General features: G+C 38.2%; 7 protein-coding genes across 13 annotated transcripts in view; 2 read left to right on the forward strand and 5 right to left on the reverse strand.

Moving 5' to 3' along the window:
• The window catches only part of LOC146512548 (uncharacterized), a 17790-nt gene extending 8464 nt beyond the window's left edge, over nucleotides 1-9326 (forward strand). For all 3 annotated transcript variants that reach the window (XM_085169763.1, XM_085169762.1, XM_085169761.1), the window contains exon 7: nucleotides 7877-9326. In XM_085169763.1, coding sequence (XP_085025889.1) covers nucleotides 7877-8044 — 168 coding nt within the window. In that variant the 3' untranslated portion in view covers nucleotides 8045-9326. The remainder of the gene's footprint in view (nucleotides 1-7876) is intronic.
• A 14818-nt stretch (nucleotides 9327-24144) lies between these two features.
• bub3 (BUB3 mitotic checkpoint protein) lies at nucleotides 24145-29476 on the reverse strand. Of its 2 annotated transcripts, XM_085169776.1 has the most exons (8): nucleotides 29306-29474; nucleotides 27346-27540; nucleotides 27185-27254; nucleotides 26931-27082; nucleotides 26257-26415; nucleotides 25965-26142; nucleotides 25508-25724; nucleotides 24145-24531 (listed from the first exon to the last, which is right to left on the reverse strand). In XM_085169776.1, the coding sequence occupies exons 2-8, from the start codon at nucleotides 27538-27540 to the stop codon at nucleotides 24522-24524; spliced, it is 981 nt and encodes a 326-aa protein (XP_085025902.1). In that variant the 5' UTR covers nucleotides 29306-29474; the 3' UTR covers nucleotides 24145-24521. The 2 variants fall into 2 exon arrangements, with proteins under 2 accessions (XP_085025902.1, XP_085025903.1); XM_085169777.1 differs by lacking the exon at nucleotides 24145-24531 and having other exon boundaries at nucleotides 25504-25724; nucleotides 29306-29476.
• Nucleotides 29477-30691: 1215 nt separating this feature from the next.
• hmx3b (H6 family homeobox 3b) lies at nucleotides 30692-34109 on the reverse strand. The gene is made up of 2 exons (XM_085169779.1): nucleotides 32084-34109; nucleotides 30692-31802 (listed from the first exon to the last, which is right to left on the reverse strand). The coding sequence occupies exons 1-2, from the start codon at nucleotides 32361-32363 to the stop codon at nucleotides 31210-31212; spliced, it is 873 nt and encodes a 290-aa protein (XP_085025905.1). The 5' UTR covers nucleotides 32364-34109; the 3' UTR covers nucleotides 30692-31209.
• Nucleotides 34110-34228: 119 nt separating this feature from the next.
• On the reverse strand, nucleotides 34229-39422 carry acadsb (acyl-CoA dehydrogenase short/branched chain). 2 transcript variants are annotated; one of them, XM_085169769.1, is made up of 11 exons: nucleotides 39297-39422; nucleotides 38803-38968; nucleotides 38614-38714; nucleotides 38311-38517; nucleotides 37316-37486; nucleotides 36879-37004; nucleotides 36700-36792; nucleotides 36534-36623; nucleotides 36292-36429; nucleotides 35898-35997; nucleotides 34229-35375 (listed from the first exon to the last, which is right to left on the reverse strand). In XM_085169769.1, the coding sequence occupies exons 1-11, from the start codon at nucleotides 39327-39329 to the stop codon at nucleotides 35299-35301; spliced, it is 1302 nt and encodes a 433-aa protein (XP_085025895.1). In that variant the 5' UTR covers nucleotides 39330-39422; the 3' UTR covers nucleotides 34229-35298. The 2 variants fall into 2 exon arrangements, with proteins under 2 accessions (XP_085025895.1, XP_085025896.1); XM_085169770.1 differs by having other exon boundaries at nucleotides 39223-39325.
• A 514-nt stretch (nucleotides 39423-39936) lies between these two features.
• LOC146512552 (zinc finger protein Pegasus-like) lies at nucleotides 39937-43149 on the forward strand. Of its 2 annotated transcripts, none has more exons than XM_085169773.1 (4): nucleotides 39937-40012; nucleotides 40297-40453; nucleotides 40545-40733; nucleotides 40910-43149. In XM_085169773.1, exons 2-4 carry the CDS (start codon nucleotides 40318-40320, stop codon nucleotides 41836-41838), a joined length of 1254 nt encoding a protein of 417 aa, XP_085025899.1. In that variant the 5' UTR covers nucleotides 39937-40012; nucleotides 40297-40317; the 3' UTR covers nucleotides 41839-43149. The 2 variants fall into 2 exon arrangements, with proteins under 2 accessions (XP_085025899.1, XP_085025897.1); XM_085169771.1 differs by having other exon boundaries at nucleotides 39967-40165.
• pstk (phosphoseryl-tRNA kinase) lies at nucleotides 42768-46810 on the reverse strand. 2 transcript variants are annotated; one of them, XM_085169775.1, is made up of 6 exons: nucleotides 46485-46810; nucleotides 45558-45759; nucleotides 45237-45438; nucleotides 45056-45131; nucleotides 44191-44284; nucleotides 42768-44094 (listed from the first exon to the last, which is right to left on the reverse strand). In XM_085169775.1, exons 1-6 carry the CDS (start codon nucleotides 46701-46703, stop codon nucleotides 43880-43882), a joined length of 1008 nt encoding a protein of 335 aa, XP_085025901.1. In that variant the 5' UTR covers nucleotides 46704-46810; the 3' UTR covers nucleotides 42768-43879. The 2 variants fall into 2 exon arrangements, with proteins under 2 accessions (XP_085025901.1, XP_085025900.1); XM_085169774.1 differs by having other exon boundaries at nucleotides 45522-45759; nucleotides 46485-46808.
• A 2249-nt stretch (nucleotides 46811-49059) lies between these two features.
• Nucleotides 49060-60496, reverse strand: adam9b (ADAM metallopeptidase domain 9b). The gene is made up of 22 exons (XM_085169765.1): nucleotides 60290-60496; nucleotides 59889-59995; nucleotides 59727-59803; nucleotides 59543-59621; nucleotides 59384-59460; nucleotides 58973-59165; nucleotides 58818-58880; nucleotides 58474-58545; nucleotides 58209-58378; nucleotides 57989-58079; nucleotides 57342-57472; nucleotides 56083-56254; nucleotides 55122-55211; nucleotides 54815-55010; nucleotides 54576-54687; nucleotides 51985-52165; nucleotides 51744-51830; nucleotides 51546-51651; nucleotides 51070-51190; nucleotides 50882-50981; nucleotides 49928-49965; nucleotides 49060-49796 (listed from the first exon to the last, which is right to left on the reverse strand). The coding sequence occupies exons 1-22, from the start codon at nucleotides 60357-60359 to the stop codon at nucleotides 49673-49675; spliced, it is 2457 nt and encodes an 818-aa protein (XP_085025891.1). The 5' UTR covers nucleotides 60360-60496; the 3' UTR covers nucleotides 49060-49672.
• Nucleotides 60497-60948: the final 452 nt, after the last annotated feature.

The following is a 60948-nucleotide window of genomic DNA, read 5'->3' on the forward strand; positions in this document are numbered from 1 at the left end:
ATGTTTTACACATTCCTACTTAACACAGGTGGAGTTTGAGTTTCACTAAATTTGAATACATGTTTAAGATTAAGCTCCAAGCCATTATTATTCATTAGCAAATAATTTCTGTGAATGTGGAATGAGCCCGGGTTTGCAGGGCACTGTGGGTAATAATATCTGCTCTACTGCATGCATATATATATAGAATATTGTTAATTTGTATACTTTGTCTAGAAAATACAGCGTGTGCATTAATAGGGTTTTGTAATATGGTTCCAGTAACAGAATTTTCTTTTTAAATATGTTAGCACCATTAATATGAAGTTCCATGCAGTGAACTGTATTTCAGGGTGATTCTTCACTCAGTTCAAATATCCGAATGTTCAGCTATGTAAAATGTTCAATTGAACATTTTCAACATTCAAATGTTGAATTGAAAGCATGAAAAATATTGTATAGGTACATTTTAAATAATTAGAAGATCGAAACTCTGAACTTTGATTCTTTTGCAAGTTAAATAAAGAATTAGAGCGAATTTTTTTCCCTTTTTTGTGCAGTTTTACAATTAAACAACAACAAAAATAAAGTATTTTGAAATGAAAATCATTAGCTATGTCCCTTACTATATGATTCTGTGATCACCACGGAAAGTCAGAAACCATTATTGAATTGTTGCACAATCCTTTGTCATAGCACATTTAATAAGACCACGTAAGCTTCATAGATAACTTTTTTTTTCCAGTTGCTGATTCTGTGACATTATCTAATTTGGCATTAAATGCTGGTTTTAGTATTTAAAAGAAACTTTTCTGTGGTCATTGGCCAACATGTTCATTTTTATCTCTGTAGGCTCAGTTATTTGTTTTATGGATTCAGGATATTAGAGTGATCCCCGCAGCATAGGTTCTAAGATATGATCAATAGGGATTCATGAATAATGAAGAGGCCGAGTGGAGCGGAGGCACTTAATTACAGCTTCGAAAGCCATTCTCGTTAATTGAGGAGAATAAAGGTGCTGAAGTGGCTTAAACGGCAAAAACTGTAATTTTTTTTAATTATTTAAAAAGAAATTTTGTCACTCTTCTTTTTTTAAATTACAGCAAGCCTCTACCTGAAAGCCAGATGGATCCAAGCTCTCACCTTTGTTTCCAAATAGATACATTTGTATTTTATATTTAGTTTATTTTTGTTCTCGGGCTTTCTTTGACCATTTGTGAGCAGATTCTCATTCTTTTAATGTAAATGCTAATATGCTGCATATCCAGACAGTGTGTGACTGCTGTGCACTGCAGATACAGTATATAATTGACAGCCCTGCCATCTGTTACAGTTATGTGAAATTATGGATAAACTAGTTAACAGACACTTTGGCCCATTGTCTGTTGTTTTGATAATCACCCTTAATAACGGACGGCATCAATATGGTCTTTAAACCTGATTTGGGAGTTAATGGAGTCAGATGGGGGCAGTCAGTGTATGCTCTGGGGGTAATGCTGTTAGAGATGTTCGTAAAGAGCAAATTAAATCAGTCATAGATTGTGCCCTCTCAAGTCAGCCAGACAACCAGACCTATTGAGGAGAAAAAGGAGGGGGATTCATATTTTAACCTCTCGCAGAAAATGCACTTATGTGGATGGAAATACAGTCAGAGCTGGGTGACTGCATGCAAATGGTTATTGCCCAGCCTAATGGCTTCCTGTTAGCTGAGGCAGGTTGGAAGGGGAGTCATATCTAATCGGAACTTAACCGGGCATTTTTTTAAAATATATATAATTTATTTATTTCTTTTTGTGGCCTCAGACGAGCACAGTTATTAACATGGACAGAAATGTCACCACCTCTATCTTAATGGATAGGGTTGGGAGTCAAATAGAAACTCGTGATATGATTCAGTACGTTACCCAAGATAACATTGGTATCACAGTACAGCCATTCCAAGATTCATATAAATGAAAGGAAAAAAAAAAACAAAATACAGAATTTAAATGCTTAAAATTCATTGATATTCACTTTATGTCACTAGCTCTCTGATTTGCTCTGATATGTTTCATGGTATAGATTCAACAAGGTGCTGGAAACATTCATCAGATGTTTTGATCCATATTGAAATGATAGCAGCACACAGTTGCTGCAGATTTTTCTAGTTGCACAACTATGATGCAAATCTTCTGTTCCACCATATCCCAAAGGTGCTCTATTGGACAAAGGTCTGGTGACTGTCCCTTAGAGTTCAGTGAACTCACTGTAATGTTCAAGAAACTAGTTTGGGAGAGGTTTGTGACATGGTGCATTATCATTATGGAAGAAGTAACCATCAGAAGATGGGTCAGGAACAGTACTCGAGTAAGATGTGCCATTTAAATGATGCTCAGTTGATACTATGGGCTCAAAAAGGTATTCTCAAAAGAATATCCCCCAACCCATTATACTGCCACTGTTAGCCTGAATTGTAGATGGACTAATGCTTTCATTTTGCCAAATTCTAGCCCTCTATTCAAAGCTCTCTTTCCTAGCGGTTCATGTCCCGCTCATGAAGGATCTGGTGTTTTGTCTTCTGGTGTGACATTCGCAGCCTTCATATCATTTTTGATTCGGTCCATCCAGAGCTTTTTTTTGGTCTTCCTCTTGGCCTGTTCCCGGTCTAATCGTTGGGCTGTTTTAGCGATGGAATTCTCATCGCTAGGGACAACGTGGCCGTACCATCGGAGCCTCGACTCTCGCATCTTGTCCGTGATCTGCGCCACTTCCCGTCGTTTCTTGACGTCTTCGTTCACTCATTCATCACTAACATTTTTCCAATCTTCTACTGCCCAGTTTTGATGAGCCTGTGCAAACGGTAGCCTCAGTTTCCTGTCCTTAACTGATAGGAGTGACACCAGGTTGTGGTCTTCTGCTACTCTTACCCATTAGCTTTGAGGTTTTAAATGTTGTGTCATCAGAGATGGTCTTCTACGTGCTTTGATTGTAACAAGTGGTTATATGGCAGTCTGGTCATTCTCCCCTGATGTCTGGTATCAACACAGCCATTCCTGATGCCCGTTTTGACCATTTGCAGGTTATCTTGACCATGTCTACACGCTTAAATGCATTGCTGTAGTGTGACTGGCTGATTAGTTGTTTGCATTACCAAGCAGTTTAACAGGTGAATTTAACTCAGTGGGTAAATGTATTGTAGAAATAGAGATTGGACTCAGAATATGGGATTCTGTTTACATTTCTTTTCTTTTTTTTCTTTTTTTTTAATATCTTGTAACCTCAAAAAATTAGCAGGTAAAAACAAAATCTATTATATATTAAATTAGAATAAAGCTGGCTTGTTTAATTTAGCCGCTTCTATGAGGGGAAAACACTTTTGGCTGATTGTTAATCAGATTCTGTTTTGTGTCTTAATGGAAAATCATTGAGTCAGATCATCAAGATCATGACTTGAGTTGAATCAAATTACCGCTGGTAGTCACTCACTCAACAGATTGTTAATATATTCATCTTCTGAGCCAAACCACACAGTGCTTACCTAATTGCCTTGCAAACCATTTTTGGTCCATTTCCATGACATTTGGCCCATCGACAAAGAGGTTTGGTGCACCAAAGGTGTGTTACTCAGTGTTCCCCCCCCCTCTGTCCGTGTCTAGTGAGACACGAAGTGGAACAAAGATCCCGTCGTCTGAAGCTGGTGTGGCTTTACGCTCACTCAGAGTTCACCTGAAACACTGCACCATGGCTCCAGGTAACAGCCTCTGCTGACTGATACACCGCTGGGATTCTTTGACTTTATCAGGGGAAGAATCTGAACTTTGTGAATGGCAATACATGCAGGTGGTGACATGTCCCTACCCAATTACACAGTTCCTCGGATTTGTCATACCTGTCAGACCTTAATGACCAGTAAATACATTTATACAGAAATAATTCTGTAGTCGCAATTAAACATCATTGATTCATGTTGGTTTTATTAGCAGAAGTGATTTAGGATGCCTGAACGGTCTTTAAAAGAACTAGCTCTGAATCTGTACCGTGGAGATCCCTGCAGATGGGAGATAAGGAAACCACTGGAGATGTCTATCAGCAATTTGCATGGAGAAGTTTTCAGAGAATGAGTTGTCTTGTTGAGTATAAGAGGTTAAAAGGTGAACAGCGAACCAGACATAGGATTTATGACTAGTAGCAGACGGTAAATAAGAAGAATGAGTTTGTCTTGTTGAAATGTGAGGAGTGATGTCATTCACATGGCTTCTGCGACACTGAAAGTGAGAGGGAGATCAGGGTAGACACCGTTAGGTGAGCTCTCAGCCCTTTGTGTGACACCCAGCCTTAGCCCCAAGGGTCTTGTTCTTTCCATGAAATGCACCATTTTGGCCTGCTGGTGCTTGAAGTAGCGATGGTTCTCTTACAATTGTGAACAAATCACAGAAAAACCTAATACTTAATTTTAGTGACTTTAAAGTGTTCGTTTTGGCTTATTGGAGAGTGTGTCGCCGTGACACGTTGCAATACATCTTAAGTGTCGGATAGAGATTGCACTTTAAATGACATTTTGGTTTCTATCAGCAGCTACTTTACTTTTTTTTTCTTCTGCTGCAAGTCAGATACAGCATGATCTTTTACTCTTTAACACACCCTCTCATTCACTTGAGGGATAACATGCAGTGACAGTTCCTGTACCTGGCACGCGGTCTGTGCTGAGCAACATCTGGCAGGCAGCTTGTCTAGACCACACAGAAACTTGTTTTGCTCTTTTGTATTTGAAATCTGTAGCTTACCTGCTTGGTAACTGTCGTTTGGCGGATGATGCCGCAGAAATGGACGATGATGAATTTAAACGGCAGTAAATTAAATTTGACACAATTCATCTCTACGCTAACATTCTCAGACAGGATTTACGTATACTCCAAAGGAACCACGGGCAGCAAATTAGCATGGTTGTTACTGTAAATATGTTTCTTAATATCATTTGCAGGATTGTTCTGCGGCGGGTTTTATAGCTTCCCTGCTTCTGTGTGGGTTTTATATTGTCTGCCCCTTGTGCACTACAAGTATGGAAGTACTCAACTTTGGCTCCATTAAATTAGCTAATTGCTGATTATGAACTATTGCGCTGCGCTGTGATTTGTTAGAATAATTCCTTTCTGATGTCTTTGTCTCGGTTTGTGTGCCTCTCTGCCACCAGCTGTCATTAAGCTATTTTTTCATGTATCCCAAATTAATAGACACTCACTCACTCTGAAGTGTCTGATGCTATTGTAGCAGAAGCCACGTGGCATTTGGCCAAGGCTGCAATATAAGACGCAATTGTTTCGCTTTTTTTCATCTTTATCCCTGTTTTAATGCACAGTAATAAGTAAGTAAATGCTGGAGAGATGTGTGTCTGAAATCGCAGTGGCCTTTGTTGTAGATAATTAGGTTAGCAGCAAGAGTGTGCAGGTGTTGAGGGTGTACTGTGTGCTCATGTTGTGTTATCGACTTGCTCATATTCGTAGGCTGTCAGGGGTGTCGCACTTTCCATCAGCCCCAAAGCTCACCAACCTCTTCACTATTAAAATGATCACTTTCAATAGCAGACAAAGGAAAGAGGGAACATATCTAGTGCAGGGTATTTTCCCCACCTCTAATGCTTATCTGCCTTTTGATGTCGGCGTAATAAAAGGCCTATTGGGCTTTCACAATGACCTGCAAAATGGACAAGGGCCGATATACTGGGCTCTGACTGTCGCTACCATTAACTAAAAGGCCCAGACATTATGGAGAGCCGGGGATGAAAGTACATGGAAAAAATAATAATAATTGAAAAATTGCCTAATGCTAAAGTGAAAGAAAATGGAACTGTGAAAAGGCACTGTAATATTCTGTTATCCCTGGTAAATGCAGCCAAACAAGAGATGCAGCAAGGCATTCTTTTTGAAATGGATGTGGTTCAATTACCTGCATGTCTAAATCTAGTTAAGGCTTCCATTGTCGGGCTCGAAACATAACAGGCAGTTTTTGTAGTGTTAAAGCGTATTATGCCCTACAACCTACATAGAATCAAGAGAGGTATGACTCCATTCAAGATGCGGAGGGAATTAAAATTCACAGTGAGACCGAGGTTAATTTATTATTTAGTCTGTTTCGGGCTACCGTTTGGATCACTGTTCTAACAGAGTTCGAGCTCAATATTCGAACAAGCTTGAAAAGAACGTTTCTAAATATGTTTTAAGGAGTATTGAAGGATTAGCATCCAATAGAAGCAGAATCTGGTTTGTTTTACTGTGTAAAACAATTGACCTAATTCAGACTAGACTAGGCCACGTAGATGGGCATTATATTGATGAACAAAACTAGCAGACTGGCAAATATTTTACTAGTTTTACCTTTTCTTATATAATTTATTATTTCTTTGGTATTATGTATTATTTATATATTCAGTTATAAGACACACAAAACCTAACCTGTAAACCTTGAGTTTGATGTTTAAGTAAATGCCTTAATGTTGGTGTTGTCTGTGATAATCTAAAAAAAGAAAAACATGTGCCTTTACCCTGTAATTTTAAAAAAAGATAGTAATATAGTGCATGTATTATTTTGTTTAGTCAATAATTTAAGATCCCAGTTGTAATACACATTGTACACATCTTACCTGAAATGTACCTGCCCACTGATCAGTTAACCTCAAACTGCTGACTTCATAGTAAATAAGTGAACGTCTATATTTAAATCTGTTCTGTATATAATACATGAATAATTAACAACTACAAAAAAATGTCAAATTAAAAATACAGTTTTACAATTTATAACATTTTAAAATTTACGTGGGGTCATGCAGTCTTGGTGGTCGTCAGAAACGCCTTCTAATTTACCATAATTAATCATCATCTGTTGAGCTATATGTCTGTGATATCCAAGAACTTTATTTCTAATTCCACATTCCATATTTAGAGGTAAGTCAGATACAGATTTGGGTATTATAATACATCTTTAAAAAAACAAAACAAACAAAAACAAAACATAGATGGTCATAATCGCTGTATGCGTGTCAGTGTTGGCGCAAGGTTTCATTTAAGATTGGCCCAGCAGTTAAGGATGGGAGGACACAGACATAAATGCATACGCTACAATTATTTTAGTAAGGTTTACATATTATAATTGATTCTATAGTGTGGTGGTTTACACATTCAATTGCCAAGTCGCTGGTTTTATTCTAGCGCAAGACATAAATCCCCTTTTGGGTCGTGGCATCTGCCGTTAAAACTCATATGCAGAGCCACCCATTGTAACAAGGAGCAGGTGAAAGTACCTTCATTCAACGTTGTTATAAACTGATACAGTGATTACAAAAGAAACTGTAGATTTTCCAGCCATGAAAAACATCATTACCTGAAGTACTACTTTAGTAAGTTGCAGGTGTGATGCATCTAAATATATACCAGTACCTTCTACTTCAGTTTTATAGAGAGCTTAAAAGACAACAGCTGAAAAACCTCATTCAAAATGCAATTCACTGCATCAGTAACTTAAAATCCAACAGTGGAACAGACTTTCTTTCTGAGTTATATGTTGTAGATGGTGTTGGAAATTCAATTAATCTGGAAGTGATTCGGCTGTATACAAATTCATATAGTTATCATGTAGATCATCTTGATGTCTAAAAAGACTTCCAAGTGTAGTTCTATTTTTGTCCTATTATTCCTTAGAATATCCACGAAGGATAATAGATTACCAAACCTAGACTTCTGGGTAAAGTTGACCTCAAGGTAAACAAAGATCTTTACTTTCTACACCAATAAAATAAGTCCTTTTTTCCACCAGGCAGAATGACTTTATCCCCCCACCCCACCACCACGTAGGTTGCATACACGGTCCTAAAACCAAGAAATATCCAACAAATTTTCTAATTATTTCTCTCTTTGGCACTTTGCAGGTAACCGTTAAAATGTATAAGCGTGGATCTAACAGCTGGCTGGGGAAATCCCTGAATGCCACCACCACCATCCCCCCCAACACCTCTGTGATCTTCAGGATCAGCGGCGAAGAATCAGATGCTAAAATCCCAGCAAATGCCATTCACAGCATCACGCTCAGCATATGACTGTGTGGAGATAATACAAACAGGATCGCCATCGCAACATGGCACTGAAGAAGCAAGGGGAAGAAAAATTGCTTACTTGTGTGTAGCATTTTTTTAAAAACCAAGTGCATTTTAACATGCAGTGTTTGTACTTTGCAATATTGTAGGACTTCCAGATTTTTTTATGTGCGCATTTATTGGGGAAAAAAAGGAAAAAGAAAAAAGGTCCCATTTGCCAATTTCCCTGATTCTCCTTAGTGACAATATTATGTTAATGTAGATGGTTTCAGACAATTAGCACCATTAGCTTTCTCTTGTTTTTAATTTCTAGAGCTGGCCCACACTTTACACTAGCCATTAATTAATCATTATGCAAGCTGATTGTGTCACACCGATTTAGGACTGAAGTGTTTAATGTGTTAATTGTGGCGGTTAAAAACCGGTGGCCTCTAGCACGTCGAGGGCCAAGGATGTAACTGCCTCTGTGGGTTTAATGGGAAGTTATTTACGGTCTGTTTAGACAGTGGAACTGTAAGGTGCTTTATTAATATGCTCCACCGCACGGAGGAGATGATAACTATTCAAGAGCACACGGGCACAGCAACCAGCACCATTCATAACTGTGTCTGAGTCACTTTCCATCAGTTGCCCAGGCTTCCACAGCTGCGCTAACAGCTAGCAATTGCATTTACTGGGCCTGGCAGTGGTCATAATGAAGTTATTCCCAACAGGATATCAGTGCCTTTAGCTAACAGCTCTCTCTGTTGATGGTATCTTTCTGTATGGCATGTCTACCTGAAACATCATTACACTGTACTCAAGCTACTCACTTTTTCAAATGTCTGTTTACTGGTTTACCTGAGGGGCAGATTATCTGTAGTTTTAAAGCCATCATTGAGTTGTTTACATTGGTTGCTGCACATTTTTGAGACTGGTTGTTTTGTGGTTTGAGTCAACATTGCTTGAAATTATAGGTGTTTTCATGAATTTATTGCCTATACATATTTAAGCCTACATAGTCCTCAGGAACTGTTTTCTCCAAAGCACTTGACAAACAATATTTGCAATATCAGATGGTCTGGTATGGGAAGGACTTCAAGGAAATTACTATGTGGATATCTGATAAGTGGTGGGTGCATGTACGTTTTACTGTAATTTCATTATACATTGAACCATGCTTCTCAGTTGATTTATTCAGGCATGTTTGCTTGATTCATTGGTGTGTGGGGTTTTTAGGCCATTGAGTTATCAAGTGTTTTCAAATGTTTGTACCATGTGTTGTTGTAATAAAGAGATGTGATTATTGGTTGGTTCAGTTAGTTATTTATACCATTTTTGGAATGAAGTGGCCTCAACCATCTCAGTCCTATTTTTTTTGTTGTTGTTGTTGTTTGTTTGTTTGTTTTATTTCTGTAGTGTCGTTATTGAATCATCTTAGGATACAGCAGAATAACAGGAATGGTTTGGAATCAGCCGATGCAGCTCTATCTCTGTAGTTCTTAGATGTTATGCTGCAGCATTTTGGTTTAAATTCTGGTGTTTTAGAGTCCAAACTATTGTAATGTTCTTAATCATCCAAAAGTAACAAATGCATATTAGTTTCTCATAACAATTATACACTCCACAGCCACTTTTTGGTGGGTATCTGATCAACTTGGTTAAGAGTTGTCCACCAATTTGAATGTCAGTGTATCAATCACTGACAGCTCTAGTCTGCATGCCAAAGTGTCCTTGGGCAAGATACTGAACCCCAATTTGCCCCCCAGTGTATTTATTGACTGTATGTGCGTGTGAATGCTAGAATGCACTTACCCATAGGTACAACTCCTGCATTAATTTTTAGTGGAAAATGCTTTGAGTATACTGAGAAGCAAGGTGCCAAATCTAATATCCAATCACATGGCAACCACTCTATTCATGTAAGTAGGACAACCTGCTGAAGTTCAATCGAGCATTGGAAAAAGTTTTGTTCATGCCAGACATCAGAGAATGGACTACTTCAAGCTAATAGGAAGGCAACAGTCAACTCAAATAACCACTTATTACAACAACAAGGCGTGCAGAGGACACTCTCTGAACACTCTGAACACAAAACACACTGAACTTTGTATCAGATGAGCTACCAGAGCACACCAGGTGCTACTTTTGTCAGCTAAAAACAGGAAACCGAAGCTACAAATCACAATTGCTCACCAAAATTGGATTTTTGCTTTGGCATAAACAACACAGATGGCTCACGGATCTATCCTGCCTTGTATCGAAGTTATGCTGCTGCTCATATACCATTGCTCATATAATGGTTTAATGAAGTCTTCTTGGCCCACTTTGGCTCCTTTAGTACAAATTGTGCATTTTTTTTAAATGCTACAGCCTACTTATCTTCTAATTGTTGCTTCCAGAAGATTAATGCACCATATCATAAAGCTCAAAATATTTCAAAGTGGTTTCTTGAAGATGATGATGAATTCACTGTTCTCAGATGACAGTTACCTGATCTCTTAAACCAAATGCTCCAGATACAATTACTTCAATTATGTCTCAATTATGAATCATAGCTTGTTCAGACCTTTGTGGGCTCAAGATACCTTTGAGGTGTGACATTTATATGATAAACATAAAAAACAGTGTTTTTTAATAACATTTTAATAACACATTTGTATAGTGAAAATTTGGGTTTTTATATTTTTGTTCATATTATATTCATGTTCTGTTTCCTTTAATGACAATATGTTTCACTGTCTGTATATAATTGTGTGATAAATGGGTGTCATGGGCAGGATTAAGATAGGAAGACAAATGAAACTGTTTTTCAAATATTTAAGAAGTAAAAGTGATGTTTGCTGAAAGACTTGGATAAAAAGTAGGGTTTTTAGGTAGATGTTTTTACTTATATTTAATATTGTACCTAATTGCTTCCCTAAAGCTATAAGGTATCTGTAATAGTGAACCGCATATACAAAGTCATTTGTCACTACTGGGCCACAAGGTTTCTTCAAAGCCTTATTAGTGAGATGGAGGGCATCCATCAACAGCTTACCCTGCTCTTTGAAAGCATGCAGCATGTCTCCAGCACAGTAAAAGACTGGAGATTAGGAATGGATGGCTGGCCACAGGGACAAAGAAAAGTCTGTTGGACAGCGCTGTGGTGACTGGGAGGGGAGGCTGAGCGGAAATGGACATGGAGATCAGACCAGAACATAGTGTGACAATGTAACAAGGTAAACTGATCCAGGCTGTAATTCCTCTAAAAAACTGAATCAATGAGGGTTCTGTTAAAATGGAAATTCTCCAGGATATCGAGTTTAGGTGAATCTGGAAGTACATAATCAGCTGTAAATTTACAGCTGTCCCTTGCTGTAGCTGTACGAATATGTCTGGTAACCTGCGGATGGGTGTTCTGAACATCTCATTGAACCAGAACATTCATGAATTGAACCTATCGTTTGAACCTACAGGTGTCCAACTTTGACCTCTCGTCATTCAATATGGTCCCAAGGGTGGCCAGGTCAGGTAGCTGGTTTGACATTTTCTTTGTACAAGACATGGAACTCTTGCAACTTAGAGATGAAGGCCTAATCCCTCTCAAATAACAACGAACGAGCCACTGTCTCAGCCACAACCATTGTGTTTCTACACCACAGTAACTGTACTCACATAGGTCAGTCAGTACTTGAGGACTTAACTGTTTTTCCTCTCCAAAATGTTTGCTGCACTCCCTTTCACCTGCAGTTTCCCACTAGAATGTCAGCACTGCGCAAATCCAACAAACAGTTTGACCCCATTATGTGAGCGGCACATCTTCTGTGATGTTGCTGCTTCAGCTCGACTAACACAAAGGTTCTGATCAGACCCAGGTCAATGCACTCTTTTTAACTGTAATATTTTCTGAGATGCAAGCCTGTTTCATCTGTAGAGGGCCCTAGAGATGAAATTGTGTTGTACTCAGAGCCTAACCCTACGTGATAACCCTGTGGTCTACTGTAAGTGGGGAAATGGGTAGGAATAACTCCTGGCTCTGGTTGTGCCCTAACATAAACACTCTGAACATCAAAATGCCTGAAATTGCCAGTGAATTTGTATTCAGCGGTTAACAATTCTCGACTTTACTCTGCATCTCTTATCTACCTGTAATTACAGCGGCAATTTTGGTCTCGGTTTTGACACTTTAATGTATCCTGAACTCAAAAAAACTGGCAGAATCTTACACAATTACCAGAACAGGTCAGGTCACCCAAATTTGAAAATGCTGTTTTTCTTACTTAAATCTGGCGTGTGTCCATTTTTGAGTTATCAGCCACATGGGATTTGGCTAGATTCAGTGTAATTAGTTTAAAAGCTAATTCAATCTGTTCATGGAAAGGTGTTATGAAAATGGGTGGGGCAGGGGAATAAATCCATATATTTTGAGAAATTTCACAAAAACAAAACAGATCAGAAACCCTACAAATATTAATCGAATTATTGCAAAAGCATCACCAATGTGTGAAATGGACAAACATTACAGAATACTGTGTGCTAGTGCAGTCGCACATTGAAAGACCCTCCAAAATTAGAAAGAAACCATTAGACAGCGCTCTATAATGAAGTACTTAAAAGTGAAAGTGGGAAGGAAAAACTCACTGTTGGTACTTTCCTATTCCAGATTTTATGGTCATGGATCTTACAGACCAAAAAGCTTACATCCATCCATAAACTCACGCAACAAGCACAGCTAAAAATCAATGGATACATATTTTACTCTCCAGTAAACATATTTCGCTCTTTATACTAAAGAAATAATGTGGCCAGGATTTGTGAAGATGTAGAAAAATGAATAAGGAACAAAATTCTGCTTCCCAAAACTCAAAAAGAAACAATCGAAAGAGGTAAATCAGTTATGAATCATTGATTGAACTGACAGCTCAGAGATGTGGGTGACAAGAGGGTTGAAAAAGGCTTACAAGCAAACCACTGCTATACTTTAAAGTGTTGTGATGTAATTTTATTGCATGTGTGAATAGTAAATGCTTAAAAAACTCACGTATAGCACAGTATCCATGAGGAAATCAAAAAATCATGAGCTGGGAATAATCCTGAAAAATATCAGCAAAAACAAATAGTAGATATTCCCCCTGAGAACTTTCTTGGCATCTGTATTTTTATAAAACTGATGTATGAGAGGGTTAAGAGTGCTTAAGAGAATAATGTACTGGTGTAACACAGCGAAAAATCTTTGAATGCATTTTAGTGCAGCATAAAGTGTAATTTTGGTGAAAATACAACTGCAAGCTACATTTTACAGGCTTTTATACAACTACTACAATGTGATGATAAAAGGAGACGAGCCGCCCCTCTAATGCCCACCAACCCCTATTCTGTCACCACTACTTTGCTGAACAGCAATAAAGCTTTCAGAGTGTGAAAGCAGCAGGACTCGTAAGAGATTAAACATTTTCCCGCCTCTTGCGGATGTTCGAAATTAAGTGTCATCGAAATTCTATTAAATGTTCAATTTAATGTTTAGTTTTTAACACATTTCAGTGTCCAAAAAAGAAAAGAGGAAAGAATCAAACAGTTGTGTATTTATGAATAAATAAATGGCCACGCAGGCAGGAAGAGACAGGAGGCTGCAGAAATTAGCCGGTTTTGAAACAACTTTCAAAAGCACCACACTTGAACGAACCTACAGGACAACAAAAGACATACAGGAGTGAATAAAATAAAGCTTCCTTGCCAATTACTGTTGCGAATGCGGCCACGGTGGGGCTTTTTGTGCTTCACACAAGCAGTCTTTTCTCCCCTTATCTCCGGCTATTGAGAGGGATACATTAGCCTGGCAGGATGGATGTGGTGGAGAGGAGCAGAGCAGAGAGTTCGCAGTCATACAGCTCACTTCACGCCCGGTATTACAGATCTCTTATGATTTCACTCACAGTGCTCGCACACGATGTGATTTTTCCAAGTTTTTTTCTGCTTCCTAAGACTTCCACACAAATCTGCTCACTGTGCTCTTTTATCTTAAACATTTGGGTACAAAAGAGATTTTAGTCTTGGAAGTCAGTCTACTTCATTAAAACACGGACATTTAAATGTTGCTGAAAAACTGTAGCCTAAACAAGTAAACCGCTTCGACACTGATATGCTTTATTATGCTGAATATGCTTTATTTTATTTATTTATTTTGTCGCAATCATACCTCTGGACCACCTCAGCTCTTTATTATTTATGACAATTCCAGCAGGCTCTTCAGAGTCACAGTTATGTGTGAATAAATGCTGGGTTAATGCTGCGGATAACAGCATCCATCATGCAGTTTCATTAGCACTGTCCTCTGACCCCTTCCACATAATGTTGTGAAATGTGTCAGGTGCCAGATTATGGGGAGGCATGACGATCAATACAGAAATAAGAGAGACGCGTGCGATGTTTCTGGCCCGGCTGCAGAATAAACCTTCATCCAGCATTCTGCCGCCTGTCACAAATCTGAAAAACAAATGCACTTGCCCACGGCAAGAGCCATCAATAATAATATAATGTGTGGACAATGATGAATTAGAGCCAGACTTCTCAGTGCATTGCTGTTCTACACACAGAAACATTATTGGATGAATGAATTGATCTCTGTGTTCACATTAGTTTGCTTAACACTTGGTAGAACCTGGGACCATTTCGTGGCCTTTGCGTTTTTTAATTCCACGCCATTTCCACTGTGTTTAATGGAATATAGCCAAATTTTCAAACAGGTTTCTTTTTTTCATTTTATTTTAAAATTTCAGTCTGAGTTTCTTAAATGAGCTTAAATGGCTGAGCTAAAGGCATACATCCACTATCGAACCTCGTGGCCGATTTCTGTCCCTTTGAAACCCATTATAAACGCTATTTTTCATACCACCATTATTTTTACAACGGTTAATGTAATTGTCTCAGTTATGGTGCCATTTTGGAGTCCGGACCTTAAACTTGTAATTTTTTCATTTGTCCATCAGATGGCGCCCTTTTCTCATATTTCAAGCAATGAACGCACTTCAGCCAAAATTAAAGATTTTGAGCGTGTCGTTCTGCAACAAAAAGTGAAAGAATTGGTGTTGTGTGTCACTATCAGTGTTGAATAATGATGTTAGATAATAGTAACTGTGCTTTTTTAAAAATATAAAGGCCTTTATGTCTAAAAAAAGAAAAAAAGACACACAAACACACTTTTTCTTTCAAAAGTATTTTCTCTCAGACGGCCACACAGCAATGTAAACAAATTAAATAAAAGCAAGGACCAAAACCAAATTACTTAAATAAAATTAATTATTTTTTACCTTGAAATACAATTTTTTAAAACTGCTGCGGTTAAATCACCTATGACCCGGAAGTAGTTACTGACGGGAAGCCATTTGGTGCGTTTGTAAACAAGCCAGAGAGAGACACATGTGGGAGAGACGCGGTTTTTTTCCTCTTTTTATTTATTCAACGGTCACAAATCGGTTAGCGACACAACCACCTGCAAATTGTGAGCGAAGCGGAGATCCGAGGGAACCGTCACGGTGGAATTTCGAAAAACTTACGGACAATGGCGAGGCTGGCCGCCGTTATCGGCGCGCACAGGTAGCCATTTGGTGGCAAAGGAGAAGGTGGCGAAATCTTTGGGATAAACACCCTGATCGCAGTCGGGACTACGAAAAATGCTGATCTTTTCGTGAGAAGTTAAACGTAAGTATTGTTACATTATTATTACGGAAAATTATTAATTTTTAAATGTTACGATGGCCGTGAAGTCCTTCCGATGGGATTTCTTTGTTTACTATGGATGTAAACAAATAAAAATCCTCTAGTTTTATTGTGGATCCTCTTGTTTTATTGTCTACGCAGCAAATTACTTCTAAACGTTGGTGATAAGGCTGCGCTTGTGATCTTGGGCACACGACCCAGAGCCCGGCCGTCCGGCTGCCCGTATCCCGTGTAGTCTCCACGGTGGCGGGCGCGCAGCGCGGGTCTGGCCGCTACTCAACGTGGCCGCATAACAGAGAAGCGCCATTCGTGGGGGAAGCATAAGGAACTTTTTAACACATTAAATTGCGTGTTGTACACTACGTGTTGAACTGTGCATGTGACAAAAAAATAATTTTGAATCTTACTATTCACATGTGCTATGTCGTGCCAAATTAGACAGCGCAGGTTTAGGCTGCGCGAAGAAGTGTCTTTGTTTCGCGAGAAGCAAAAAGAGTGAAAACTTAGTATCGTTACATTCAGTTTGGGGCTACGACAAAAAAAAAATGTTTTCACGTGTTGTGCTGGGGACACTGACACCAAGACCCAGACCCCATCTCCTGGCAGCGGGCAATGGTGCTGCTCGTGACGCGCAAAGGTGCACCTAGTGGACCGCTGGAGGTGTTGCAACGTCCCGCGGACACACAACTTTCTCTGATTTCCAGTAACATAAATGTTCATGTTCATCCTTCTAAAATAAATGTTTTTCTGATTCAAAGTGATCTTGTATTGTTATTTAGACAATTTCTATTTTATTTTAGAACAAAACAAGGTAATAAGCATTTGGTGTATGCAAAAATGATAAACCTGATATGGCACTATATGACATTTAGTGTGCTCCTGCACAAAAAATAATAATGGATCAAAATGAATGTTGGTGCCAATGTTTGGACCATCCAAAGGCCTAATTATAATAACAATCAAATATTACTTCAAATGTATTTTATGAAAAATATTTAAGTTTTTGGTTTTATTCTGTTAAAAAAAAAACCAGGGCGCTCATGTACCCAAACTGGTATTTAAAGGGTTAAAACAATGAAAATATAATTAAAACTTGATATGGATATTTTAAGCAGAAGTAGTTTTAAAAGACTGACTCATTTAAAGTGGAAAAAAATATTGATATAAAACCTTTTAGAGCACTTTTTGGGGCTGGACCATTTTTGGTCCCTAGGACCACGAAAGGATGGATTTTTTTAAAATGTGCTCCTGCACAAAAAATAATAATGGATCAAAATGAATGTTGGTGCTAATGTTTGGACCATCTAAAGGCCTAATTATAATAACAATCAAATATTACTTCAAATGCATTTTATGAAAAATATTTAAGTTTTTATTTTTTTTCTGTTAAAAAACAGGGTGCTCATGTACCCAAACTGGTATTTAAAGGGTTAAAACAATGAAAATATAATTAAAACTTGATATGGATATTTTAAGCAGAAGTAGTTTTAAAAGACTGACTCATTTAAAGTGGAAAAAAATATTGATATATAACCTTTTAGAGCACTTTTTGGGGCTGGACCATTTTTGGTCCCGAGGACCACGAAAGGATGGAATGTTTTTAAAATGTGCTCCTGCACAAAAAATAATAATGGATCAAAATGAATGTTGGTGCCAATCTTTGGACCATCTAAAGGCCTAATTATAATAACAATCAAATATTACTTCAAATGCATTTTATGAAAAATATTTAAGTTTTTATTTTTTTTCTGTTAAAAAACAGGGCGCTCATGTACCCAAACTGGTATTTAAAGGGTTAAAACAATGAAAATATAATTAAAACTTGATATGGATATTTTAAGCAGAAGTAGTTTTAAAAGACTGACTCATTTAAAGTGGAAAAAAATATTGATATATAACCTTTTAGAGCACTTTTTGGGGCGGGACCATTTTTGGTCCCGAGGACCACGAAAGGATGGATTTTTTTTAAAATGTGCTCCTGCACAAAAAATAATAATTGATCAAAATGAATGTTGGTGCTAATGTTTGGACCATCTAAAGGCCTAATTATAATAACAATCAAATATTACTTCAAATGCATTTTATGAAAAATATTTAAGTTTTTATTTTTTTTCTGTTAAAAAACAGGGCGCTCATGTACCCAAACTGGGATTTAAAGGGTTAAAACAATGAAAATATAATTAAAACTTGATATGGATATTTTAAGTAGAAGTAGTTTTAAAAGACTGACTAATTTAAAGTTGAAAAAAATATTGATATATAACCTTTTAGAGCACTTTTTGGGGCGGGACCATTTTTGGTCCCGAGGACCACGAAAGGATGGATTCTTTAAAATGTGCTCCTGCACAAAAAATAATAATGGATCAAAATGAATGTTGGTGCTAATGTTTGGACCATCTAAAGGCCTAATTATAATAACAATCAAATATTACTTTAAATGTATTTTATGGAAAATATAAATTTTTTTATTTTTTTTCCCTGTTAAAAAACAGGGCGCTCATGTACCCAAACTGGTATTTAAAGGGTTAAAACAATGAAAATATAATTAAAACTTAATGTGGATATTTTAAGCAGAAGTAGTTTTAAAAGACTGACTAATTTAAAGTGGAAAAAAATATTGATATATAACATTTTTAAAGCACTTTTTGGGGCGGGACAATTTTTGGTCCCGAGGACAAACGAAAGGGTAGGACTTTGAAGTTCTACAGAGTGTTAATCTGTATTTGAGTCGATGGGACAACATACTGTTTCACTTCACCGAATTCAGAAAAGTTTATCATGTCCAATAATCAAAAGCTGTTTATGAAAGCATCTCCTTTTTGTCTCATTGATTAGGCAGCTTAATGCGCCGCAATCACTAATCACTCAGACAAAATGCACTTAGAAAATGACAAATGTATTTTATATTCAATAACATCGATTTTTCCCCCCTTGCTTAGGTAACAGGTTGGAGCTTAAACAGAGGGGCAATCAAATGTATTTCTCTATAACAATTACCGACGCTAACTTTGGACAAAGAACGTGTTTAAAATAGGTCGTTGTGTTTAAACAAAGATGTTGTAGTAACAGTTCAAATTCCCTTCAGTTTTTGTCACTGAACTGCTTGGGATTCAATTTGGTGAACCCGTGTGTATTTTAGCCTCGGTTTCCATTTGGTTGCTGCTTCAAGGTATAACATGCTTTGGGTTCAGAGATGCTCTTCTGCATACTTCTTCATACTTCATACCTCTAACCTCTGGCATCAACAAGGCATTCCCTAGAGATGGTTTAGGGGAAAAATCTCAGTAGATCAACTGTTTCTGAAATACTCAGACCAGGCCATCTGGCACCAACAACCATGCCATGTTCAAAGTTTCTTAAATCATCGTTTTTCCCTAATGATGTTTGTTTGGCCATGTTCACATGCCTAATGCACTGAGTCATTGCCATGGGATTGGCTGATTAGATTTTTGACATAATGAGCAGTTGAACAATTGAACAGGTGTAACTAACAAAGTGGCATTTCAGTGCATATTATTAGTATTATACTATTTAGCATCAGTACTGCCAAATATCGTAGTATAACTTGTAGTTTTTAAACAATACTATGGTCAACCTACATAAACGTCCACAGGTCCTTGTATAAACTAGTCAATATTACTGAATACAAAGAAAGCTAATACCAGAAAACAGCTCCAAGCAGCTTCATTTAAGTAGTTATGTTACTCTAGACCCATGAGATCCTCATGGCCCACAATGACAATAGCAATGGTATACATGTTCCTGTGATCAGTGTCTTGACCCAAATGTCACAGGGCATATACAAACACAAAAAGTAATAATAGTCCTAAGGGTTTTCATTTTCTTATAATGCAGGATTTAGACAAATAAATAAGAAGCAAATATAGATTGATAGTGAAAAGGAAATGGACTATATTGATTTGAACTGAGAATGAAGGCCACTGGCTACTGTGGCTTTGCCTTTCACCCATTGTGACCCGAGTGTTAATATAAATGCAAGTATTTAACCTTAAGCTATGCTGTATATGATTGCATGGTAAGTCCAAGTTTAGCTGTGACTTCTTCTATTTGACACTAACAGTTAATTGTCTGATAATGGCTGTCTTGAAATTGTATTCTGCGAGGGATTTTGCCAATAACCTCTAATAAAGCAGGTTGAAATGGATACAAGGAGTAAGTTAAATCTTGGCCACACTCACCCAGAGGCACAGAGGAAACTTGAGCCTCAAAGATTTGGTGCATTAGTTCTGCTAAGCTAACCGTGAATGCTAATTGCAGGAAGGACAAACTGTAACCCCTGCCCTGTGGCCATGAACCCATTAAACAGCACAGAGAGTTCATAGGTATGGAGAGTGCACAAAGAGGTTTGCCTGAAAAGACCTGCAATCTGATTTCAGTTTAAATGGGGATACCTACTTACTGTTTTTCAAAGGTTCCCCGGGGATGTGCCCTCCCTGTATTTAAAGTAAGACTGCTTGTCACTCCAGAACTGACCGCAAATCATCTGTACAATGCAACAGGTTCTGGAGTCTGTTGTGTGAGTCAGAGAACTTGGGTGTCTCTCTACAGGACAGATCAGTTATGTCTAAGTGCTTGTGGTTTCACGCCCTGGAGGGTAACAACCCAGTCATGGTAACATATGACACCCTGTACATGGAAAAGGTGTTCTTTATGATCAGGAGCAATAAAGCATTGCCACTGAATCACCAACCTTAATTATGTAGATTGAACTTTCATTTAGGCATAGATTGCTAAAAACAGGCCAGACAAAATACAAAACCATGCTAGTGATAAAACATTACCAGGAATGCTATTATGCACACAACAGTATCCCAATTTACATTGATTGCATGCTAACGTTTGCTAATTAGCACCAAACCTAAATGTGTTTGCTCAAAACCAGATGCCGGACAAACCAGATTTATATTTGACATTTGATAAAGTATTTGTCCCTTTCATGATTTCTTAGTTTTTTCCATATTTCTCACACTTAAATGTTTTAAATCTTCAAATAAATGTTCATATTTGACAAAGGTAACTATAAAAAAAATCTGCATTTTATTACTTTATGAAAAAATCACAGCTACTTTCTGCCACTGAATGTGCCATCTGCATCTGCTAACCACTCGTCTAAAGAATAAGTGGTCAAATGGTCCGTTTATGAGGCCTTGGACAGTTTACACTGGTGGAAGATACACACAAGTGTAACTGATAACCTGGTAGCCAAACGTTCCACATATTAATGCTTAAGTTTGTTTACGCTGTTTGTGTAAAACACAGAAATACATTTATTATGTGATGCCCTTTATAGTGAAGTTAGTCTAAATGTAAAACCTAATAAGATGTGGTAGTGTGATTAAAACAACAGTGGCTGTGTAATTTAAAACAGCATCAGTTGAGTTTGTTACACTGATATAATTTCTTTCAGTTTCTACAGTCTCCAAAGTAAAGATCATGGTCTTGTCCTCCCCAGATTTAGCATGCTGTGTCCACTTCATCCAAACTTCGGGGGAACGAAACCCAACCCTTTCACTCGGACATGGCTGTGGCCTGCCTCGCTCCTATCTGCCCCTGCCCCAGGGAGGCTTTTAAAGGAACTTTGGTGGGCGAGACAACATCTTCTCAAGAGCATTGTAGTTACATTAGAGCGTAATTAGGCGATAAAGCTTAAGGCCATGTAACCCACTGCTAGGTGTCACACTCACAGCTATCCATCTCTTTTACAGGGCTGACAGGGGACAGGGGCACTCCTCTGGGAGCTGGACTGTAGTAAATTAAAAATCTCTGGGCATGACAAGGGGGGTCACAGATATTTGGTTTGACATTCCATTTTGGCTCATAAGCTTTGCGCTGGAGATTAGGTTAAATACAGTGCAGTCCAAATCTTTATTTAAATCATTTAAAAATATTCTCTAAAATTACAAAATTGGAATACATTTCTTTATTAAATTAAATGTATGAATGATATTTTAGAAAAATTACAAAATAAAATACTTTTTAACCTCACTGGTGGCATAGTGCTATGAAAAAGTACTTTCCCCCATCCATTTTTTTTTTTGCATGTTTTTCACATGTTTGAGATTATCAAATAAATTGTAATATTAGACAAAGATAACTAGAGTGAATGCAAAATGCTATTTTGAAATGATGGTTTCATTTATTAAGGGGAGAGACCTATCCAAAGCTACCTCACCCATGCCAAAAAGTGATTGCCCCATAAACCTAATAACTGCAATCAAGCATTTGTGATAACTGACAAAGAATTCTGACCTACTGACAATTTTTTTTGATTCAGACCATTGAAGGGTTTTCGAGCATGAACCTTCTGTTTAAGGTCACACCAAAGCATCTCAGATTTAGGGCTAGACTTTGACTAGGCCACTCCAAAACCTTCATTTTGGTTTTTTGAGCAGAGGTGAGTTTACCGGTGTGTTTTGGATCTTTGTCCTGCTGCATAAACCCAGGTGTGCTTGCGCTTTAGGGCACAAACTGATGTGATCCTGATCTCCTTCAGGATCAAAGCAGCTCCAGACTATCACACTATTGTAATTTTAAAATTTGTTTGATAATTTGTGTAACAAATATGCAAAAATAACTAAAAAAATGTTTGCCCAGGAAGAGGGCAAACATTTTTTCATAGCACTGTAAAGTATTAAAGGAGGCTTTGTTAGGGTGTCAGTAAAACCTCGAACACTGAACCATATTAGATGTGCTGATATGGTTATGAAATCTTGTAATCAGTTTTCTTCCAGCATGAAATGTAATTTATGCTCATTAAAAATTACCATAGTTTAATTTTTATCATTTAAAATTGTGATTTCACAATTAAAAGCTTGAAGAAACTGCATTATAGCATGGTGTCACTTTGTGTCTTTGTGGTCTACAGTAAGTAACAATGAAACGTAAGACAAACCAGAATGTGGTCAATATTTTCCTGATGCATCATGTGATTTCCCCATTTTTCCCCAGCTCACGAAGGACGCAGGGCTATCATCAGCTTGATATAATATTAGAAACCAGTCTTGAGAGATAAGGTGTCTGCTGAAGGTCATCTGCGCCCTCTTGAGTGAACATAAGAGCCCTTTGTGGTTGGGTTAAATGCACCTGACAGGCTGTTGGAGGACAATCACCCATTTTAATTGTCATGTAACGGTTTCATGTAGAGCCAAAGTGTCTGCAACACTTCAGTGGTTGGAAATCAGAGCCCAGCCACACAACCACAGATGTGGTTATCTGAACATGTGCTAGAGGAAATTTAAAAAAAAGACATTTGGAAGAACATGCTGATAGATAATCCAGCTATCTGCAACAATTTGTTAAATTACAGAGCTTAATACATCTTTTAATAAAAGGGTTGGAAAAATACTAACTGCCTTAATGCACCTTTCAAATAGACTGCTAAATTACTTTTTCCTGTGTAACACCTATCCAATATGGGTTTAATGAACACACTAAATTTCGCAATTTAGCAGAAGCCAAAAATGGCAGGAAACAAGGTAATTCACTACACCCACAATAACAAACCCCTGCCCATTCTCCCTCTATTTCCATGAATGCCAGTTCATATTAAGCTGCAGTCCTAATCTAACGTCAAAGACAGACTCATTATCGACAATCACAGGAATTAGTTACATCATTTCACCAAAGTGGACTAATCATTTCCAGGATACTGCAGAAGCAGATAAAAACCATTTGGAAAAAAAATAGGATCTCTTAAATAGAATAACTGACATCTATATCTTCTCTCATGCTTAGGCTGAAAGGTTTCAGAAACTGCATTAGATGCCATTGAAAATCTGCGGGAAAAAGACATCGCTTATATTTTTCCAGAGCTGCACTGTGCCAGTCGTATATTACCAAATACTGCATTACAAAAGCCTGTGTTGCATCTAATTCTGTCACCAGTGTAACAACTGGCACAGTCTATAGATAAATTCAGCAATAATAATACACTTTTAAAAAGTTTTAGCCCTCTGAAACATCACTGCTGTCATCTGCTAAAACAGCAGAATTAGCTCATTGTTTATAGGTTGGAAGTTACCATAAATCCACTACTAAGGGATATATCTATATCTGGAGAGAGAGAGACAGAGACAGAGAGATGTATACACACACACACACTTAAAAATGGATGATGAAAAAAAGGATGACTAAATAGGCTGGGTCATCAAGTTTAGTTGTTTTTTTCTCCCAATTTTCCCCAGTAATAAACCTGGATCTTGTTTAGGCCAAAGACCTCTGATGTCTATCAGCAGAGGTCACTGTCTGGGGGCAAGTGGAGCCCACAGCAAGATGAGTGGATCATCACTTTCCCTCAACACATCATCAAGAGAACAATCCTTATTGCCTTGACACATTCCTAGCATTTCTCCAGCTGTTGTTCATGCAGGTAGTAAGTGACAAAGTATAAATTAACTTCATGATGGTCATATTTGAACATTTATTAAATTCCAAGTATCAAACTGTGAGCACTGAAAGACTGATACAAGAACAGCTGCAACTGTGCCTTGTTAAAATGTCAAAATACCAAAAAGACCAAGGGGAAAGAAAAGTCAAAAAAGGTACAGTATATACAAAAATGATTTTAGTCAAGAAAGAACAAGACAAATACATAAAAGAATGAAATATTTAACACAGACCAGAAACGAGCAGAAAATGTAACAACTGTTACTTAAATTACAAATGCGGTTTGGGAATGGAAAGAAATGACAGGAAACGATATAGTAATGGTACACTGGATGCCAGCAGATAAATCCAATGTGATAAAGGCTTCAAAGGCAGAGGGAAGTCTTCCTCTGTGCACTTAGGTTGACCTGTAAACCAAAAAACACAAGAAGAGATTCAATTAACTTGAGCAATCACTGAATTGATACATGGAGACAAGTCATTTCCCATTTGGTAACTACAGTTTTGTATCATTGCTTCTTTTCGAAGTTCTCAACAAAAGCCACTCACCTTTTAATTAAGTCGGTACTTTAAAATTACTTTTAACATCTGCTTATTGAGATTACAATAAATCTTTCTACATCTAAAAACTCCAATGAAAAAAAGCACATTTAAGGCATCCTGAGGTGAAGGAAAAGATAACCTTAAAGAGATTTGGATTTTTGGCCAGAGTCCCAGTATAGTCATGGCTATGATATACACCACAAGGATAAGCCTCAAAATGCCAGGTCGTGGTTACCAAACACATGACAAGAAACTGTTGAGCTATGCAACCAGGTTCTAGGGACAAGTATGGCTGACGGTGAAAGAGACAATCTGGTATTTGAAAAGTATGTTGTGATGTGTATAGACTATTATGGATGTTTACCTGCCAGTACCTATTCAGCTTACTCAAATAAAGCTGAAAATGAACTCTAATAAAATCTATGATTTATTTCAAATTAGATATAGAGGGAAATATTAAGAATTCCTTTTAAAATACTTTATGTCTGGATTGAAAAACAAGTCAAAAGAACACCTCAATTCTTTTGACTTTGACAAAACAGGGGTAGTATTTATAACAGGCCCACTTTAATGGACTGCCTCATGCTATATAGAAGGTTTAGGTTTATTTGGTCACTGGGTAGATATTTATAACAGCCATAGATGTACAAAGTGAAAGGAGGACTTCAAGTTCTCATCCATCTTTCACTATCGGATATTGAAAAGTGGATGGACAGAGATAAAGATCACCATATGCTGCAGCTCGACGTGCACATTGTAAACAGCACTGCTCAGAGATTCAGCGGTATGAAACTGCCATTCTGAGCAGTACTTTGCACAGCAGACAAGAGGAAGACTCACTTGGGCTTTGTCTCGGCATCTGTGACCTGGCGGATAAAGATGGCATCCTCTGGGTGGCTGATGTCTCCTTTCTCAAACATGTAGGAAGCGGCGATTGCAAGCATGGTGCCATCATTATTAAAGGCCAGTGATGCAATACTGGTTGGATACCGATGGAACTGACACAAACGCTTCTTGTTGAATGGATCCCAGATGTTCACAAAGCCATCTGAGCCACCTGGTAAAAGGAGAGGTTCAAGGTCAACCTCAAACAGTTTTTGGCCTTGTTATTGCTAAGATATGGATCTATATTAACAAGAGTTCTGGATGCAACCTTGGCAGTTAAGAGGTGAAGGTCAGAGAAAAATCTAAGATATTTTCTGTAACTGACTCTTTTTGTATATACATATATAAGCTAAGAAAGATCTAAGAAGAAACAAATACCTGCTTTTGTCAAGTACTAACTAGCCAATCTTACCTGTGGCAAAGGTGTTATGAACACTGTGAAATGAGATGGCATTGACAGGATAAACATGCTCGATTCCTTCTTCCTTCAGCCTGTGGCACTTGAAAGCGTATTTCTTCTTCTGAACTTCCTGGCTTGGGTCCAGGTACTCCACAGCTACACGTCCCTCAATTGAACTCAAGACATACCCCTGGAGCCAAGACAGAAAATATGAGGTTAAAATTTGACTCTATATTATCAGGTTCTATTAAGAACAAATTATCAGCCAGGTTTTAACACAGTCTAATTATTTTATAAAGTCTACCTGTTTGTTGGGGAAGGCTCTAATGCAGCGTGTCTGATACTTCAGACTGGACTCTCTTCTTTGCTGCACATATCCCATGTTTCTCAAATCCCACACCAGTACTCGTCGTCCTGCTGTGCCAACAATCAGCCTATCTCCAGCCACAGAGAGGGTATACACCTTTGACAAAGACAAGTTATGAGACAAGATGGCGACATCACTAGCAGTGCCAAAAATCATGAAAGGTATATGCATATGCATACAACATTACTTAACCACATGCAAACATATTAAACTTAACATCTTTTTCTTTGTTAACCATTATGGGAAAGTAAATGAATACAATTACAATGTCTAATGTAGGGAGCTTTCTAGAAAATATCTTAAGGGCTACATCACTGTGTACCAGTATTAGGAGTAAAGCCAAAATAAAATGTAAATAAAATCCATCAAAAAAATTTCCTGTTTTCATTAATAGTCTTATCAACTCATTCTCAATAACAACTGCTAAACCTGTAATGCCCTCCTGAGAATCCAAAATACTCTGTTGCTTTGAAAAAGGATGAATCTCCAAAAATGTCATGTTTTCTTTTTTTAAACTTTAATAGCAATTCTAGTGATTTAGATCTGAAAACATGTATATAACAATCTTATAAACAATATGGTTAAGCTCAGTGGTTGCTCTACTGCTTTACCTTGTCTGGCTGAGTAAAGGTGCCAGCGTTGCAGGGTGTTCGTGGGTCCCACAGTCGAACTGATCTATCCCAGCTACCTGTTACCATGACATTAACTTCTGGGCAGTACTCTACACAACGAATGGCAGCATCATGTGTTCCAACAATTGTGTCTGTTTAAAGAGAAGAAACCAGCAGAATATAGATGAAAGCATTCCAACATATATGTTTTACTACTGGATGTTTTTAATCCACCTACCAGATTAGTAACATACCTTGGTCTGTGTTCAAATCATGCATTTTTAACTGTGCATCTAAACCTCCACTCCAAGAATGTGTTGGATCCTGAAAGTTAAAGGTTTTATCATTTGAGCACACCAGACTTCAAGGCTATAACATAACAAGAAGAAACCTAAGCACAAAATATGTGACCTACATAAAATGCACAATCCAGAACTGGAGCTGTGTGCTGGTACTTCATTCGCATGGTGTTGCCTCCCACGTCATAGAGACGGACAGTGCAGTCCCAAGAGGAAACCAGGAGAAACTGGGCTGTGCTGGGACTGAACTTGACAGCAGAGATGCCATCCTCTGGTCCCTGATTGAGCTTGTACTCGTTTGAGCCTGTCATCTGCAGCAGAGAAAAATGAGCAGGCGATTTTAACTTTAATAGTAATCAACCCTGCAAGGTGTTTTAATGCAACCTAACTGACATTTAGACTGGAATCACAACAGGACACAACAGAGGTCAAACATTATAAACTGGGCTGTTAATTTCAATCTAACTGCCCAGTTTTAAATACTGCTCCACTATGAACATCTATGACACTGTCAAAACACATATTTTATTCATTTCCTCATTCACTTGGAAAAAAATGTCTGTACAGAAATTTTTAACACTTTATTGGGCAAGGAGCTATATTTGGTAACTTAATAGCCAAAATTAGCACCCCAATGCTTCATATTGAAATTGTAGCGCCATGGAAACCTCCCAGTGAGTCAGCAAAGATCAGGTTTATATATATATATATATATATATATATATACATACACATACATACACAGACAGTGACCTACACTTCAGGATTATTTCTCAAATTGGGGAATTGTGTTTTTGACCCTTATCTACTCCCATACCATTCATCATAAAATTGAAATGAACACTGGTAGCTGACCAAAGCTATGCTTGATATAGTTCCAGTTGTATAGTTGTGATAGAAGTTGAGATAGGTGTTGTTTGTTTAGGATTTCTAGAAATTTGAGACGTCTGTGGCATAAAAACTGTAGCAACATATTTGATCATATGACCTGTTCACCTGTAACTGGTACAAGGGATGTCAAGTCCATTTTAGACACACACCGGATGTATCTAGCAAGCCATACTTGTGTTATAAAAAACAAACAAAATAAAAAACTATTATAAACGTAGGACAGCAGATGTCAATTGTATATTGAACCTTGCCACAAGTTTGTGTAATAATATAAAGTGATTGTTATACATTTACAATTTCTGCATCACCATTTTAGATTCATTTTAGGCTTCACTGTTAGTGCTCACCTTCAAAGATGCCTGGATATTTATGTTCTCTCTTTTATTTTGCATTTGTGTAGTTGGAACTTTTTTTTAAGTACCATGCTGTATATAAACCCTAGATCCAGGTGGATACACATGCAGCGAAAAAACTTAAATTGTTGCTGAAAATTATAGATATTTAGTTACAATGTCTTATTGGAAATTATGTCACCTTACAGAAGCTTCAAGTATCATAAGGCCTGTGACAGAACAGGACTGCTGTTATCGTTGTGACAAATGCCAGTATTATTCAAGATAAAAATGTTTCCCTAAAATCTCTAAGTTTTTCCAGTACTTTATTTTATAGACACACTTTTTGGAAACATGTTTACCTAAGATGGGGCTCCAATGACACTTCAGATTTGAAATTTTGAATTTCCAAGTCCTTCAGTGACTCCCTTATAAAGGGTTACTATTACTTAGAAGTTATTAGTGGCTTCAGTGAAAACCAAACATGCGTTTTCATACACATTATAAAGCTACATAAATTCCCAGGTCGCAACCACAGCCTAACAGCAGTTGGCTAAAGGCTTTGTTGCTTGTTTTCAATGCAGCCCACCGACAGAATACCCGCCCCAAATAGTAGCTAGCAACCATATAAACTAAAATACATGTTTATAAGCCTTTCTGTCAGTTGAATGACTGCGTTACTTGTGACTTTATAACCGCATTACTTTTTGTTCCACACTGACTGGACTCATTGTTCAGTTAAATCCAGGAATTACACCAAGCCCACTACTACTCTTGCCACTGGTGTTAGCTAATGCTAGCTCGAAAGGGTAAAAGCAACGAGCACAAATGTTAGTAGTTTCACTTCACTTACCGCTTCAGTCAGATGTCGTTCGGACGTGACCAGTTGGTTTATTTGTCAAAGCGAGTATTATACCTTTTTAGTTAACTATAAAAATATATGAATATACGTGAACACAATGTGGCTGCGTGAGGATAGCTCGCTACCGAAGGTCCACAAGGCGCTGATTGGTTGAAAGAAATGTTCAAGTTCGCGCCTGCGATTTCATTGGCTGAGCTGATTTCTATGGTTATTTCCGTTGTCTCAATACAGAACACGTGACATGGGTCCCTTTTCTGTCTTACGCCGTATTTCTCCCTAGAGCCTACTTTCTAAGATGAATAGGCCTGATATCTATCTATCTATCTATCTATCTATCTATCTATCTATCTATCTATCTATCTATCTATCTATCTATCTATCTATCTATCTATCTATGCAAGCATTTATCTGTGGTTTTACTCTAAAATCATGAAGTTGTATAGCTCATATGTTAAATAAACAGGTAGCAGAAAAGCTGAGAGAAGAGTGAGCACATTTTGAAACAAGCACCTGTACAATGCGCCTTTTTTTGTTGTCCATTGTTTTGTTTTTGGCTTTTTGTTTTTGAAGTTTGATACCACATAAATTAACCACCATAAATCAACCATATTGAGGCACATGTTATGGTATATTTTAGTTTAAGCTGCTCTCAAGCGCTATTCAATAAGGAAAATAATAAAAAATAATAATAAAATAAAGCATATAGTAACGTGATGACTTTATGAAAAATTAAGAAGGCCGGCTCTCAATCTTTCAGATTCATTTTGTAATTTAGGCTAGTACATTCTAATTTGTGTGGATATGTGACAGTTTTCTTCTTCTAATTATAGGACGTTTTCCGCAATACTTTTCTTAATTATATAAAGCAAAAATTATATAAGATGATGAGATTTAAAAGAGCTGACGTTGAGGCCTAAATGCTTCACAGAAACCCAACATTTGGTTCATCCAACGCTCCTATTATTTAGAATGCAGTTGTTTATTTTCTAAGTGATCGGTATAAATATTGTTGCCACTCTAATGCTGATCCGTGTTTTATTTTCGATAGACACGGATCAGCATTAGAGCAAACTTAAGAACCCTTCAGAACAGACCCCTCACAAATGTTTGAAACCAAGAACGACATGACTTGAATAAACATTCGTGTTGCACACACCAAGGCTATATAAAAGGAAACATTTCTTGCTTGAATTAATTTTTACTGAGTGCGAGACCATATAATATACAGAATTTCAATAACAACATCAGAAGAAAACCATACACAAAAAACAGGCTTTTTTGGCTTTTTCATGGCTTTAAAATTACGCCAACCACTGCGTCAAAAAGACAAATGCCTGTATCATCTGCAGTTGTTTTTTTGGTGGTGGGGTGGGGGTGGGGGTGGGGGGTCTTTTAAGAATGACATGATTGTCCTGACTATTACCAAGTGAGCTATAGGCCTATGGGAGACAAAGGCTGGCAGCCTAATTTAAAGCCAACAGTATTGCACAATATTGAAAAATATTAAAATATTGAATTCCACATTCAAACACTGACACAAATCTCTGTAAATTACATATAGACAGCCAACCCTGTTCAACTTAATACGTTCAAATATATGCACCCAAAATCGATCAGAATAATTAAAAAGAAAAAGAAAATAACCAGAAAATCCATTACTTTTGTTCCCCACACGCGTGGGAGCTGTAAAAGGGACCCTGTCTTGCTCAAGGACACTTTAGTAGAAGAAAGCATGATTACATATAATAATAATAATAATAATAATAATAATAATAATAATAATAATAATAATAATAATAACTGTGTCCGTTCAATCTACAAAATATACAAAACAATTTTTTTCAGTTAATCACTCTCATTTAAAAACATATGTACAATGCTTTATGACACAAATGTTAAACGGGTCTCAGCAGTGGGACTGGGTGAGAATAGTACATGTGGTGGGGGAAAGCCAGGAGTGCCTGGCCGCCCGGTGAGTTTGTGGCAGGGCCCCCGCTCGTTTCTGGGGCTCCATTCTCGTGGTAGAGTATGGGAACCCGCACAATCCTCTGTGCCGCCGCATGGCTCAGGTTGGCCGCCTCCAGCTCGGCGGCCAGCTGCCTTTTCCACTTATTCCTCCGGTTCTGGAACCAGATTTTCACCTGCGTCTCGGTTAAGTGCAGGGACGCGGCTAGGCCTGCCCTCTCTGAGCTGCTCAGGTAGCGCTTAATGTCGAAAGTGGACTCCAGCTGAAAGACCTGACTTCTAGAAAACACGGTGCGCGTCTTCTTCTTCCGACAGGGCTTCTTCTCGGAGTCCAGCTCGTCGTTTTTTCTCCTCCAGTCGTCCTCCTGGTCTGTTTCTTTCTTTGGCTCCTCCGAGTCACTTTCATCCAGGGCGATGTCATCGTCGGCGCTTTCATCTTTGGCATCTTGATCACTTTTCTGGAGATCCGGAGAGCGCCTGTCCGGTGCCTGTGATGCTTCTCTTAAGCTGACCTTCTCAGACCCTGGAGAAAAAACATTTTATTTTATTAAAACCTATTCTTCAACGACAAAAAATTCTGCAGTGAAAGCTATCATACCTCTATTCTATTTTCCCCTTTATGTAATTGGTTTATTGTTGGGATACATTAAGTTTAATTTAGAGTTTTAAGTATTTAAAACGTTTTTATTAAGATTTACGTATCCATTCACGATGTTGAATACACCACAGCTTTTCCCGATAGAAGAACGTGAATTAATATTAAAACACCATACGTCCCTCGTCTAAAGCAATACAATAATTTACCTCCAGTCCTAAAATGTGCTCCAAGCGTGTAGGGGTACCACCAGGTAGATGCTCTTTCCAGATATTGCGCGGATAGTCCAATTCTCTGTGCTGGCAGCTCAAATCGAGGAACAGACAAATCACCAAGCCGAGAAAAGAAACTGCCTTCCAAAACCCCCTTGTGCGAGCCGAGGATGCTTTTTGGTTTCGTGGGTTTGTCTTCAATATTCAGCAGGTTCTTTATGGAGAACGGCGAGTCTTTTGCAGGTTGGCGAGCCTCTTGAGTATCAGAGTCTGCCATCACCGTTTACTGTCCGACAGGGCTCACCATCAAAAGCTGAAAAAAGATATTAAACAGATCTAAAGGATTCTCTGGCGTTAAAGTCCGAGCTAAAATAGTTCGCATAAGATGGAGGGAAAACTCAGAAAGTCGAGTAAAGCTGTGCCCAGCTTCCCCCCCACGAGAATGATCAGCGTGAGAGCGCAGAGATCACTGCGTCAGACTTGCTCCCGACAGTAGTGATGAAATAAAAATGCCATCCGAGTTAAAGCGTGCTCGGTCGCTGCTATTGGACAGGTACAATAGCAAATGGGATTTGAGATGAAACCGCGTGGGGGTATGACAAGAATGGACTCCAAAGAAAAAGGCCGCGCGAGAGTTTTGGCTTCGGGCTCAGCAGTACGCACCCACTTGTCAACCAATTAGATAAAAGAGGAAAATGTATCAGGGTTATGAGGGGTGTGCGCGAGCCACAATTACCTGTCAGTAAATTGAATAAATGGTCCATTGATTAAATGTTCCAGCGAAATCAAGCAACTTAGCCTTATTAAACAAATTACGCATAGGTATTACGCACGAATGTAAGCTACGATATACAATAACTAAATGGCGAAGTATTATTCTTAACGCACAAAAAGATTCAGAAAATTGTTAAATATTTAATCATTTAATGATTTTTGTCATTAAACGCGGACGCTGAACACTATGACGCACGATTTCGGCGTGCCACTCTTCTGTTGAGTCCTGACGCGCTTGTGTTCGGCAGGAAAGCTGTCCATTTCACCTGCACCGGAGCGCATTGACTTCGGTGTAATTTTATTAGCCAGGAAGCGCTACAGGCAGACAACAAATTGAATGTTTAACCATCGTGATAAAGTCTTCTCACATCAGCTTAGTACCAAAGCAGACAAACCCACGGGGGCAGCAGGTGATCTAATGCGCAAGGATGACAATAGGCCTGTTTCTGTCACACACACAACAGTGCTAGTACTTGAATTAAGCAAATTTTAATTGTGTACCTGAAGAGACATGTGTAAGAGCTGTTTGGTCACATTTTATTTGTGCGTATGATGAACGAAAGAAAGACCAGGAAAGAAAATGAATTTATAAGCACACTGCTTTTCTGATCTCTATTTAGACTAAGGGCATATATCTCCGAAAACGGAAGAGATATCAACATTTTGCGTGTCTATTTGGTATAGGCATACTCAAAGAAAAAAGGAGACACTAAAATACATTTAAGATGCACCATTTAAACCAAAGTTGAAACAAATGCAGAGAACTAATCAAACAAATTGAATTTGCTCAACCTGCAAATATGCAGCCTGTCCTTTTAGCTCGTGGAGCGCTCTCCAGCTCTAGAGGACAACACTGTGTTTTGTGAAAAGCTACTTGAATCCTTGCATAATTAGAGGTCTCATAGCTGTGTTAAAGATGGGGGCGGAGAAAGAGGCTAGCTGAGCAGCATTTTGCCGAAGCAAAGTGAAAAGCAAATAGCTGTGTTTTCATCAGATTATGTTCATTAAAGAGAGGGGGGGAGGGTCCACGAGCCAGAGTGGATCAGAGGGGCAAACAAAGTACACTCAATCAGTGATGCAAATGCAGGCTTGATTTTCTGTTCTATCTTTATGTGATTAAAAAGAAAAAAGAAAAAAAAAGAGAAATTTAGGTTTAAAGAACAGGTGTTTGTATGCAATTACACTGCAGCCTAGCACGTTTGATTCTAACTTCTATCAGCAAAGTCCCAGCAGTAAATAACACTCAATTCATCTTTAAATGCAAAGCTTTTGTTACAGATACAGTGGTGGTGTCAAGAATTATACTGATCGTTTAGAAACACACACATAATCCTAAATTTTTTATGAGGGCAAAGACATTTCAGTCCCTTTCACTCTTCAAATTTATTATACAAATACATGAAATAAGAAGCAAAAGCAAATCTTAATATAAAATTATCTGCTACAAAAACATTAAGTTTCTGTATTACAGCCAGGAAACGGTGTGACTAATAAAAATCATCAAACAGTATCCGTGTCTGTTTTAATTTTTCCTTCTCCATTATTTGACAGTGATAAAAAATAGCACCACATAATTATTTGTAAGAAGTCTTGGCTAAAAGTTTAAAAGCTGTTTAAACAATAGACCTTATTTTGCACAGCACATGTAGCCTGTGCAAATTTAATCAGTCACACCCACAAAATTATCAATGAGTCAATTATGCAAGGCGAGCTCTTTTCATCTGAAGCACCGGCATAATTAAATTGATATAAAATATCATTAGAGGTGACAAGCTGTTAAAAGACATGATAATTGACTGCCGCTTCTGTGAGCGGCTGTCACTCGGGAAAATGCTGCCATCTAGTGAGAAAACTTGGTATTAACCTGGACTCCTCAGCAAATACAAACAACCATACACTGCACTACAGCATACTTCACATTTAATAGTACTGACAGATAATTCTTTACAGATGATTTCCTAAAAGGATGTAGAATCACTTGCTGTACAGAGAGAACACACACCTTTACATCACTGATCTCAGTAATCGCAAATCTTCTGAAGGCACCAAAACATAATCCTAATCATCAGCTTTCAACAACTAACTCCCACATTGCAAATGTATGGATCATTTATGCTACTGTTACATTAATAATAATCCTAGAAGAAATGTGGGGTGAAGGTTGTAAAGGTCTTAAAATGATATACAGTTTGTTACTCATTGTATTTGAACCGATGGAAAGCTCACTGAATACAAAAAGCAAAATAAACATCATTAAACCAGAGCAGCTTCATCTCTAAACCTGGAGAAATGTAACCAAAACATCAGTAACTATGAGCTGCTGCATGAGAACTAATCTATAGTAGTATGGTCTGGATCAATCCCATTATAATCACTGGGGGGGAAAAAATGCGTGTAACATCGCAGAGTACAATCGTTTAGGCTTTGCTCATAGAGTTTCAAACATTGTACTCCTTATCAATGAACTTGGCCATAGTGGACAGCTGGATATTCGTCGTGCCCTCATAAATGGTACCTGCACAAAGAGAGAAAACAAAGCATCAGCACAGATTCCTGCCATACACAACAAAGTCCATTTTGTCAAACTCCTCTGCACACTACATGAATCCGCCGCTTTCACAAGCAGGAGACAAGGAGGCTTAGCGTGCAGCTAGGTCTGCCGGTGCTCCAGCCGGAGAGCTCGGGAGCCAAAGTGGCAGTGATGAAAGGAAAAGTAACATTTTGAAATGGCAGCTTCCTTGGCTGTGTGCTGGTATAATGGCACTCTGAGGGGTCAGACTGGGGAATTCCAGCAGAGTCCGATTACAGCCACTGCTATCGGGCCTTCTCTCTCCGCCCCACTCTGGTCCAATCACGAACATCTACACCTGACCCTCCTGTAGCACTCACAAGTTTCGTTCTTTTCACAGCAGGACTCCAGGCACAGTTACACTAAGTACACCTTATTTAAGCAGCAATCTCACTAACAGCATACAAACACAAGCCAATATTTGCAGAGTGATCCAGAGTCCAAGCACATTTGTCGAGTTAGGCTCACCAATTTTACAGTCTCTGTAGTATTTTTCAATAGGGTAGTCTTTAGTGAAGCCTACTCCTCCCATCCACTCGATGCACTTTGATGTGGTAAGGGTGGCAACCTGAAGAAAGTAAATTATAAAAAGAGACAGAGAAAATAAGAAGACTTTTTGAGTTGAACTTGTAAAAATAATTACTAGCTGAGACAGCAACAGAGATATCACAGAAATGATAGGATGTAACAGAACCTAAAAACTGCCATGGCTTCAGGAGAGTCTCAGCAACAACTTTTACTTCTTCTACCATTGGTTGTATGAAATCATGACACAAATAACCTTATGGCAACATACCTAAACAGGTCCAAAAATATCCTTATTCTGTCCTACAGTGTACTACCACAAAAACAGGATGCTCACCTCTGCGCTGAAGTATTTAGCCATGCAGGCCTCTTTAATGAAAGTTCTTCCGGCTTCTTTCAGACGAGCAGCGTTGTACGTCAACAGCCGAGCGGCTTCAATCTGCGTTGCTACATGGGCAATTTGGTGCTGCATCCCCTGGAATATAAGGAGCACCAAAAGCAGCATCAGAATTTATTGAACCAAGCCTTATCACCACAAGGTGTTGTAAAAAAATCCAAAGTCCAAATATGGATCATGACCTGGAAGTCAAAGATACGTTTTCCAAACTGCACCCTTTGTCTGGTGTAAGGAACCGTGTGATCAAAGCAACCCTGTGCCAGTCCAAGCATCTGAAACACACACAGTTAGAACACCGCCCTGCTGAATTTGACATTTTAACAGAGCTGATTTTGTGTTTTAATTTACCTGTGCTGCTATTCCAATCCTACCCTCGTTCAACATCCCGATGGCATACTTATAGCCATGACCGATCTCTCCTAAAATGTTCTTCTCTGGCACCTAGAACAGAGAGCAGAGTTTAAAAAAATCTATCTAACGCACTTGCCAGGCATTTCTCTGGTAACGTACACGATGTATGGTCGCACCTTGACATTGTCAAAGTTGAGCGGGCAGGTGGAGGAGGCCCGCAGTCCAAGCTTGTTCTCCTTCTTGCCGATTTCTAGCCCCTCGGTGTCCCGGTCCACGATGAAGCAGGTGATGCCTCTGTATCCCTGCCAAACAAAGGTGACTTTATATTTACCTTTCTGTCACAGGGGAACACATTTAATCACCACAAAGCATCAATACAACCTGTAGAGGGTGGGTATTATAAAGTATGGTTTCACTTGATGTTTTTGTTAAATGAGTTTGTTAAAAAAAATCCAGCATGTCTTGGTAATTTCCAAGATAAAGCAATAAACGCAATCAATATATTGTTATTAGATTATAAACCCAGAAGCGACTGTTGAGAGGGGCCTTAAAAATCTAACCTCAAAAAGAAATACTGCACACTCTGAGAATAGAAACATCAGCAGTTACTCACAGCAGAGAGATCCACATTGGCCATTACCAGGAAAACACCAGCATGCTCTGCATTACTGATCCACATCTTGGATCCATTGATTACATAATAGTCCTTGTGCTTTTCAGCACGCGTCTTCAGAGCAAAAGCATCGCTTCCCGACTCTGCTTCAGAGAGACAGAAGCTTCCAATCTGGTATACATAATACAAAAATACTAATATAAAATACAAATAAACAAGGAACAAATATAGAGAAATTGCACATACGGTTTCCAAAAAAGAACGGCATATATATGTATATATATAAATAAATCTCTTTGACTTAACAGCAGATTAAATCAGTACAAACAACACAAATTACATGATGAATGATAAAACAAAGAATGTTTCCTTTTTTTTTTGATGATTTTTGGAATCAAATAGCAAATCTTTGGACTAATGAGGAGAAAGACCTTTCAACTTATTAACAGTGTACAAGCTCAAAAGCCAGAATTCATGACAGTAAAGGGAAACATTAATGCATATCGAAGGTGTCTTATTCAGTGAAGGCCATGCTTATTTCATGATATAAGGCAATTAATCACTATTGGTTATGGCCAAGTCCTGGAGAAGAGCATCTTTCAGTGCTCTTGAAGCAGATGAGCTGGAGCAGCAGAAGACCACACCAGGTTTCTCTTGTATAAACTAAGAACAGAAAACTGAGACCACAATTTATAAGGGCTCACATAAACTTGGCAATATTAAAATGTAAAATCACTGTCTGAGATATTTTCGTATTACCCTTTAGGCCCTTTAGTAGCAACTAAGCATCATTTAAACACTTCAATTAAACAGTCTTGTTGCTGACCATGTCCACTCCTTTACTCAACTGCTGCTGTGAGCACTAAATAAATAAATAAATAAAACTAAACAGAATTGAAAGCATGATCAGAAAACATTAATCAGTTGCACTTGACAACATTAACGTTGAATTGATGTACACTGTTTTATTTCTTCCAGATTATCAAGCTTCTTACCATGTCTGTTGACAGTCGATTGAGGTACTTCTCTTTCTGAGCTGGGGTACCGAGTTTGACAAACAGCGTGTTGATCAGAGTGTTCTGGATGTCACATAGTACAGCCACAGAGGGATCCACCTTCGCCAGCTCCTCGATGACCAGAATAGAGGTGAAAAACGAGGAGCCAGTCCCGCCATATTCGGGGTCGATCTCAATGCCCATGAGCTGCAAAAATCAAATGAGTCACTAGAAGGGAAAAAAATGACACGGGCGTACTTTTAATGACATATACGTTAATTCACAATTAAATTAGTTACGTACACCTTGTTCAAAGAGGGATTTGATCACTTCCTTATCCATCTGCGAATTCTCATCCATTTGTGACACAAGTGGGGCGATGCGCTCCTGTGCATATTTTTTCACTGTCAAACAGCAATGCAGATATTTAGCGTTTTAAGAAACCCTGTCTCCAGCTGTGCACTGCAACATGAAACAAGAGGTCCTGCTTACCTGCTTCCCTCATCATGCCTTCCTCCTCTGTGTATGTCTGAAGTGGAGGGAAAGAGGAGACCACCTCGGCGGGATGGTGTGAAGCCACATCTGGGACAGATCTGGAGGAAGTGCTCCTCCACCCTGCCTGGCATGCCCCCCATGGACGAGAGAGTTGTTTGAAAGACTGAAAAACAAACAGCAGTAGAAATATGTAACATCGCTTAGAAAATAATTAGTAATGAACACACAGTGTGACTGAGCATTACGCAGTAATGTCGGGCACGGTTGACCACTGTTTGATGACTGAGTGTTGAAACTATTTTGGGATGAAACTACTTAGGTTTGAGCTTTAGCAAATGTTAGCATCAGTTAGCTAAAAACGTCACGTAGGCAAGAGCCAGACAGGTTACAAAATGCAATGATAAAAAAGGGTTATACCGTAGAAAAGATATTCAAATGAGCGCAGAAACTCTTCAAATGCAAATAATAATGAACTAAAAATTCTGTATAACCTTTGAGAAAATCCTGACCAACGGGGCAGCCATGATGTTTGTTATGAAATGTTTAGCAGCGTACGTCCACCAGAGGGCTCATTTCTATTTCTGCCTTCAGTGACCTCCTGTAAGAGTCAGACAGAAGAAGTTACACTACGTAGGAGACTTTAATGGCAATACATTAATCATTAACATGTCCTTGTGGGATTATCTTTATGAGCAGGAGTGGAGAAAAAAAACATAAATGGCAAGTGCTTCACTGTCTGTCCTGTTAATGTTGTGAATTTTTAACTTTTTGTATGTACTCATTAAATTAAGAAATCAAACGAAAGAGACAAACTTATGCCAGTGTCATATATGTGTCCTATGCAAAAATATAGGGCCATTGTTGTAGACTTGTGAGAATGTGCGTGTGTTTCCATCTGTTTGTGCGTACTGAAACCCATGTGCGCGTATTCAGATCTCTGTGTGTTTATTCTGATCCGTGTGGTTCACGCATAGTCAGATTTTTACATATAAAAAAATATAATAAATATATAAATATATATATATATTAATATATATTAATGAAAACCAGTTATATATTATAGATAGAGTGAGGGGGAGAAAGAGAACGACAGCCCCATACGAAAATAAACCTAGGTTATGTTTTTCCGATAATAGAGAAGGCAACAGTTGCGTTTGGGTGGCCGCTAACATATCAGAAAAAACGGAAGCGATCGCATGTTCGCCAGGTAACAGCATGAGATGATAAACTGTCCCATTAAAGTCTGCTGTTAGCTCGAAGAAAAAGCGTTTGTTAGAGTTGTTACGGCAAAATATGGACCACAGTAACGATTGTGCTTAATTTGGGTGCTAAGATTTAAAATACAAGATCTTAAATCTAGGTAATGTTAGCGCTGCTGCTAAAAGCAGTAGGCTAGTCATTAAGACCGCTAACAGCAGTAGGTTAGCTGCTGTCAGAATACCAAAGCAGACTTGTAGTACATCGCCATCACATTTTAATCTTTTTCTTCAGGCTCCGCACACGAGAAAGAACATGGAGGAGATAAAGACCGAGTCCGTGGATTTTGTAAAGGAATTTCAAGAATACCTGACCCAACAAACCCAGCATGTCAACATGATTTCAGGCTCCGTGTGTGGTGAAAAAGAGACAGCGGAGTCGTTTCAAGCCGGTGAGAAGAAAGCACACTGATATACAAACAACTGATTTACGTGTTCACTAAGAAAAATCATATGTTGAAGTCATGCTGTGTTTGTTTGTAGTTGCCCCAAGGTGCGAGCAAAATGGTCTGGACCCCCCGTCTGTGGAGGTGAGACTGTCTGTGGAGGATGGGTCAGATGTGCAGATGGATGGCCTGGAGAGGACCTGCGATGGAAAGTATAAGTGCAGCTACTGCAGCTATGCAAACAAGGGCATGGCTCGCTTAATAGAGCATATCCGCATCCACACAGGTCAGAGTTCCCACCATGTAAATATCCCCGATACACAGCTGATAAAGTGAAATACTGAAAAGCTTCACCTTGTCTAAACCTTGTCTAATAGACACTTCTTTACCTCTGTGCAAACCATCACAGTAAAATATGCTGGTTAATATCAGAGTAATAACTGCAGTTATTTCCTTGCCCAGGAGAAAAGCCTCACCGCTGTCAGGTGTGCCCATTTGCATCTGCATACGAGCGTCACTTGGAAGCCCACATGCGCTCACACACAGGAGAGAAGCCCTACAAGTGTGACCTCTGCGCCTTCCGATGCAGTGACCGCAGCAACCTGTCACACCATCGGCGACGCCGCCACAAGCTTTTGCCCACCAGGGTGGCACGCTCTCCTTTCTCCAACAAGAGAATGCTGAGCGCTTTGCAGAAGAGGACAGCCTCGCTGGGGTTCGGGCGGCGCCTCCTGATCAATCTCAACCCGGCCTCCGTGGTGATGCCAAAATCGGATTTTCTGACTGACTTGTCTCACAAAATCCATCATTTAAACAGCAGCGAGTATAAGAACGCTCCCAGGGTGGATGAGAAGGAAAGTCGCAACAGGAGTGCTAATGGTTTGACTTTTAAAAACCCACTCGACCAGGTGTCTATACTAGCCGGTCAGTTGGCTGAGCTCCACCCTGAGTCTCAGACTCCCGTGTCCCCAGACAGGGAGTCAATAAAAGATGAGAAGCCCATCCTAATACATAATGTCTCCAGTGAACAGGTTGCAATGTGCTCAAATGGAGTGCAGATATCATCACTTAAAAAAGAATCTCCCACCTCACCCCATGAGAACTGTAGTCCTGCTCTGAGCCTTGGCTTTGAAAACAACATGGACGCTCTGACTGCGTGTGTTAGCAACAGCCAGTCGGGCACACCCGCCCCTGCCCTGACTATACCGGACCAGCAGGTCGTGTATAAATGCCAACATTGTGATATTCACTTTTCTGACAATATCCTCTACACTATTCACATGGGCTGCCACGGCTATGAGCATCCATTCCAGTGCAACAGCTGTGGGCATAAATGCGCAGACAAATACGATTTTGCCTGCCATTTTGCCCGTGGCCAACATAAAAAGTGATTCCTGACAGCACAGACTTATATGGAGCCCTTGTTTTTGTTATATTGGTTATATTTAGCAACTGAACATAGTGAGACTATTTAACATTTCATGTTTTAAGTTGTTTTCTTTTTTTATTTTACACTTCTACATCTGCACTATACTGTTGCCTTACTGCTTTTCTACCTTGATCCCAACTTTGGGCTTCTCATATTAGTTGTGAACATACGAAACCACAAATGACACTTTACAACACATCATAGTTTGTTGTGAGAGTTAGTTAATGCCTTGTGATATCTGTACTCCTTTGCTCATGCAACTTATTGGGTTTGGCATTAGACTGTGATGGGATTTGCAGTGTTTCATCGCTTTGGAGTGAGTCATTAGGATTTCATTCAGCCTGTTGAGTAATCACATTTATAAAGGCAGCTATATACACTGATCAGCCAGAACATTGAAACCACTGACAGGCAAAATGAATAACTGTGATTATCTAGTTACAGTGCAATGAAATGGGCTTCTGTGGCCCGTCTACTAACTGGAAGGTTGGTTGGTTGATCTCCAAAGTATCCTTGGGTAAGCTACTGAACCCTCAAACTGCCCCCAAAGTATTAATTGGAGTGTATGTGAAGAATGTTACAAAGTGCTGTGTGAATGTGTGGTGTGATTGGGTGAATGAAGTCTTGCAGCTATACAAGTACCAGTTCATTTGCCAGTGTTCAGATGGGAAGATTTTGCATGTGGCACAATGTGTGGCACTCACGTGGCACACACTAGCACACCCAGAACAAGCCCCACAGTGCATCACCCTGCTGCCAACATCCCAAAGGTGCTGTGTCCACACCGTGAATGCTTAGATCTGTTTTCCAACAGGAAGGTGGGGCCCAATTCAATATTATGAGGGTGGTTTTAATGTTGTGGCCGTTGGGTGTGGGGCTTTTTTAAAACGAAAATACAACACCAAAACAGTATTAAGCACCAAACATTTCAAGCTCAACCAGCTTTGTATTCACAGTGGAGCCATTCTCACCACCATTTGTAAATTGCTTGTATGCCTAATAATTATACACCAAAGTCTCAATCATGGTTAAATTAGCCAAACACATTCCTCAGTGGAGTTGTAGTTCTAATATTTATTTATATGTAACCTCAGAGACTACAATTAGTAGTTTTTTTTCTTTTTACAGTTGTGTTACATTCCTTTTAAAAAATTTATATTTATATACTGTCTCAAGTAACTTTGTGTACATACAACTTTAAAATTAATTGTAGCCACTTACTGTCTGTATATTAGCCAATGCTGAGCCATATTAAAGATCCCATATAACCTGGGGTGGTTTATGACGCCAGCTGTCTGCCATCTATAATCCAGTTTTGAGTTCCCTTCCCAGACGCTGCAACGCCCATTCACATCCTGGGCTATCTGACCTCAGGAAATCACATGATAGGGTGGGGCTAGGTTTCACAATGAGCTCACCTGAAACCATGGCTGATTGTGACCTACACCCGTTTGATTAGGTAGAGGATCAATAGAGGGTCCATTGTCCCTTTTGGAGGGACATTCCCACAGGGCTTAAAATCTGGGACTCTCCACCATTTTAACCCTAGAACTGAAGAAGCTTCTCGGATGAGAGGTGCAACGTCTTCAAGAAACTTAAAGAAGTCCAGACGCTTTTCTTTCTAAGCTCTATAGATCCCATATAACCCTCATTATATTACATGTAATGTGAACTAATGTTAGTGGCTTTTCGTTTGTGCAAATCTTGGATACATTAACTTGTTTGTACATGATAATGTTAGTATGGGCAGAAAATGTCAGAAAATGTAATAATGATACTCTTAATTATGCCACTGTACCATATCAGGAGAGAAGTCACGTAGAAATCTGAAATCAGTTGAGGAGAATTTATTTTAAAAAATAAACATTTCATTCATAGTTGTAATTATTACATTACAACCATTTACGAGTGTTTAACTTAGTAGTGGAAAAATAATTTTAAAAAAGCGCATTTTTAAATTATTACATTTAATAAAATACAGTACATTGGCTATTCAGTCAAGTTTATTTGTCATTCATGATTCTAGACAAGATTTCTTTCAAGTCATCATTAAAAATTTCAGCTGCTCTCTTCGCTGCATGCTCCACGTTGATTTCTTCTTCTTGGATAAATGGCACTTCATGGAGGAAATGTTTCCGCAGGTTATGAAGAAACGTTGCTTTGGATTCACTCAGCTGAGCAGCCAAAGACCTCATGCGTTCAGGAGGTACTTTGTTCTCTAAAATTAGGGAAAGACGAGTTGATCATTTAGCTAGGCTTCAAGTGGCAGCATGCTCTGTTAAACTTGAAATAATAAATATTATCCAAAGCTGACCTCTGGCAGTCTTCATGGCTTCAGAGATGAGGCGTCGACAGGCCTGGTCAGCCTGGTGGACAACACTATTGGCACATTTCAGACGATCAGCATCCTGCAAAATAGATGATGATATATGTGCAGGTGCATGTCTTAAGCCAATACCAATGTATATATGAAAACAGCAACATAGATAAAAAAGAATTCAGTTATGCATGATGGTATTTCTCTGGCTTCTTGTATTTCCACTACTAATGATGCATTCTTATCTCAGTGCAAAACTGTCCTTTTAATATATTTCTAATTTTCCACTTATAATATGTAGTATTAAGGGACCTGTTATTACTATGTAGCATCAAGACAAGACCTGCTAGTACTGTTGTTTATGATCGTGAGTGAGTATTTTTTTTTAAACAGTATGTGTTAATAATGAATCATTGTTATTATTATTGCATGTTGATGATGGTAATAATTGTTATATCTTAACCCCTCCCCTTCATTTTTTTCCTTCTCTGTCTCCTTTCCCATCCCTCATCCATCCCCTTAATGGTAGCTTGGTGTAATGATATTCCAATATAGCTGACGGTTAAAACTTTCAGAGTTGCATGGAAGAGGCTCTGGATCACTTTCTTTACCACTGAGATAGACAAAAATCTATTTTACTCAACTGACAACCCACTTATAAACAGTCTCACTCCTTAGGGTCTGTGGGCTGTTTTAAAGGGGGGGTCATGCTTGAGGTCGGCCCCCTCTGATTAGGTACTGTTGATTTGAGGACTCTTGACGATGCGTTATTTCATGTTAAACCTTTAGAAATGATAGAAATGATCTGCTTCTGTAGCTACATCACTAGCATGTGTCTCAAGTTTACTCTACAGTGACGCACCTTTTGTTCTTTGTTGTCTTCTCCCAGGCTTAGTGGGTTATTTAGTGCAGAGGAGATCAACTCCATCACCCTCTGGCTGAGGATAAGCCACATAGGAGAGCACAGAGGCAACAAATTAAAGCCTGACTTATGAATTGACTTTGGTAATTAATCTTTATGGGTGCTCTTTCTGCTGCCTTACATGTCAGATTTGGACACAGTTCCTGTGCTGTTAAGTGTAATGCTGTTAACCTCCCATGAGTTCTTCTGAGGATTCGGAGACTCCAACCGCTTCACCATCTCCAGTATCACCTCAGTGGGAACGGGCTGAGACCTGCTCTGGTTTCTGCTGATGCATGATTCTAAATCACACTGTAGGTAGACCTGGCAGAAACCCAGCGAATCTGCAACATCAGAAGACGTTAACCTAATATTTGGAGAGCCGCATACGTTAAGTGGGGCATTCAGTTGATAAGAGGGGTCTTACACTTCCTTGCAAGCTGACAAACTTCATATCTCATACTTGGATAGTAGAAGTTGTCGTCCAGTAGGAAGACGAGAGGTGGCTTCAGACCTTTAGGCCCCATCAGACCTTGAGCGCACTGTTCCCAGGCAGCAACACTGATCCCAGAGCTGCATAGCGCCTCTGGCAGTATTTCTGACTTCTGCAAGAACTGCTCAATACAGTACAACACAGCTTGTCTGTGTGACTTCCATTCAGTGTGCTAGAGAGGAGAATCAGTTATAAAATTAGTAGGACATACTCAAGCTACTTATGATGTATGGAGACAATATGGATTTTAAAATAAATCTGCTGCAGAATAAAAGTACTTTGAATAATTAATACAGTCACATATCGTGTAGCAGAAGGTAACATTACAGGGAAATTAAGAAGCTTGTTGTTTATGTTGGCTCAAGACTTACAGCAGGTTGTTTACTAATGTTGGGTCAATCCCCAGCTCCTGGACTGTATATGATGAAGTGTCCTTGGACAAAATACTTATCCTCAAATATCCTATGATGCAAGTGCTAAAATTTACCATGGCCTATCTGATGTTTTATCTATGTCAATGTTTTACCCTTTCCTAAACTGGGAAAGGGTAAAACATTTGATGGAAAAGTGTAGTGAGAGTTACCTGAGTTAGCCAAAAAACAAACAAACCCCAAAACAAATCTAACCTCTTAATCTTCAAGCACTGAACACGCGATTTACTTACATGGATGGATAACTTGACCTAACTTAGTGCTGTCAAAGAGCTAAACTTTTTATTTTTATTTATTTATTTTATTTTTTTACCTTTTCTGTTAATTAGCACCAAACTATTTGTTATTTAATGTAAAGCTGTACTATTTTGATTGCGTTCTCTAATAGTCATAATGCCCTACTATAGCTGATATTACGCAGGATGGTTGGTTCACATTACATTTGAGATGTAAGAAATGTCCTTACCATTTCTTGCAGGTTAACACCATCCTCGACCACTTTGGTTCGAAAAGCTTGCTCTGGGATCAGGTCATCGTATGGCACCACAGTGGCTCTCCATCCATGCTGTGCGGCGGTACTGAGAATCCGGCGGGCCAGGGTGGACTTCCCAGCAGCGGGTAGCCCGCAGAGGACACACAGACAGGCCGAAGCCCTGCTGACACTCACGGCCTCCTCAGTTGCCATGGGCTACGAAAGAGCAGCTTCACAACCTAGCTTCTACTACATTTGTACTCTGTTTGCAGCCATGTTGGATATTAACTTCCTCATATTCTTCCGCGTGTCATTTCCTACCGACGTCCTTCAAAATAAAAGCACATAATATTTTAAAAGGTTATTCCAAAAGAATTTAAAAAAAATTACTGTTGTAAACGACGTCTTGACCAACCTTGTGTTGTACAGTACTAAATAATATTGTAAATAAAGGAGCTACAGGATTGGAATATCCAAATAACTTTCAAATACAAAATACAACGACTAGTGACATAAAACAAATCGCAAATTGTTTTAATGACTTTTTTCTTGATGTTGGTCCTAGCTTGGCTAAAGAAATTGTAAAATCTGGGCACCCTCCTAAAACTATCAATGTAGCAAACTCAATGTTTATGAGGGGAGTAGATGAAGAGGAAATTATAGATGTAGTTACATCCTTTAACTCCAAGAAACCAAGTGACTGTGATGGCATTGACATGGACTTAATTAAAGATATTATTGGATGTATTGTGAAACCATTTACCTACATTTGTAATCTGTCATTACAAGTGGATTATTTTCTGATAAGATGAAAATCGCAAAGTTAGATCCAATGTATAAAGCTGGAGATAGCAAACTATTGGCCCATCTCTCTACTACTGCAGTTCTCTAAGATACTGGAAAAATATTTTACAATAGATTATATGACTTTATCACAAAAAAACAATGTATTATATGAACAGCAGTATGGATTTAGACCTAAAATGACCACAATGCATGCCTTAATGGAGTTTATAGATACAGTAACAACTGCTATTGAAAACAAAGAATATGCTGTCTGAGTTTTTTTTTTTAGATTTAAAGAAAGCATTTGATACAGTTCATTGCAACCTTTTACATAACAAACTACATATGGGGTCAGAGGGGTGGCATATCATGGGCTAACAGTTACCTTAAAAACCGTAAACAATTTACCCAAATAAATGCCATAAAGTCAGAATTGAAACCCGTTGTGTTCCAAAACTGATCCTTGTGGATCAGTTTTGGGGCTGCTGCTTTTCATATTGTACATTAATAAGATATGTGCAATTTCAACATCTTTGAAAATAATATTATACAATATAATACAAACTTACTGTGCTGTGGAAGTAACTTGGAACAACTTCTGAATGAACTAGAAAATGAATTAAATAATCTGAAGACCTGGTTTGACCATAATAAATTAACACTGAATCTGAGTAAAGCAAAATTCATAATATTTGAGAAACGCACATATTCGACTAATAGTAAACTGACAATAAATAACACTGAAGTAGACAGAGTATCTGAAATAAAATTCCTTGGTGTGATAATACATCACAAACTATCCTGGACATTACTTATATCAAAGGCAAAATATCGAAGTCTCTGGCAATTCTCTACGGTTAAGGTTAAGGATCTCATGAATCAAACATCATTATATACTTTGTATTGTTCTATCATACTGCCGTACATGGCATACTGTGTGGTCGTGTGGGGAAACAAGTACAAAACACACACCCATCCAATATACATTCTGCAGAAAAAGAGCAATAAGGATAATAAATAAAGCTACTTCAAGAGAACCTTCAAATCCACTTTTTATCAAATTAAATATTCTCAAATTTAAAGATTTGGTTGACCTCAGAACTGCACAAACAATGTACAAGGCAGCAAATAAATCTCTGCCCAACAACATTCAGAACTTGTTCCAAATAAGACCAAATACTAGTAGTAAGGACAAATATCACACCATTACAGTCAGAGGAGTTAGTGTGTGGAACACCTGTACAGATGAAATCAAGAAAAGTAAATCAGTACAAAAATTCACACATTAAGCAGGTGTTAAACACAGGGTGATTAGTTTATGTAAAAATGTAGTTTTTTGTTGTTTTGGTTTATGTGCTGAAAATGGTTTTATTTGTGTATGTTCAATGTGTTAGACTTGTACATAGTTAAACATATATGGATCAAATAATGTTGACTTCTGGAGATGGATTTGTTAGCAATGAAATTTGAAATAAGGGGGTAGGAACAGGAAAAGTGTAAACTTCATCCTACTCCTTTTCAAGCACACACATTATGTAGATATAGATATATACATGAAAACTTGATGATTCTTAAGTTTTGTTTTTTCTCTCTTGTTATTTCAATTATATTTGCATGTTCGAAATAATATTCTATCTATCATCTTTCAAAATATGTCAAAAATATCTATGATGTGATTAAATGATTTCGAGTCAGTTTTGAGTCACATTCCTGTCACAAGGTAGAAGCCTCAAGAAGTTGTTATTGGCAAAGCCACTTTTATATACCCTTTATTTAAAAAAACAACAACAAAAAAGTAAAAAAAAAAAAAAAGAGGCATAGTATTGAGGGCAACAAAAATTTCTAAATAAATAAATTGCAGTTCTATCAACATATCTTAAGTGGCCAAAATGGGCTGGATGTTGAAGCTTTTAGTTTTACATTTTATTTATTTTTTTGCCATTTTGACTCTCTATGATTCTACACACAGTGTTTCTGTTTCTATTCTTAGTGTAGAAATAATTTAAAAGCCACAAGAATTTTTTACTCAGTTACAATGAAACAATCAAAGTCCATTTTTGATACCCTTCATTATTACATTGCACACATTATAACAATTGCATTTAACTGCAAGAAACATCAATAATATTTATTTTTTTAAAAGCATGATGATGTAAAATATAAAACTCTTTTTGAATTTTATTTGCATGTATCCCCAAATAGTAAAAAGACCTAATAAAACAGTAATTTCAGTAAACATTTACCAGCCTCATCCAGCACCACATAATAACAGTCAATCTTACAAACAGCGTGCCTTTAATTATCACAGTATTTTAAAATAGTCTCTTCATACAGTTTTGATCTGTAGCAAATTCATAACTTCAGAAAATAATTTAAATGATACTGTATGAAAGCAATTAGCTTGGTAGCTGTTTCGGTTGGATTGGTCTGGGTACTCCAGGGCCTTGTACAGGAGGTGGTTGTTGAGGGGGGTCATGACTGTTTTCATCATCCCAGTAGTTCGTTTCTCCGTACCTGAAACTGACAGATTATGTTTAAAGTAAGTCAGAAACCAATCACACATGTTTGTTTGTGTACTGACAGCTTCAGTTTCCATTTATCTATGAGGAAAGTATGGATTTAGTTAAGTAAAAAAGTAAGTCCGTTCATACCCAGAAACTGGAGTTGCGGCAGCTGCTGGAAATGCAGGCTAGAATAAGAACAAGGCAAACACAACAATGAGCAACACTAAACACTAAACATCTAACTGAGTTACCTTTCCTCTTTAGGGATTTGGCATTTTCACTAGAAAATAAACAAACATTGCACTTCACGTCCTTCACACAAGAAAGTACACACTCTTTAAGTTTTAAGGTTTTAGACATATTGCATGATGTCAGCCAAAATGCAGAAACAGTGTGTGAAAAATGAACTACACCCTGTGATCCAACAGCATCTAAAACTACCTTAAACAGCAATAACTTCATGTAATCATTTTCTCTATAAGTCTCACATGACTGTGGACAATGATGTTTCTGTTAATTGAGCTTTGCATGCACAGCTCTCTTAAAGTCCTGCCACAGGTTTAAGTCTGGACTTTGACTGGGCTCCTTTCGTTTTCAGAATGTTACAAATTTGCTTTTGGTCAACTTTGCACAGCTAAGCTGTGCTGCCATGTTTTCATTTTAAAGAGAAGCGGCTTCCTTGACCAACCTTGTGTTTCTGTTTGTGCCGTCATGGAATTGTTGCCATTTCTCTGAGCATTGCATAGTCCGACCTTGGGATGAATTTGGGAAGACTAGCAGCTGTCTTGAATGTATTCCACTTGTGAATCTTTTTCACTGTAGAATGATGGCCTTCATATTGTGTGGCCTTCTAACCTTCCCAGATTAATAGACAGACCAATTAAGTTCATTTCTGATGTCTTTCCTGCTTTGCATTTTCACAATTTCTGTTCATTTGAGAATGACACAGTTTGTTCTTGTGCCTATCAGGTTGCATTTAAATCATTTTAGAACCTGTTAAGAACATCTGTAACATGCCCTAAGATGTAAAAGCCTTGGATGGACAGGGAGTGTACTTTCTTTTTACCATAACTATGAAGATAAGAGGATAAATATATTTACCCGGTTGGTGGGACGCTCAGGTGGAGGTATGGTTCTGGCACCCGTCTGAGCATTGCTGTTTGAGCCTGCATTTGTGTTTTTGGTCTGAGTCTTATGTAACCTGAAAAAGAAAAAAAAAATCAAAATGTACAACACCATATGAAAAACAAAACTATTAGTATGTACACTTAATTTGAGTTGAGGTTTACCTTTTGAGGCAAGGCTCTAAGGACTCTCTCCTAAAGACATAAAGGAGCACCAAAATGAGAAGAACCAGAAGAGGAACCACCAAGAGGAAGAAGATCAGCAGGCCGTTTCTGAGGGAGTAGTCTTATGCAAAAAAGAGATGTTTGTTCTTTATTAAGTTCAGATGTGAATTAGGAACAATAGTGAAAATTTAATTGCACCAGGAGGGAACTTTCTAAAAGTTCTGCTTTTTATAAGATGAAAATTAATAGTGAACTATCACATTGTTTTTGATCCAGCAGACATACCCTGCCATGTCGTTGGTGAATGAAAATTTTCCCATACAGATGATACAACAACAAATTCTACGGCAATAATGTCTCCCCTAATGAAGGGATAACAGATGACTGTATCTAATGATGAATTCAGATGGTCATATTGCCACACATGTGGTATTAGGGGACTTATTATAAGTCATAACCAGTGAATTAAAACGTACCTATTTGAGCAGGGCCGCTGTCTATGCTGCCACCCCACCCTGACCTGTCACAGTAGGGTGGGCCCCAGCCATTTTCACAGTGGCAGTGACCTAGGTTGTTACAAACCTGAAATAAACATTAAAGAGTAAATATCCAGCAGGTCCTGAGTGGCTGGAATCTGAGTAAAGAAAGACAAAAAAAAAAAGAAGAAACTTTACCCCTCGGCCATTACAGGTGGTTTTTGCATCACAGATCAAGTTGGGCAGGAGAGCAGAGGCATTCACACACTGAAAGTTCACACAGGTCTAAAAGAAAAGTAATGTTACTTACTGGTACATTTAGATTGAGTCATTAGCAGTTTTTCCTTATGATGTTGACAGTATTTTAGTAAAAAAAGTGATACCATATTTGCATTAGTTGTTACATTTCTTTACTTTGGCATTAAAATAGTTTGCTCACCTTTCCTGTAGCACAGGGGCTGCCAGGGTTAACATAGGCTGGGTCCAGCACATCTGTGCCAAGGTCGAAGTCTGCATTAACACAAGTCTTCCCAGCAACTATTTTAATACTGATTGTGGCACCGAGAGGAGGGTTAATCACATTCACGTTGGTGCACTGCACCTTTCCACACATGGAATTTCTGTGTAACAGAGTCAAATTAAGAAAAGGAATCACAGTTGCAAATGACTTAAACACTGGATGAAAAAAAAGGTAAATCTAATCTTTAACTGAAATGCTACAATTGTATCTTATCACTCAGTTACTTCCATCAGATAAAGTAATGCTACTTTTGTTTTCAAACACATTCACATATGCTTAATTGAATACATGCTGAATTTAGTGTACCAGCAAAGCTTCACATGCTCATGATGAGAGAGGAGATTCATGACATCATACTTATCAGCAATAGGTTGAAGTTAAAACCCAAGAACCACACTTTTATTTTATAAACAAGTATAATCTACACTTCTGGTTTCTCATGTTTTTAGTTCAATGAGTAAATATAATCTCACATTTAACATTTGGCAAGTAAAAGGAAACAAGTTTGTTCACAAATAATGTTGTTCCATAAGAAATCATGGCTAGAATTAAGTATCAAACCATAGTTAGGAAGGTGCTTATTTCAACCAAACATCTTTGAAAAGTGAACTCCAACAGGGGATCAAAAAATGGAAAATAAGACGACTTAGAAAGTGCCAAATTATAAGAGTAAAATTGTCCATGTTTTCATTAGATATCATTAGATATACAGTGGGGCAAAAAAGTATTTAGTCAGCCACCGATTGTGCAAGTTCCCCCACTTAAAATGATGACAGAGGTCAGTAATTTGCACCAGAGGTACACTTCAACTGTGAGAGACAGAATGTGAAAAAAAAATCCATGAATTCACATGGTAGGATTTGTAAAGAATTTATTCGTAAATCAGGGTGGAAAATAAGTATTTGGTCAATAACAAAAATACAACTCAATACTTTGTAACATAACCTTTGTTGGCAATAACAGAGGTCAAACGTTTACTATAGGTCTTTACCAGGTTTGCACACACAGTAGCTGGTATTTTGGCCCATTCCTCCATGCAGATCTTCTCAAGAGCAGTGATGTTTTGGGGCTGTCGCCGAGCAACACGGACTTTCAACTCCCGCCACAGATTTTCTATGGGGTTGAGGTCTGGAGACTGGCTAGGCCACTCCAGGACTTTCAAATGCTTCTTACGGAGCCACTCCTTTGTTGCCCGGGCGGTGTGTTTTGGATCATTGTCATGTTGGAAGACCCAGCCTCGTTTCATCTTCAAAGTTCTCACTGATGGAAGGAGGTTTTGGCTCAAAATCTCACGATACTTGGCCCCATTCATTCTGTCCTTAACACGGATCAGTCGTCCTGTCCCCTTGGCAGAAAAACAGCCCCATAGCATGATGTTTCCACCCCCATGCTTCACAGTAGGTATGGTGTTCTTGGGATGCAACTCAGTATTCTTCTTCCTCCAAACACGACGAGTTGAGTTTATACCAAAAAGTTCTACTTTGGTTTCATCTGACCACATGACATTCTCCCAATCCTCTGCTGTATCATCCATGTGCTCTCTGGCAAACTTCAGACGGGCCTGGACATGCACTGGCTTCAGCAGCGGAACACGTCTGGCACTGCGGGATTTGATTCCCTGCCGTTGTAGTGTGTTACTGATGGTGACCTTTGTTACTTTGGTCCCAGCTCTCTGCAGGTCATTCACCAGGTCCCCCCGTGTGGTTCTGGGATCTTTGCTCACCGTTCTCATGATCATTTTGACCCCACGGGATGAGATCTTGCGTGGAGCCCCAGATCGAGGGAGATTATCAGTGGTCTTGTATGTCTTCCATTTTCTGATGATTGCTCCCACAGTTGATTTTTTCACACCAAGCTGCTTGCCTATTGTAGATTCACTCTTCCCAGTCTGGTGCAGGTCTACAATTCTTTTCCTGGTGTCCTTCGAAAGCTCTTTGGTCTTGGCCATGGCGGAGTTTGGAGTCTGACTGGTTGAGGCTGTGGACAGGTGTCTTTTATACAGATGATGAGGTCAAACAGGTGCCATTCATACAGGTAACGAGTGGGGGACAGAAAAGCTTCTTACAGAAGACGTTACAGGTCTGTGAGAGCCAGGGATTTTCCTTGTTTGAGGTGACCAAATACTTATTTTCCACCCTGATTTACGAATAAATTCTTTACAAATCCTACCATGTGAATTCATGGATTTTTTTTTCACATTCTGTCTCTCACAGTTGAAGTGTACCTCTGGTGCAAATTACTGACCTCTGTCATCATTTTAAGTGGGGGAACTTGCACAATCGGTGGCTGACTAAATACTTTTTTGCCCCACTGTAGCTATACATCATTGTACAAAAAGAGCAAAGTCTGAGGGGATGGGATTAAGATGGGAATTCTTCTCAGATTTGACCGACTTTATAAAACAAAGTCGATGTTCAACATGACTAGCGCAGTACTTTTTCAACACATGTTATCTAAAATCCTTAAATTCATGAGATGATGAATTAATGACATCATTAGAGAGTACTTACGCTACAGTACATTTGATGTAGTCTCCTTTGCTGCTCCTTCCACAGTTACCAAACCGATCTCCCTGAATATTTGCATCTTGGAAACAAATATCTGCTGCTTTTATTGCATTATCTGCCAAAAAGAGAAATATAATCCCGAAAAAAGAATAAGAAATTCTGAAAAGTCTTGCCTACTGATCGTAACCACATTACTGAAAACTAAAAGCATGAAAAAAGTAATGAATTATTATTAGATGTACCTGGTGCAAACAGATGTCCGCACTGATAATCATATGTCTGGCAGCGTCCTTCATAGCAATACGCAGCATTGTTTTGACAGGGCAGACCATCCATGAGATAAAAGTCATTCGGACAGGATTCATTTCTTCCATTACAATATTCAGGAAGATCACAGGTATTGACAGAATCTCTGCATGGCGTTCCTGCAACTTTGAGCTAAAAAACAGAAGAGAGAAAAAAGTTAACTCATCCACATTTCCAAATGTTTTTTCTTGGTGCAAAAAGCACAAAAATCAACCATAAAGCTAAATCCAACACATTTCAGACCTGACAGTTTTCACAACATGCTCCGTGAGCGCATGCAGATCCGTGGGTAAATGTACATGTGGCAGCATTGCAGCACTTATTCGTACATTCCTGTATGAAACAGATGAAAGAAAAGACACTTATTAATTATTTAAACAAAAGATACAAAAGTTCAACACCACCAGAGCATTTTCACTCTCAGGTTGCAATTCTTTGCACATTGTATTTAATTTGTAAATGTCTGTTTTCATATTTAGACATCCTGATACAATATGATATCTAATATTCCCTCTTAAGACTTGATGCAATTTAACAGATGGTACTATTAATTCAAATTTATAAGGCATGTAAGAAAAACCTTTACATGATTACCTATTGTTAATGCTTGTTATTAAGTATTATTTCCAGTGTGTTTGACTTTACAGTACTAAGCAAAAGACTTAAGCCACCCCTTATTTCATTATAGTTTGCAAGGAAACTGGAAAATAATTGCAGTGATTTATTGAAATTTGTAAACACACATGGAAATACAGTGGGGTTTTTTGGGTTTTTTTTTCATTTGCTGCAAATAGACTTTCAGGTCGGTCACTTCTCCCCTCCCCCCCCCCCCATCTGTCCAGTTTCCTCAAAAATTTGCACACCATCCCAAACATGCCATGTTTTTGGCTAATGGCTCTTTGGCAATCACCTTGATGGTGCAAAAATACAATTTATGATTGTTAAATTACACTATTTTTGGTATTTCCTGAATATTCAAAAAATTTAAGTGAAGTAGCTTAAAAAAATATAATAATAAAATAATAATGAAAGATATGACCTTTAGATGAACTCTTAGAAAGTCTGAAAAACTATTGCTCAATAAATAAATAAATAAATAAACAAACAATTACAAGAAAGTTCAGCTCCCTGGAAGCAAAATCTAAAGAAATGAGGGTTGGTTCAAGACTTCTGCACAGTACTATATTTGACAGTAGTACTCTACCTGTGGTTTGCCACAATCACACTGCTCCCCTTGTTCCAGTAGGCCATTGCCACACTCGGGATTGCTAATCACGTTTGATGCAGCGGGCTGATTTCTCAGACACAGGCCTCCTCCTCTTAAAATCAGTGCTTCAAAATCTGCTGCACTGCACTGGCTAAAATGTGTGGCACCACTGCAAAATAACAGGATAAATCATTTATAGAAATATACAGTTGGACAGGCCTCATATAGATGTTTTCACTATAGTGAAAGGTTTCTGTTGTCAAATTCTAAATATCTATACTGATCTAAAACCTTTATATATCTTTCAGCACTGATGGTGCCATTCCAGATGTTAAAGCTGCCATTTCCATAGGCACTAACGCTCCTCTTTAGTTCAGCGCCCAGGTTTCCGAAAAAGAATTTCAAATTTTGATTCGTGCAACCACAGAACCGTTTTTCACTTTGGTTCAGTTCATTTGAAATGAGCTAGTGACAGCGTTTCCAGATAACGTTCACATACAGCTTCCTCTTTGCATAATAGAGCTTTAACCTGCAGTTCACAGACAGTGATTGCTGAAAGTGTATCTGACCCATGCAATGACGGGAAGATCACAGGAATGCAATATTAATTTAAAGACTTCTCCAGATTGTCATAATCTTTGATTATATCATTTATTGTAGATGATATCTATGTAGATATCTATGATAAAACCTCTTCTCACCCATACTCTGGTATTTGTCTCCTTTTTTATGTTGCGGCTTTTGAGCCGGGTCGTAACACATATACAAAGTCTTTTTTTTTTACTGAGGAACATTATTCTGAAATTGCTTGACAATTTCTGGGCAGTTTTTTGAAGGCTGGTGAACCTCTACCCATTTTTACTTTTGAGAAATTCTGCCTCTCTTTTTGTACCCATATCATATAATATTATTGTCCTGTTGTCTCATTAGTTGCAAAATGTTTCTTCCTAGTATCACTTTTTCATCCTTTTGTGGCCCCCATCCCAACGTTTTTGAGTCGTGTTGCTGATACCATATTCTAAATACGCTAATACAAACTGTACACTTCCCAGTTCAAACGTTTGATACGTTTTCTATGTTTGATGTATGCATGATTGATTTATGACCTTTACTAGTGATTGGATTCATTGTTTCCTTAAATTTTACATATCGTCTCAAATTTTCAGAATTGGAATTGTAAGGAAGGTTAAAAAAAGACTTCTATGGAAAAAACTATAAATTAAACATTTTTTGAACATTAGTGAAAACTGTATTACCTGGCACCTCCTGACATGATGCAGCTTTTTCCATTACAGGCGCAGTTCGCAGCGTCATGATTCATGCCCAGGTTATGACCCATCTCATGAGCCACCACAGTGGAGACAAAAGCCAAATTGTTGCCGCTAAACTGTAAAAAACAAACACAGGACATTAAATGGTGACATTTTAACAGCATTTATGCCCAATTTGCAGCTCCAGAATTTGAAATGAGAGTTTAAATCAATGATACGATGAATCATTATACGTGTATAGCCAGAAAAAAAAAAATGTAAATGAACTTAAAAACATATATCAAATATATCTACAAAAAATATAATATTATATAGTACATAGATAGATATCTATTAATATTAGAAATCAATTTATTGATGTAATCACTTTCTCAACTACAATAGTAATAGCAATTGATACATGTTATACATTATGTTGTTGATAAGAAAAGCAGTTTACAAAAAGGCTTTGTAATAATACAAAGAAAGATGAATTGTCACGGTGGTGGAGTGCATTCAAGTATAACCTGTTTGACTAGAGTAGAACGTATTCAAAGCCTGCGAGAATAAGCTGCAGTTTTTATGAATAATGTATGATTGGTATCAGTTTCTGTGTGTCAGCTGGTGTTAGAAGTTAACAGAGATGAACTAACCACATTGATTCCTCCAGAACTTGAGGCAGAGCAGACTGTGCCCACAAAGGCCATACCTAATACACCTCCTGGATATGCCTCAGACTGACCACTAACAAATATGGAAAAAGGAATAAATGTGTCAGAGATCAGTTGATATTCTGATATTAAGCATTATTGATACAACATCTTGCTCAGAATAAATAAATAAACCAAAGGACAAAGACCACACGTTACTTACACAATGAGTTGTCCAATGTCATGCCTGATTTTGGGTATCAGAAAAGTCTTCCTCCACTGAACAAAATTTCCCAACACATTTCCTGCGCTGCCGTCCACACTAAAAGGATTACTATCCTTAAAAATCTCCAGGCCCACCAGGACAACTCGGATGTTCAGCTGCTTGTAGTACTACAACAAAGAGGAAAATAAAACATACCAGTGTTTTAGTACAGAATCTAGTTTAATTAGGCACGTTTTCTTTTACAAACTACTTAAAATCTCACCCCGTCTAGTAGATTAGCCATTTGCACCATCTCCTCTCTCACCGCTGTTGCATTGTTTTTCTTAAAAGTATACTGTCAACACAATTAACGTAACAACAATAAAATTAAATTGTATTTAATGGTGTTTATATTAACATGCTGCTCAATAGCTTTGGCACTATATTTTACAATATAAGCACTCCAGATTTTGTGGGAAAAGTTATTTTAAAAACTATTATATCCCTGGTGACACCAGGAGTAATATGTTCATTTACTGCACCAGTTTACAAAAGCCTAGTCATTATTTTCATCAGTGAGTTCATAGACACATATATATCTATCTACATATATATTTACACACTCACCCTGAGATTATCCACAACCAGCACCAACTCCACATAACTGGTCTGTGGTAAATTGCGTTTTCTCTGTTAAAGCAACAAAACCCCCCAATGATTTTCATGTTATATAACCTTTTAACACTGCAAATATATATTGAAGTAACAAATGAGCATTTAACCCGCAGCAGAGAAGTCAGGGATTGGCCAGGTTCAAAGGGTTCGTGGCTCAGCACTGAAGTAGCCTCAGTAACGACTCCACAGGTGATGGGCTCGGTCTGAACGTCCTCCAAAAGGTAGAGAAGGTGGTCATTGGTGGTGGACTGTGGCACAGGCTCCAGGCCAAAGGCCTTATTTTCAAAGAAGATCACACCCCTACAGAAAAGCATTCCAGACATTCTAAGTGACAAATGCTCTAATTCTATTCAGAGGCTTGGCATAGCAATCCTGTAGCAGGTACTATGAGCTCAGGAAACTTAGATACTATTCCTGAAAAAGCTTAAAGCAAATCATTGGCACTTATCGAGAACATTTCCCAAAAACCAGAATAACTGGAAACTAATTTGAATTGTTTTAAATAGGGATGGTCAAACCTGAGACCAGAGCACGTGCTCAGCGCTACCATTGAATCCTTATAGCCTTCCACCTCCCCGTGGTAATAACAATGTACCTGAAAAAAAAAAAAAATGAAAACAGGTTTTGGAGTTAATGCTCAAGACCAGCCTTATAACTTAAGGTGTGTTTCAACGTACTTGTTGTTTCGGATATGATGTGTCGTAGTTCCCGGCAGCGTCACGTGAATATTGAACAAAATTTGGGTGTAAGAAGTCTCTGAAAAGAAAAGATGTACATATATATATATATATATATATATATATATATTTGTCTGCAGCATTAATATAAGCTTATAATGTCACTACAACCAAATTCACATACCTGTTCTTTCTTAGATGAAGGACATGCTTTTGGTTGTTTATGTTGACTGCATATGACACTGTCTCATCTCCATATTTCTTAATATGTAAAGAGCATTTAAAAAAAAAGTTCATATTAAACCATCAGCTGAAAAGATAATTCAGTCAGGTATCAGGTACTCACATCTTTTAAATGATGTTGTCTGTTGATGCTCCTAGACCCTCTATGAATCACTTGAGGATTTACAATGGAATACTTGGAAAGCTTTGATGTAAACCCCTGGAAAGCATCTGGAATGTAAATTCAACAAAATACTATAAAAATAGAGAAGTCACTCCATGATTACATAATGCTAGGTTTCAGGAAAAGAGACATTTCAGAATACACCCAAATTAAAATGGAGAGCAACATTTAAGCTTATTTCGCTGTACTTTCAGGAGCTAAATATGTCCTGATTAACCACTCACAGCTTTTTTTCTGGACTCTTCCCTCCCTTTTTTTAAGAATGAAAAATTCCAAGTTTTCGTTGTATGTCCTTTAACATCGACAGCCTACGCATTTAGCCAAGCTCAGAGGAGTCTTACCTTTGTTATCGATCCCAGAAATAAAGGAAAAAACAAAAACAGTTATTAGGATGTGATTTTTGATGATCATTTTTGAAGTCTGTAGATTGCGTCCCCGTTAGGCCCACAGAGTGCCTGCGTTGTGTCTTTGCTTCCTGCTCCTTGTCAGGTGGCTAACGATGGGTGTGGCTTTGGACAGGTGAGCGCCTTAGAAAACCAGACTTTGTTGCTGTGACCATTCAAAGCGATTTGTCAGAGGATTTTTATATGAGAAGTTTTAAGCGTTAAAGGTTATATTTCAGTCATACCTTACAACTTTGTCCCAAATAACTTTTCTACCAAGAGACGCCTCCGTTTATTTGTGTTGTTAATATAAAGATTGCAATCTTTTAACAATACTTGCTGAGTGGATATTTTCGGTATATATTACGTCACGGTTAAGATCTCGGAGGCTATTTGGAAGTCAGAAATTCGAGGAGCTTAAGGATAAACCAACTATAGCATATTAGTCTAGTGATGACATAGTATAGGCTACACACAGAAATTATCATTACGTTCTTTATTTAAACAGGTTGTATCACTGATATCAAGATTTATTTTCCCCAAGAAATACCTGTGTACAAAAGACATTTACAGTCTAAGTTCAAAAAGTAAGCAGACAAACACATGTGGTAAAGCAC

The sequence above is a fragment of the Neolamprologus multifasciatus genome, chromosome 8, assembly GCF_963576455.1.
Source record: "Neolamprologus multifasciatus chromosome 8, fNeoMul1.2, whole genome shotgun sequence".
Classification (NCBI taxonomy): domain Eukaryota; kingdom Metazoa; phylum Chordata; class Actinopteri; order Cichliformes; family Cichlidae; genus Neolamprologus; species Neolamprologus multifasciatus.

Coding starts and splice junctions, on each gene's coding strand:
- bub3 (XM_085169776.1), bottom strand. CDS start 27,540: ATGACAGGCTCAAACGAGTACAAGCTCAATCAGGGACCAGAGGATGGC. Junction 27,083..27,184: donor TGATTTGAACACAGACCAAG/GTATGTTACTAA, acceptor CTCTTTAAACAG/ACACAATTGTTGGAACACAT. Junction 25,725..25,964: donor TCATAACACCTTTGCCACAG/GTAAGATTGGCT, acceptor TCCTTTTACCAG/GTGGCTCAGATGGCTTTGTG.
- hmx3b (XM_085169779.1), bottom strand. CDS start 32,363: ATGGCAGACTCTGATACTCAAGAGGCTCGCCAACCTGCAAAAGACTCG. Junction 31,803..32,083: donor AGCACATTTTAGGACTGGAG/GTAAATTATTGT, acceptor TTTTTTCTCCAG/GGTCTGAGAAGGTCAGCTTA.
- acadsb (XM_085169769.1), bottom strand. CDS start 39,329: ATGGCTGCCCCGTTGGTCAGGATTTTCTCAAAG. Junction 38,969..39,296: donor TGGTCAGGATTTTCTCAAAG/GTTATACAGAAT, acceptor TTTGTTTTTCAG/TCTTTCAAACAACTCTCTCG. Junction 36,793..36,878: donor TCAACTTTGACAATGTCAAG/GTGCGACCATAC, acceptor TCTCTGTTCTAG/GTGCCAGAGAAGAACATTTT.
- LOC146512552 (XM_085169773.1), top strand. CDS start 40,318: ATGGAGGAGATAAAGACCGAGTCCGTGGATTTTGTAAAGGAATTTCAA. Junction 40,454..40,544: donor AGCGGAGTCGTTTCAAGCCG/GTGAGAAGAAAG, acceptor GTTTGTTTGTAG/TTGCCCCAAGGTGCGAGCAA. Junction 40,734..40,909: donor GCATATCCGCATCCACACAG/GTCAGAGTTCCC, acceptor TTCCTTGCCCAG/GAGAAAAGCCTCACCGCTGT.
- pstk (XM_085169774.1), bottom strand. CDS start 46,703: ATGGCAACTGAGGAGGCCGTGAGTGTCAGCAGGGCTTCGGCCTGTCTG. Junction 45,439..45,521: donor TTGTCAGCTTGCAAGGAAGT/GTAAGACCCCTC, acceptor CTGATGTTGCAG/ATTCGCTGGGTTTCTGCCAG. Junction 45,132..45,236: donor ACTGTGTCCAAATCTGACAT/GTAAGGCAGCAG, acceptor GCTTATCCTCAG/CCAGAGGGTGATGGAGTTGA.
- adam9b (XM_085169765.1), bottom strand. CDS start 60,359: ATGATCATCAAAAATCACATCCTAATAACTGTTTTTGTTTTTTCCTTT. Junction 55,212..56,082: donor GTGATTGTGGCAAACCACAG/GTAGAGTACTAC, acceptor TGTTTCATACAG/GAATGTACGAATAAGTGCTG. Junction 51,191..51,545: donor CAGCGGCCCTGCTCAAATAG/GTACGTTTTAAT, acceptor TTTTTGCATAAG/ACTACTCCCTCAGAAACGGC.